General features: G+C 37.1%; 1 protein-coding gene and 1 long non-coding RNA gene across 11 annotated transcripts; both read left to right on the top strand.

Annotated features, from left to right (window-relative positions):
• Nucleotides 1-7,810: 7,810 nt before the first annotated feature.
• LOC104097194 (uncharacterized) lies at nt 7,811-9,612 on the top strand. Its single transcript, XM_070183821.1, has 2 exons — nt 7,811-8,099; nt 8,933-9,612. The coding sequence occupies exons 1-2, from the start codon at nt 7,811-7,813 to the stop codon at nt 9,610-9,612; spliced, it is 969 nt and encodes a 322-aa protein (XP_070039922.1).
• A 30,951-nt stretch (nt 9,613-40,563) lies between these two features.
• LOC104097191 (uncharacterized) lies at nt 40,564-50,877 on the top strand. Of its 10 annotated transcripts, none has more exons than XR_686489.4 (5): nt 40,564-41,087; nt 41,809-43,051; nt 44,567-44,940; nt 49,140-49,346; nt 49,887-50,734. It is a non-coding gene; the product is annotated as an uncharacterized lncRNA (long non-coding RNA). The 10 variants fall into 10 exon arrangements; XR_686491.4 differs by having other exon boundaries at nt 40,577-41,087; nt 42,913-43,051; XR_686496.4 differs by lacking the exon at nt 40,564-41,087 and having other exon boundaries at nt 41,099-43,051; nt 44,567-44,750; nt 44,856-44,940.
• Nucleotides 50,878-72,089: the final 21,212 nt, after the last annotated feature.

The following is a 72,089-nucleotide window of genomic DNA, read 5'->3' on the forward strand; positions in this document are numbered from 1 at the left end:
CAGACCAGGCATCAGTGAATTAGGCTGTACACAGAGACTTCAAGGTATATTTGTCAGCGTCCGCAGACCCCACAGTCTCCTTCAATCCTTATTATGTCGTTTTTCTTATTTTCTTTAGACACTGATGTATAGAGACACTGAGAATAAATTCTTAGAAGCTTGTGACTTATTCCTACCAGGTTTTAGGAGTTAAAATTGTTAAATTTGCAGTTCTTATTTATTCGACTGTTAAGGATTAAATTTTAATTTATATTCAGTTATTCCGCATTGATAGACTCGCCTAGTCTTAGAGAGAAGGTGCCATCACGACATCCTACGGAGGGAATTTAGGGTCGTGACAGTTTTATTTTATCTTGTTTCCTATCCAAATGATAAGTTAGTTTTATCATTTGAAAGTTAACAGAAAACTTCAAACGTCTGTGCCGAAATGAACATGAGACGTCCTCTTCAAGAGCATCGTAAACATAAGAGGGCCCTCTCTTATGAAATCCTCATAGTAAAGGGTTGGTCCCAGAAATGTTATGCCCGAAACAAGAAGCTATCGACCGAAAATACACCCGAAGCCTTATCTAATTCAACACAAAAAGAACAAACTTTGCGCAATACATAAGTAAAAATCATTTTTATTTATCAAAATGCCAAACGGCATAAGTACAAAAGTACAAAGTAAAACAACAAAAGAAAAGAGGAAAAATCTAAACATTATCGCCACCGGAACTTGGGGGGGAGAGAGGCATATACGCCCCTCGAGGGAAGTGGGTGGATCAGATTCCGGTTCAGGACCTGGGCTTTCATCATCATTCTCTTCAGATTCCTCCTCGGTTCCCGGTCGGAACTGATGCTCGAAGAGTCAGTTGCGTCAGGCTGAGTCGGGAGACGTTCTCAAACAGTTAACACTAGTGCTCGGGCATTGGCAATGCAATCTTCGATATCTACGATGCCCACTTTGGCCTCTTCCAAGGTTTTTCTCCTCATATGATACATAGCATATGTCTTTTTAAATACGAGGAATTCCACTTCCCTTCCCATTCGATCTTCGAGCTTGAAAGTTTTCTTATTCAAAGTTTCTTTGAGAATTGTTCTTCAAAATTTCTTTAAATTCTTGAGATATTTTTGTTTAATGCTTCTTTTATATAGTCCCCCCAGTGTTTGAGTTTGAAGTATGAAACCTTGAACACTGGATCAATGTAACGATCCGGCCTGTCATTTCGAGTATTGCAACCTTGTCTCCCCATTTAAGCTCAAATTGTGCTTTTCGGTTGTTATTTGACTTGTCGAGATTTTGGAATGATTTGGAACACTTAGTTCCAAGGTTTAGAACTTAAGTTGAAAAGGGTGACTGGGTGTTGATTTATGTGTAACGACCCCAAAAAATTTATGCTAAGGAAATTAAGATTTCGTGGTGCGTGCACAGTAGGAATTGTGACTTGGTCAAATTCCATGGAACTGTGTAGTTGAATAATCTGTTTTTATATGTACATTCTCCACGTAGTAGAGAAATTTAACAACAAATCATGTTTAGATTATGTGTTGGCACTTTAGGGACCCATAGAGGTCCTGTACATGTTGAATTATCTGTAAATTGTTGTTTTGTACTCAGTCACAATTTACCTGTTTATTTTATCTCAGTCTCTATTGTTCATTATTGATACATTATATCATTGTTGTTTCAGATGATTTTCATGATTATTGAGATCCCGAGAGACTGGAGAGATTTATGACTGAGTGAGGTCGAGGGGTCGGATTGTGAGATATTATACTATAGCACGTGAGTTGTCCGTGCGGATCTTGATATTATACTATAGCACGTGAGTTGTCCATACAGATCCAGATATTATACTATAGCACGTGAGTTGTCCGTGCGGATTATAGCGCTTGGGCTCAAGGAGCCCCTCCGGAGTCTGTACACATCCCCAGTAAGCGTAGGTACCTACTTAGTGCGATTGCTGAGTGATGAGTGAATAGAATGGCTGAGTGACTATGGTCCTGAGAGGATACATTTGATTTCATTCTTATTGTACTACAGTTGTCATATATCGTTGTGTTGGAAATTTCTGGAAGATACTATCTCCAGTTTCAGTTAAACTTGATATGAAATTACTGTTTGGGCCTTAATTGTTAAACTTACAAGCATACCTACTTTCTTATGTTGTAAATTACTGTAATTGGACTTAGTTGTGAAACTCTTCACTACTTTCAACTCTTTATTTAGTATTGTTACTTGCTGAGTTGGTTGTACTTATACTACACCATACACCTCGTGTGCAGATTCAGGTACTTCTGGACACGGCGGTTGCTAGTTCTCGAAGTTTTGTCTGTTGGAGATTATCGAGGTAGCTGTTTGGCGTCCGCAGACCTTGATTCTCTTTCCTTTCAGTTTTTGTACTGTTCTAAATTTTCAGACAGTATTTTTAGCAGTCAAACTTTACAATCATTTAGATGTTCATGTACTTAGTGACACCGGATTTTGGGAATGTATCTTATGTCAGTAATTTTTGAGATTTTTCTATGAAAATTCAAATATTATGATTTCAAACTTAAGAGAAAATGTAATTTATTGAAGTTATCGGCTTGCCTAGTATTGATATAGATACCATTACAACATGTTAGGATTTTGGGTTGTGACAATCAACTTCCTCCTTGGTCCTTTTCCTGAAAAGGAATTACGCACTGTTTCCAGAAGTTGGCGTCGCATAATAGCATCCTTCTATGACCGCAACTTTGTACAAACACTTTCTACAAACAAATATTGTGCATTATGTTACCGAATTTTCATTCTTGTATGCTGTGAAATCTGCTTTGGCCTCCACCCTCTTTTCAAACTTGTTGTTGACTACAATTTCACGGAATTCTATTTGTTCGTACCGCGTACTCACACTTCTATCAATTTGTCTTCTGTTATTTTAGAGTCAAGATTATTAACTGTCCTACATTTAAAAGGTTATATATTTGAGGAGAAAAACTTTGAGGAATTGCCTTCATTGAAAGAGATATATTTTGATTACGTTTCTATCTCTCCTACAAATTTGTTCAAGCTTATCAACGGGTGCCCTTCTATTGTTGAGATAACTTTAAAAGATTGTTACAATGACAAATATTACCTATCTCCCATCTCACTACCGGTATGAATGAACTTAAAAATATTCATGTGAGTGGCACTGACATTGAGTCAATCGAAATAAAAGCTCGAAATTGGTTGGAGTTTCACTTGTTTAGTTCATCAACATCAACGTTAAAACTTGATTTGCACGCTTGTACTAAGCTACAGGCACTGAAAATAGATTGTGAATACATTCCCATTGGCTTTCCTAAAGAGATTTCCTCAGCATTCCTGTGTCTTAAATCCTTGTTTCTTAGTTTATGCAAAAGATTGAAAAAAATCAAACTTTTGAGTCGTGAACCGAAGAATTTGAACTTAAGTGACATGGTTGACTTGGATGATGCTATCATCGCTTATCGCCTCAGCATCTAACTTTCGCATAACATAGTCCCAAAGGAATGCATCATATCTTTGCCGGAGTAAATTAGGATCAAAAGCTGTTTGTGGAACTAATCCACATATGCTCAAATACTCTGCATATGCTTGAGTAAATACTTTGATGAAGTAGGAGGGTGTTTAAAAAAGAATTTTAATTCCTGCATACAAACACAACAAAAGTAAATACATACTTGAAATACAGATAAATACAATAAGGTGGTTACAGTACTTTCAGTGTATTCAAAATATATGGTTTTTAACTTCAAATACAGATAAATACAAATATATTTGAATACATTATTTGCATAGTATTCAAAATACAGTAGAGACAAGATACAAAGCTTGAATCATGAGAATAGTGATATAGTACTGTTAGTGTATTCAAAATAGTTATTTTCTGAATTCAAATACAGATAAATACAACTATATACACAACAACAAAAACTTTGTACGAACTAAATTCATTGTATGAAAAATACTCAAATATCTCCAAATGTATATTGTTTTAAAAAGTTAAAAAAAAATTGAGTCTATGTATATATAAAAAGGACAGATCATACACCCTCCCATTGAGTGATGCGCAAATCAAAATATGACCCATCAAAATTGAGGGCTTTAGTGGATATACCTCATGTAATCCTTCTTGGCGTGCTTAAATCAGCCATTAATATCAAAAATTGAAGTTTCTTCTGAAAACCCTAACAATGGCGGAAATTAAAAGGAGAGTAAAGAGAAAAAGAAGAATGGCAGAGAAGCTAGTAAGAAACAATTACCCAAAAACTTTACCAATTTGTGAGGAACCGTGATTTTTAGGAGCAAAATTGTGGTGGATTCATGGAGAGAAATTCGCGCTTGAATTTGATTTGAGAATTTTGCTTAGAGAGAGAAAAATCGTGTGCTAATTGAAAGAGGAAAGAGAACGTAACTGGCGTATTTCACGCTTATACTGTAGTATACATATTAAATGTGTATTTTGCTATATAATATAAAATGTAGCTATAAGTAATAATATTTTTAAAATATTTTGATTTATAATAAATATGGTGCAATAGTTAGCTATAGAATGTAAAATTTCCTAGTTTGTTTGATTATGTAGTCCCTTTTTATTGTTTGCATTGCTTTAATATGTACAATAGAACCGTTTGCACAAATAGATACAGTAAGCTTATTTTTTTTCTATAGCTTTTTTGAGAAACTGTTTTAATAGCCATGAATACAACTCGTGTGTGATTACGAATTTAATCATGTGCATGTCTTTTAGAAGAATTAATAAATAAATTTATCAAAAGAAGTATCTATCTTAATTTATGCTAGTCATTGATTTTAAATAAATATACTCCTACTGTTTTAGTATCTACTTCACATATCTTGGATAAATGTGAATACCACATCCCGCACGACTTGTGCATACTCGTTAAGGCCCCAACTATTCTTTATAATAAAATATGGGATGCCAATCTTTTCCTATATTCAATAACAATAATTAGTACGGTATGTCGTCCTTCCCTCATTAGTTGTTATCTCCGTTAGGGTTTTTCATTATCTCCCTTAGGGTTTTCGGCAGACATGGAAGGTGAAGTTAAAACTTATCGGCAGGCTTATACTTTGTTATTTCCAAATATTGATCCATTTCAGAAATAAAAGACAGAAAGAAAATGGATGTTGATCGGCAGAAGATATGAGCTACATCTACAGTGCTATTCATTATTGTGAGTATTGCTGCTCTTTTCCACGCACATTACTTTAGAGATAGTGTTCCTTAACTGTCTTTTCCTATTATATTGTAGTTGAATTATAAATCTAGGGAGCTACACTTATATATTTTTGACTACGAATCTATTCCAAACACTTGTAGAATGTTATTTGTCAACATGACATTTCTTTTATGTTATTAAACTACAGTCTCCTTAGATATATCAAATGAAGTTACAGGTGAAGAAGGATTCACACCAGTTTTTTGTTAATGGCAGAAAGATAGCATTCAAAAGAAATTAAAAAATAAGTGTATCATTTTATCTAAAGATCATTTCACCCTTTCCTACTACTCAATTACAAGATCCACGTACATTATATCCCGTTAGTCCGTTACCACCACATGTGTGCTTCTGTCCTAAAAGAAAAACACGAATTAGTAGGGCAACTCCCAAGAGCTCTTTCTGAATAAACATCTGATTAAAAAAATAAGTGTACTGTAATTGGGCCAAATATATTTTTTACAAGAATGAAAGTAGACTTGTTTCTTAGAAATGTACATAGCCATAGCAGCAGGTTTGTAGGATTTTCTTCTGCCATTCATTCCTTATTTAGATACAGGGTAATTGTATTTATATCTTGAATCACATCTTGGAATAATACGCACAATATTCTAGTTGCATATTCATTAAGCACTTCGACCGATAACCTCTTTTTCAAAGCCATTTACAGTTGAATCCTGATTTTTAAGTATTTGCAGTCTGTTTACTTCGTGACATGAGCATCATGCTAAGTTTTATTTAATTAAATCATAGAATATGACGAGTTATGAGGTAGGCAATGACCACAAACATTCAAAAGGTTGCAGAGTATTAAAAATAAGTGTTACTATTGTCCGATGCACAAAACACCGATCGAAGAGATTGTTTCTTCAAGATGCATCAATTGGCAAGACATTACTAATTGCAAGTTAGAATTTGTTGGTGCATTCTAATTCTAGGCATTTGCTGCTTGAAAGGATTGGATTAGAATGTACATTTACGTCTAAACTCTAAATAGATGTTTTGCAGGAGCATTAATGAGCTAATGGGAAAATATACTGAGTCTCAACATATCGGAAAAACCTATTTGTATGAACAATAAGAACTATATATATCCAGTGAATGACGAAGAGCAAGTATTGAATTCGCGCAACAGGTTCTGAGATTAAAGAGTTTGCTCCTTCTAAGAATGTATTCCACTAATTATATCTGACAATGTTTTGTTCCTCCAAGTTTTTGAGTCTAAACTGGGAATCTTTATCTAGTAGTTGTTATCATCTTAGAAAATGAAATTTCTAAATTAAAGTATATACTCCTTTCCGTCTCTGTTAAACTGACGAAAAGTGCCTTCAGATCCAAAAGCATTTCATTTGGCATATGATTCTTCACTCTGTTAACAGTATTCTCGAACTGCCTGAATGAAAGAGTGATGAATTATAGTTGTAATAAATGTAAAAACAAAGCGAAAAAGTTAATTTTAGCAGATGATTGCACGAGTCAAAATCTATCTTTAGAATATTTAATCCAAGATAATACTGGGGGAAACGTTTCCAGGTCGTCGTTTGTCAAAATGATCTAAGAAGCGGCGAAGTTTGTAGTTGAAGAGTTAACAAGGGATGAAGTCGAGGAGTCTACAAAGATCAAGGCCGAGGTGAGTACTCTTGACGGAGTTATAACGGTTAGTTTCAAGATAGAACATTAAAAAAAATATTCTAATGAATATTCTCTGTACTTGTACTATTACGATTTTTTAGGAATATATTCCCTATAAATAGAAAGAGACCCAATGATAGAAGATATGTGATATCCATTTGTAAATATATACTTTGCATGTAGAGAGAGAATCGGATTTCATTGCAAGCATACAAACATCACCTTTTCATTAAGATTCTTGTCTACACTTTTTCACTTAATCCGAGAATAACTCAGATATTCAAAGGATTGTCCATCATTCATCATTGTCAGAAAGAACATTCACTGATTCCATCCTTTTTTGGGTGACGCATTCATTCTATTTACTTAAATGTCATTTATTGATATTCATCAATATTTAATGCTACATTATTGCCTTTGATTTCTCGAATATTTATTGTAAGCGGCCGCTATTATCAAGATATACCTACGTAGTATTTATTGCACTTTTGAGAACTCCATCATTGTTAGCTAAGATTAACTCTCATTTATATAAATTTAATTAATTGAACCAAAGTCTATATTTTTTAATCAAACAATTTGGCGCTGTTTATGGAGATTTCTTAGTTAAATTTTTAGTTTCCTCTAGATCTACAATTAATGCAAGTCACTAACGTCAAAAAACCCCAGATCTCCTTTCTTTGTGCATACAAAACCCTACATGACAGGTAACCAAGGAGAAAGGACAAAAATAACAAGTAACTTCCCAACCAACCTCGTAAATGTCATCAACGAAAGGTGTGAAACAGTAGGCGAGGACGTGACGCCGAACGCATCCCCTAGGTGAAAGAGGTCGCCTCCCCCACATTGCAGCATAACAAAACCCAGCGGAAAAGGGGCATCCACATCTGTAGAAGAAGGGACGCCCCCAGCAGTAAAAAAACTCCTCGAAGTATGGTTGATCGACATGCTAACAAGCGTCCTCAACAAACCCACTCCAGGAACGACTGCAGAAACCGCAAGAGCTTGCATGGCACAACAAATATATGAGCAGTGCAACCGACCAAACTCTCCAACGACAGGTATAACTCACAATATTACTAATAGAGCAGTTGACAATGCCCTCACTGTCATTCTAAAGAGGATGGAAGAAATTGAGAATGAAAACAAAGAACTGCGGGACCAGATGAAAGAACACCAAGAACGAGTTGACAAAATACCGGGTGCTCCTAAGCTGTTGTCAAAAAGGGACGCTGGCAAGTTCGTAGAGTAGTCGTACAGCGATGGTGCAGCCCCGTATGCCATACCAAAGACCTTCAAAATGCCACCCTACCTCAGGATATACGACAGAACGACCGACCCTGAGGATCATGTGACTCACTACGTCACCGTCGTGAAAGTCAACGATCTCGCCAAAGAACAAGTGTCCTCTATTTTGCTGAAGAAGTTTAGTGAAACCCTGACGGGAGGGGCTTTAACATTGTATTCCTAGCTATCAGCTTTCTCCATAGAAACTTTCGAGGAAATGGCTGATAAGTTCATAACCGCCCATGCCGGAGCCAAGAAGGCCGAAGCAAGAGTAAACGACATATTCACCATTAAGCAGTCCTTGTGAGATGGACTAATGGACTTCCTCACCCGGTTCAATAGAGTAAGGATACCTCTGCCAAACGTATCCGAAGGAATGGCGGTCGCAGCTTTCCAGAACGGGCTAAGTAGAGATGGTTCAAGCACAACTAGAAAACTGTTGAGACGATTGATGAAGTATCCTCCAACCACTTGGGACGAAATCCATAATGCTTATTGTGCTGAGGTCCAAGCAGACGAGGACGACCTCAACGGACAAACTCACTGGCTAACCTCGGTACAAGCCGAATCCACAAAATAAAGAAGAGACAGCACCAGAAGAGATCACCCGGTTCCGTAACCCAATAGGGAATGGCACAAACCATACGTCAGGATGGTCGGCGCACCTCTTCCCCGTTATGAAGAAGGTTCATCCTGACCAAGGACGGGAACTCACAAGAACAAAAGAGGTATGCCCCCTTATTATCGGCTCAATATTTTTGTGTGTCACCTACATAAATAGTCTACTCTCTTGAGAAACTCAGAATAAAGGTAAAGTGGCCACCGAAGATAAGATCAGACCCGAACACCAGAAAATCTGATGCCCTATATGAGTTCCACCAGGAACGTGGGCATAAAACAGAAGATTGCATCGCTCTTAGACAAGAAGTCATAAACATGTTACGTCAAGGGCACCTCAAAGAGTTGTTAAGCGATAAGGGAAGAACCAACTTTGCTAGAGGACGTGAAGATCAAGGCCTACCAAAGCCGTCATCGCCAGCTCGTACTATCAACATGATCATCGGCGGTGACGATGATGCCTCTATCAATAACGTGAAGTTCACCACCTCTCACAAACTCAAACGGACTATCACCTTCGAACAGTACGACGGACTCGAAGAAAGAATCATTTTCGACGAGTCAGATGCCGACGGTTTGACTTTTCCTCATAGTGATGCCCTCGTTATTACTTTACGCATTCTAGATACCGATGTCAAACGCATCATGGTGGACGATGGAAGTGGCACATGCATTATCCATCCCCGAGTTCTCACCCAAATGAGAATCAAGGATAAGATAGTGTCGCGTAGCATCACGCTAACCAGTTTTAATAATATCGTTGAGCGGACATCTAGGGAAATTACACTCTCCGTCTTGGCCGGTGGTGTGACTCTGGAGACGACATTACACATCATGGACTAGGCCACTGCATACAACGCCATAGTGGGACAACCATGGATACATCCCATGAGAGCCATCCCCTCCAACCTATACCAAGTAATTAAATTCCCAACGCCATGGGGAATATTCATCATACGTGGGGAACAACACACATCCTGCGAATGCTACCGCATTGCCTTGGACAGCAAGCCAACCCAAAAGAAAAAAGACAAAGAAAAAGAGGCATAGCAATTAACATGGTCGAGGTTGATGCGAGAAGAGACCAGGGACGTCATCACGGATCCCGACATGGTCGAAGCCACAGATTCGACCATTGAAGACCTCGACCCCATTCAATTGGACTTCAACGACCATAGCAAGAAGGCCTATATCGACTGCAAACTCCGGGAACCATTCAGTCAATTCCTAATTCTAATGCAGATTTGTTTACCTTCAGCCATGCAGATATGTCGGGCATCCCAAGGGAAATCGCCACACATAAGTTAAATATCGATCCGTTCCACCCCCTAGTGAGACACGTCAGGCGCAAATTCAACTCCGTCATCAACGAGGCAGTTCGCGAAGAAGTGGAATAATTGTTAGCAAATGGCTCCATTGGGGAATCGAAGTACCCTAAGTGGATCGCCAATGCAGTGATGGTCAAAAAGAAAAAGGAAAATGCGGATGTGCGTGGATTTCACAGATTTGAATAAAACATGTCTAAAGGACTCGTTCCCATTGCCCCACATCGACCAACTCATCGACACAACAGCCGGGCACAAACTATTGAGTTCCTTGGACGCTTACTCAGGCTATAACCAAATTCTTATGGAGGAAGAAGACCAGGAGAAGACCACGATCATCACCCCACCAAGAAACGTATTGCTATAGGGTAATGTCATTTGGGCTGAAGAATGGGGGGGTATCAAAGATTGGTAACAAAGATGTCCAAAGACCAGCTCGGTAAGACCATGGAGGTATATATAGACGATATGTTGGTCAAGTCCGAAAAGGAAGAGGATCGCGTCGACCATTTGAAAGAAACTTTCGACATACTAAGACGGTACAGAATGAAGCTGAACCGGAGAAATGCGCGTTTGGCATAGCCTCGGGAAAATTCTTGGCTTTTTTGGTGTCACAGCGAGGGATCGAGGTGAACCCATAGAAAATCAAAGCTATCGAGGGGATACCAGAACTTTTAACCACCAAAAAAACAAGTCCAAAGTTTGACTGGTCAAATCGCCACCCTATCAAGATTTATCTCGCGGTCAACAGATAGATGTCACAAAAAAATTTGGCGTACTCAAAAATAAAAATGCCCTCGAATGGACTCCGAAGTGTGTTCAGGCTCTGCAAGAACTGAAGGCATACCTATCATCACCACCCCTTCTTTCAAAACTCGAACCTGGAGAGCGACTCCTTGTCTCTCTAGCCGTCTCTAAATTAGCAGTAAGTGCAGTCTTGATCCGCAAAAATAAAGGTACACAATCTCCCATCTATTATATTAGCAAAATACTCGTCGACACAAATGAGGTACTCGCACCACAAAAAACTGGCTATGGCCTTGGTCGTAGCTTCACGAAAGCTTGAACCTTATTTCCAATGCCACCCTATTTCACTCGTCACGACATTTCCCCTAATGAGCATTTTGCATAAACCCGAGCTATCGGGGACACTGGCCAAATGGGCCATCTATCTAAGCGAGCACGATATCACATACCAACCGCGAACAACGATAAATTCGTAGGTGCTCGCCGACTTTGTCGCAGACTTTAGTACAAATATAATGCTTGAAGTCGAAAGGGAAGTCATCCAAGCTTCCTTCCAAACACAAGACCTCTGGGTCCTATACACCGATGGCGCATCCAATGCATCAGGGTCTGGGTTAGGACTCGTACTCAAGGTCCCTACAGGCGAAGTAACTCGCCAGTCCATAAGGTGCCTGGATATGACTAACAATGAAGTCGAGTATGAGGCCGTAATTGCAGGGTTGATACTAGCACTCAAGTATGGGGCAAAATGGTTGAAACTCCGTTGTGATTCCCAACTCGTAGTCAACCAAGTCACAGGGACTTTCCAAATAAAGGAACAAAGATTGGAAAAATACCAGACCGAAATCTGCAAGATATTGCCTGAGTTCGACGAATGCCAGCTCGATCAGATCCCAGAGGCACAGAATGTCAAAGCAGATGGCCTCGCCAAACTAGCCACAACTACCAAAATCATCACGATCGGAGATCAAAGCGTGGTCCATCTCCTCAACTCATCACTAGATCAAATCGAGGTAAAAACCATAATCTTAACTTAGGACTGGCGCAATCACATTATCGCATATTTGCAGGATGGCACACTCCCATGCGACAAAATAGAAGCCAAGAAATAAGAACACAAATGGCCAGATACAGTCTCATTCGTAGCGACCTGTACAAGAGAACTTACGGCAGCCCTCTAGTAAAATGTTTGGGCCCAAACCAAACCCAGCGCATCCTCGAAGAATTCCATGAAGTCCATTGTGTTGCTCACTCCGGCAATCGAGCACTGGTCAGATGCCTCATACGGGCAGGATACTATTAGCGCACCATGAAAAAGGACTCCCCAGACTTCGTGAGGAAATGCAAACAGTGCCAAAAGTGTGCCCCAATAATTCACCAAGCAGGCGAACACTGATCGGGTCCAAGCCTGTACTACTATTGAGTAGCGAGGATGGTCGATGCAGTTTTACCCAACAAGTTCGGGATCGAATCCACAGGGAGGTAATTGATATGGAATTAGGTTTATATCTAAGTCTAGATGCGTGTTTTGTTCCTAATTATGCTTCCACACATTTTGGTTTTGATTCTACTTCTAATTCTATTCTATTGTATGCAATGATTAAAGCTAAGTACAATATTTTTGATGTTGGTTTTCAAGTGTTTAAAAAGGACTAGGGTAGTGACTTCCGCCTAGGTGGATATCTAGCGGGTAGCAAGAATCTAGGGCAAGCTTGATTAATTTAGTGTCGTAATATAGTTATCACACCCAAGTACTCACTATATACATCTCGATAGTTTGAGTGATTTTTCCCAATTTGGCTTTCTCAAGTCCAAATGGGTATTCATGCAAGTCACGTGATATTAGCTCAAGTCGGGTATTATTATCTCTAGGTTTAATCCTTTAATTGGGGCTATCAATTTCTTGAGTTCACCCCAATTCCTTGTTAGCCTAGTTTTCCTAGACTTAGTCCCTCTTTCTCAAGAAGAGACTAAGTCATAAAGGCATGAATCAGTGTTTGCAACCACTAATTCTACAATTCTAGCAAGAACTAGGCTAAATATCACTAACTCATAAATATTCAAGCCCTAAAATTCAGTACCCATTAAATACTCACACTAGGGTTGGGTCACAACCCTAGTTATGGGTCTAGCTACTCATAGAAATAGCAGAAATCAAAAATGAAAAGAAGATAAAATTCATAATACTAGATTAAAAGATGAAAATCTAATGTTATAAGGTGAATCAAATACAAAATTGCCCAAAAGGGAAGTTTCAATCGTCTCACGTGCTCAGCAAATACACAACATCCTCTAAAAATGACAAATAGTTCTATTTATACTAAGCTGAAATTTTTGGATAAAAATATCCATGCGGAGGTTACGCGACCTCGTAATTCTTACTGTGGCCACACTCTTGCTTTAGAGGCCGCGTAATTCTGATTGTGGCCGCACTCTTGCTTTAGCGACCGCCTAATTCTGATCACGGTCCGCGTTCTTCACTTCTGGATCTAGGTTGAGCATGGTTTCACGGACCGCTTAATTTCTATCGTGATCGCGTAGGAGACTTCTGCGGCTGCATAATCTTGACGCGGACCGCACTTCTTGTTTTTGCTTAAAATGTAAGCTCTCTGAACCTCAACAACCATAGCCTGTGTAATTCCAATCGCGGTCGCGCAGGTACTTTCGCGGCCGCACCTTTCTGACGCGGCCTGCGTTCATGTTTTGGCCCAAAAATCCATCTCTCTGAATCTTCCTTTCGCAGACCTCGAAATAGTGCTCGCGACCGCATTGTAACTTTCGCGGACGCACAATATTTGTGCGGTCCGCTTTTAACATCTTTTGGCTCAGTCTTGGTTTTTGTTCAAGTTTTGACTCCTTTATGAGTTAATTATGACTCCTTTGGCTCATTTTGAACAATCCTTGCCAGCAAGCATATTACATTAGTTTCCGGAAATACCTTCACGCATTTTTGGCCCTAAACACAAGTAAAAGAAAGCAAATAATAGGTTAAAATCTCTACTTATCAACTCCCCCAAACTTAAGCTTTTGCTTGTCCTCGAGCAAATAGGGTAATTCCCACTACCACAAGAAAAAGAAAAGGATATTTCAGCTGGCCTAAGGTGACTCCATCAAGCATCAATTGGTACTAATAATTACCCTCAACACAAATGAATTATCAACAACATCATGTTATGACCTTTTGAGTACTATAGTTCTAATGTGACACTAGAGCATCAAGAGTTGACTCAATTCATCAAGGAAGCTCGCTCTATCACGTAGGTCATTGTGGATCCCAAAATCCTCATTCTCTAATCTCCATGAGCAAATCTCACTTTTTAGAATGTACCACTCAAAACAAGGATTGTGAAGAAGTGCGCTCATCACTCTCAAAAGAATGCCACAAGTCCGGCTCTAAGTACCATAAGCTTTCCCCTTATGTAAATCACTACTAATGTAAGCTCACTCAACTTGAAATTATATAGGGCTTTAATGGGATTTAATGAAGGCTTTTGGATCAAGGTAGGACTTATCGAACTATGATGGTTTCAGCTTTCCTTAAGCACTCCATTTTCTCATTTCGGCTCATACTTTCTTGACTCTTTGAGTCATTTTCTTCTTCCTTAGGGGAACTAGAGAGACACATCGTCACTCTTTCTTACTCATGACAATCATTTTTCTCCTTTTCTCATCATTTCATGCCTTTTATCATTGCGTTCTTTGAATCCCTTCAACCTTCGCTTTCTTTTTGACGTATTTCTTTTTGGCTTTTCTTCCTTTTCTTTGACTTTCCTTTTCATCAATTATTTTTCTTCTTTGAACCTTTTATCACTTTCAAATTCCTCGTCTCTCCCCCAAACTTATGTTTTTGCCAATTGTTCATCATGAATGCTAAAGAAAGATTGGGTGCAAGAGAGGGTCATTATAGAACGGATAAAGGCTTGTAATATGGCTATTGAATGAAAAAGGCTTAGGCTCAAAGGGGTTGACTAGGGATATCATATTGGTAGACTGCGAAAGCTTTCAAAGTTTAAATTGGACTAAGGAGAGCCTACAATCATTTCTTAAGTCGAGCTACACTTAGAATTTCGCCTAGACATACATTCAGGGCAAGTTCTAGAATTATTGGCACGGGACTTGGACTTGCAATTCAATACCTCACCTCTCAAGCTGCTGGATTGTTAAAAAGAACAGAGTCGAGGGCCCACAACAACCCTAGCTAAGATTGAAAATCACAAATGGCTCGAGGAAACCACTCGATGATTGTTTTAGTCAACTCAAGAGTCTAAAGGTCACAACTAGAGCTAATATTTGCCAATCAACTTGTCTCTAACCATGAGGTCGAAGGTAAATGTGTTAGTACCAAGTGAAGCCTGCTTGAGACACTTTTATTCATTACTACTACTATATACACCAAAACAAAAATAAAATGGACTCGATCCCTTAAAAAGGTTGTCACGCCATCCATCGTTGGGAAGAGCCACCCGGTTCACACAACATCCACCTTTGGAAAGAACCGTGGCATTAAGAAAACTAAATGCTTATTGTTCACACAAAATGTAAAAAGAAGCTAAAAACTTAAAAAGAAGCTACTAGAGAAAATAAGAAGCTAAGCTATTAAGGAAAAATAATGAAAGAAGTTATGAAGTAAACTACGTAAAGTAAACTGAATATGTACAAAATGGAGTTAATGAATATATACATAATGGAAATGAATATATACATCAAATGGTAAAATTATATACATACCAAAAGTGAAAATAACGGTAAATAAAGATAAAGAAAAATAGTATCATAGTTATTACATACCAAATGTCATCACAAATCAAATCAAAATGGACCCCCCTCCCCCAAATAAAAAATAGCATTTAGCATTATCCTCAATGCTAATATCAAAATAAGATCAAGGAAAGGTTAGAGAGTAAAGAGAACTCCCTATGTGGTCTCTGTCTGCATCGGGTCAGGAACATGAGTGGGGTCCTCAGACTACATAGGATCATCAGCTTCCTCCGTGTCCTCTAACTGGATCTCCACATCCTCTGACTGGGGGACCACGGGGTTGCTGAGCATTTGGATAATCTCCTCAGCAATATGTGTAGTGGCAGCCGGCTCCTCAGACTGGCCAGCTGCTGCATCTGATGCCTCATGCTCTGTTGCTTGTGCTGTTGGGGCTGTCTCCTCCATGAGCAGGTCCAGTGGGATATCTCCAGCAAAGGCAATCTTCTCTACCTCCTTTTTCATCATTTCCACTGACTCCTTTGAGGACTGAGTCTTCCTAATCTTCTTCACCTGCTTGCCCAGATCCTTGATAACCTTACCATGTACATCCAAAGTCTCCAGGATCTTCTTCTGGTTGTCCAAGAGCTTCTTCTGGTTGCCCAGAAGCTCCTTCAATGAATCCTCACTGATGGAGGTACCTGAAGCTGTACTGGGGCTGACTGTACTGCTACTGCACTGGATAGGACAGTCAGCTTTGTGGTAGCTGCCTGCATCCAGTTGTTGAGGCTGGATAGTATTTGTGAAACCCGCAGTGCAGTCTGAGGGTAGGTGGAAGATGAAGGCACAGACAATGGCACTGTGATGGATGGACCGGAGGAAGGAGGAGGCATGGCAGCTGAAGAACCTTCTTCTGTGGAAGGCTCTGCCCCGGTGGCCACTACCCTTGGCTCTTCAGACTGGCCAGTGGAGGTAGTGGCTTTACTCTTGGCTTTAGGGTTGTCCGCTCCTTGGAGGCTATACCAGGAGAAAGGCTTTTTAGGCCTCATCTTCGTATCAAAATGCCTCTTTTCTACCCCTTGGTCTGCGAGATACTCAGTGATGAAGTTGGGGTAGGGATATGATCTTTATTCTTTACCAACCGCCTTGGAGATATGGTAGGACATCAGGTTCTCCACATTAATTGGATACCCCGCCATAATGGAAGCTATGAATATTGCTCGGGTGAGTGGAAGGACATTATCATGCTGGAAAGGGTCAAGTCGGCTGCACACAAATGTGGACCACCCTTTGGCTTCAAAGCTAAGGGTGTTTCTGACTATTGGGACTCCAGCTGTGAGCCATGTCGGTGTTGTCCCTGGAATAGCTAATACCTCCGCTAGCCATGGACGAGCTACTTCATCCAAGGCCAGCTTCTCCAAGTACTGCACTGCCTCCACATTCTCAAATCTGGCATATGAGTTTAGAGTGTGGCCATCAAACCGGATCTTCAAGTTCTGGACCTTTATCACAGTGGTACCCTTTTTGATATGGGAAACATTCGCGTAGAACTCCTTGACAAGGTACTCATTTGCATCCACCACTTTGATGGTGAAGTACTTCCACACTTTTCTCTCCTCAAATTATTTTAGGACATTTGGATTATGGGGAAGAAGGTCTCTTGTTATGAACTGTCGCTCAAGTGTGAGCGACCTTTGTGGCCACCATTCCCGGAATTTTGCATAGGCCTTCTCACTCATGAATCGGTCCGCCCATACCTTGGGCTTCCTTGACCTGGCCAAACCTCCCATATTAGTATCACCCCATCTCCCATCATCCGGGACCTCGTCATCATCATCAACATTTATTGGGGCAGCTGTTGAGGCAGGTGTTGTAGCAGGTGGGGAAGATGGCTCTGATGCCTCACTACCTCCCTCTAAGCCATCAGACAACCCAGAAGATGAGGTAGGTTCATTGATCAATCGGAATGGTTTTGATTGAGCCTCCGGTTGTTATTGTGTAGATTCCCCCTTGGAAGTCTCTCGGGATGGGAGGTATTCACTTGTGTCTGAGGAGTAGGCAGGAGGTCTAACGAGGGTAGACTTTTTGCCTACTACCCTTTGGGCTGCTAAGGGTAAAGTTTGCTTTTCTTTACCCCGGCCTCGAGAGAATTTTGCCCTCCCATTTGAAGTGTCTCCTCTCCCACGAGAATGCACCATTTTCTGCAACACACAAATAATGAAAGACAGTTAGAATTGGGGTTCAATTATGTGTTAAAGCAATACAGATGAAATGAAAAACAATGCTTCTTAGAACAGGGCATCGCGAACCGCACAAAAAAGAGAGCAGCCGCGAACTTCCCATCGCGGACCGCATAAAAGTGATCGCGGCCGTGAAGAGGCCAGACTCAGACTACTGGCTCTCTGAACTTGATCAACCGCGGACCGCACAAAAATGAGTGCGGCCGCGAAAGACCAATCGCGGACCGCATAAAAATGAATGCGGCCGCGAAGGCAAATGATAGCGTCTCTGAAGTTCAAACGCGCGGACCGCAAAATATTGGGTGCGGCCGCGAAAGACCAATCGCGGACTGTACAAAAGTGACCGCGACTGTGAATTCTAAACAACCATCAGTGCCTTGAAGCTAGGGTATCACGGACCGCATAAATTTGGACGCGGCTGCATACCCTATCGCGGACCACGGAAAAATGACCGCGGCCGCGGAATTCAAAATAAATCGGCACTGATGAACACTTAAAACTAAGGTTTTCACTAATTACCTAAGAATTTTAGCAATTAAACATGCAAAGTTACTAACCCCAACCCCCATTATGCATACAAACACAACCCATATGTTATTAATCAAAAAATAAGCATTAATTTGACATTTTGGCATGATTCTAACCCTATCTAAAAAGAAAAATTAAAAAAAAGAGAAAAGAAAAGAAAAAGATAAAATCAAATTATTGAAATGAACATACCAGTTGTAAAATGTGGTAGGAAATCGACAATTGATGAGAATAGGATAAGTTTGAAACCAAGTAAGGATGCACAGTGCTTTAGGTGAGTTTGAGAGGTTAGGGTTCGTAAAGTGTGAAAAGTTTCAAGAACTCCCATTTATACTCAGAACCAGTGACCCCACTGCCTTACCTGAGTTCGGCCGTAATATTTTGTCGCGGTCCGCACTCTTTACCTTTCTGTAGATCTGCCTCAGATGCACGGGCGCGGTCTGCGAAAACTTGGCCGTGGCCACACAATTTGTGCGGACCGCGAAAATTTGAATGCGGCCGCAAACTCTGAAGGAATTTTGACAGTCCAACTTCAGAGAGTTGGCATTTTTCCCATTTCAGCTACGCGACCGCGCGCAGAATTATGCGGCCGCGAAGTGCTCATGCGGTCCGCAAAATTTTGAGCGCGGTCCGCGAAAGTTCACCACTTAGCCAATTTTTTTCCTTGTCAATTTCCTGTACTGCACAACCAATTCCTACATACACTTCACAACCAGTTAGTCCAAAACAATGTCTAATCTACGAAGAAAATCAAAAGAAAGAAAAACACATGGGTTGCCTCCCAAGAAGTGTCTGATTTAATATCGCGGCACGATGCATGTTACCATCATCATTTGAAAAGGATCAATGCCACAACGTGGCTATCATCAATCTTTCCAAGGTAGTGCTTCACTCGGTGCCCATTGACTCTAAAGATCTCACCATTCTTGTTCTCTGCCACTGATACTGAACATCCACCCATCTTTGGTGATCTGTACCTCGAAACATACTTTAGAAAAGAAAATTAAAGTTTCATCATCTTGTCCTTATACAAGGACGAGCTGGAATAAGCATGGAATCGGAACTCATCAAGTCCATTTAGTTGCTCTACCTGGAGATTGGCAGCTACATCCCATTCAAGGTATAATTTCTTCAGCGCCCACATGGCCTTGTGCTCTAATTCAACTGGAAGATGACATGCTTTCCCAAATACCAACCGGTACGGAGACATACGAATTGGAGTCTTGTAAGTTGTTCCATAAGCCCATAAAGCATCATCAAGTTTCCTTGACCAATCACTCTGATTTGCATTGACAGTCTTGGATAGAATACTCTTGATCTCCCTGTTGGAGTCTTCAACCTGTCCACTTGCCTGGGGGTGATAGGGGGTTGACACCTTATGACTGACACCATACTTGAAAAGTAAAGTGTCAAAGGCTTAGTTGCAAAAATTAGAACCTCCATCACTAATGATAGCCCTTGGGGTGCCGAGCCTTGTGAAGATATTTTTCTTTAAAAAAGCCACCACACTCTGTGCCTCATTGTTGGGAAACGCCACAGCTTCAACCCATTTGGAAACATAATCCACAACAACAAAAATATAAGTGTTCCAACATGAACTCACAAATGGTCCCATAAAGTCGATGCCCCACACGTCGAAAATATCAATCTCAAGGATGGTGGTGAGAGGCATTTCATTCTTCTTGGAAATTCCACCAGCTCTTTGGCACTCATCACAACGCCTAACGAGCTCGCTAGTGTCTTTGTACAAGGTAGGCCAATAGAATCCACAGCTTAGGACCGTTGTAGCAGTTCTCGCCCCACCATGGTGATCACCATAGGGCGAGGAATGGCAAGCTTCAAGAATACTCAATTGCTCTTCTTCCGGAACACATCTCCGGATAACACCATCATTGTAAATTTTGAAAACATATGGCTCGTCCCAATAATAATCCAAGCAGTCCCATTTGAGCTTATTCCTTTGGTTAGAAGAGAGCTCATTTGGGACAATGCCGGTCACAAGAAAGTTATCCACATCGGCGAACCAAGGTAACCCAGTCAAAGACACGTAGAGGAGTTGTTCATCCAAAAATGAATCATTAATCTCGAGGCCATCATGGGGCCTCCCCTCCTCTTCCAAGCGGGACAAGTAGGTCAAAAATCGACCCCTGGCCCGCTTGGTCAAAACCCAAGGTTCGAACCAAAATTCATTTACCCATTCACCCCCGAGCTCGAATATATAATTGATTTTGGAATCCGACCTCAAATTGAGGTCTAAATCCCCAAATTTTTGAAATTCCTAGTTTCTACCCTAACCCCTAATTCTACCATAAAACTCTAGATTTTAGGTTGATAATTCATAAAATGTAATGGGTAATTGAAAGAAAATGGTATAGAATCACTTACCAACACTTTGGGGAAGAAAATATCTCTTGAAAATCGCCTCTAGTCCGTTTGGTTTTTGAGAAAAATAAATTTATGGCTATATTCCGTGTTTGGATTCTGTTAAGTGTTGGGCGACAGTGTGCATCGCGTTCACGAGGCCTCTATCGCGTTCGCGAAGAGTATCGGCTGCCAAGCCTTCGCGTTCGTGTGACCTTGCTCGCGTTCATGAGACCTTGCTCACGTTCACGATGGTTACCCCCTGGCCTTCGCGTTCGCGAGACATTGCTTGCGTTCGCGATCAAGGAACGTCCAACTCTCCCCCAGCTCCCCAAGTGCTTCGCATTAGCGATGAGCCGGTCGGGTTCGCGAAGGGTAAATCCATCATCACTTTGCGTTCGCGTCCAGGCCTTTGCGTTCGAGAAGAAGAAATTTCAGCCTCACCAGTTTACTCTTCGCGTTCGCGAGAGTACCTTCGCGAACGCGAAGAAGGACATGCCAGAACACCAGAATCTGCAGAAAACCAGATTTTCCAAAGTCCAAACATCCTGTGGCCTATTCGGAACTCACCCTAGCCTTCGGGGTACCAAACCAAACATGCACACAAGTCTAAAAAATCATACGAACCTGCTCGCGCGATCAAATCGCCAAAATAACACCTAGAACTACGAATTTAGCACCAAATCAAATGAAATTCTCAAGAACACTTTAAATTTCCTATCTTCTCAACTGGACGTCCGAATCACGTCAAATCAACTCTGGTTCTCACCAAATTTCACAGACAAGTCTTAAATACTATAATGAACCTGTACCGGGCTCCGGAACCAAAATACGGACTCGGTACTAACAATGGAAAACATCAATCAATTCTTTAAAATAATAGATTTTCAGACTTTTAATTTTCATCAAAAATTCATAACTCGAGCTGGGGGACCTCCAAATTCGATTCCGGGAATACGCGAAGGTCCCATAATTTAATACGGATCCACCGGGACCGTTTACCAAAAATGTTGATCGAAATCAACTAAAATCAACTTTTAAGGCAAAAATTCTTATTTTCATCAATTTTCAACATAAAAAGTTTTTCGGAAATACGTCCGGACTGCGCACGCAAATCGAGGAGGGCAAGAATGAGATTTTTAAGGCTTAAGAGTACGGAATCGAGTTCTAAAACATAAGATGACCTTTTAGGTCATCACATAAATTGTGTACATATTCCAAAATATTTGAGTTTAAACCCAAATTTATAGCAAAAAAGACACGCCACTTTTGGCCGTAAATAGTTATAGTATGTTAAATCATATATGTTGTCTTTTCATTTAAAAAAATTGTAATCATAATATACTATAAAGAATAAATTAATTATAATCTTTCAGAGAAACCAACTCCCTCTCTTCATCCATAGCTCACGAATCTTTGCTAACACCACAAATGGAGATGGTGGTCTTTTCGTAAAGTTTGAAGGTGATGGGAGCTAAATCTGGCGGTCATTTTGATTGCGACGTCCACAAATTCATTAACTCTACATATTTCTCCATCTCTCATTTTTTTTATGTTCTGCAAATTTTTCTTTAAGGGAAAAAAAAGGAAAGGAAAAAAATAAAGAAAACGTAAATGAAAGATTAAAAAGAATTTGCTAAACCGAAAATCATCCTTGGGAAAATAGAAATCGTTTTTTGCCTTTATATAGTTGTTTCTTGATTAATGTTTCTTTGGACTTCCCTTTCATATATTTATTAATTGAATTAACCTATATTTAATTTGTTAAAGACTCTTCGAATTCCACAGGTTTTACTCTTCATAAATAATAATAATAGCCTTAATTATGTTGTTAAGCCTCTCTCCTTAAGTATTCTTGACTTCAACAACTAATATTGCATGTATTGTAAGAAACTAATAGCACTTTTGATAAATAGTAATAATTGCTTTAAATGATTTTTTTTATTAATAATCTTGAATTTAAATTAGTATTTAACCAAAATGTTATGATAAGCGTATATTGAATGATTTTAACTCTACTTTAATGTCACACTACTATTTAATTGTAATAACTTTTCGCCTTCTGCTCATTATTCTCGGCCTTCATGTATGCAGCTTTGTTTTCAATTCACAAATATGGTCATTTATCATTTGGCAAGATAAATGCACAAAATATTAAGTTGGCTATTGATTTGGAATCCTATTAAATCTGAATAATGGCTAAAGTGGCAGTTACTTTAACAAAATACAATGTAAACAATACTGAATTCTAAAAGTTGCACTTATCAAAAAGTCTTTTGATTGGAAGTAAAACTAAGAAATTTCCAAAGACGGTGCCAAACTGTTTGAAAAAAAAATATAGACATTGGTTCAACTAATTAAATTTATATAAATGAGGATTAATCTTAGCTAACAATAATATCCCAGGAGTTCTCAAAAGTGCAATAAATACTACGTAGGTATATCTTGATAATAGCGGCAGCATACAATCAGTATTCGAGAAATCAAAGGCAATAATGTATCACTAAATATTAATGAATAGCAATAAATGATATTTAAGTAAATAGAATGAATGAGTCACCCAAGAAAGGAAGGAATCAGTGAATGTTCTTTATGACAATGATGAATGATGGACAATCCTTTGAATATCTGAGTTATTCTCGGATCAAGTAGAAGCGTGTAGATAAGAATCTTAATGAAAAGGTGATGTTTGTATGCTTGCAATGAAATCCGATTTCTCTCTAAAGTCAAAGTATATTTTTACAAATGGATATCATATATTTTCTATCATTGAGTCTCTTTCTATTTATAGAGAACATATTCCTAAAAAAATCCAAATAGTACAAGTACATAGACTATCCACTAGAATATTCTCTTTAATGTTCCATCTTGAAACTAGCCGCTATAACTATGTCAAGAGTATTCAACCTCGGCCTTGATCTTTGTTGACTCCTCGACTTCAGCCCTTGTTAACTCTTTGACCACAGATTTCGCCGCTTCTTAGATCATTCGACAAACGATGACCTGGGAATGTTTCCCCCAATATTATCTTTTCTTAAATATTCTAAAGATAGATTTTGACTCATACAGTTTGTCCCTCCGCTTATTGAGGTCGGCTTCGCGGGCGGGTTCGATGAGTGGATCATGCTATTTTTGGTCGAGCTACGCAAGTCGTGGTGGTTGCGACAAAGAAGCAGCATGGCCCTCTGTGGGCCGCACATTTCAAATGCTTCGATTTTCCCGAGTGATTTGCTGGAGCTATGCTGTCCATGAGTTAGGATGACGTGATGATGTCATGCGTCATTATGACACATATTCCCGATACGTCACTTTGTTTCGCGTGTGACCTTTGATTAGACCTGCCACTTTGATTCCGGTGCCAATAATGATGAGCCATTTTTGATTTCGGTACCGTGACCTTTATAAATAGAGGTATTTGGACACAATTTTGAAGTTTAAATTTTCTATTGTTTTGAAACCCCATACCTTTCTCTTGCTCTTCTTCTTCTCCGAACTTTTTTTCTCTATTCCAGTGATTTGCATTGTTTTTCACTCCCCTTTGTTTGATACTCTTCTTCCCTATATTAAATCATATCAAACGTACCTTCTGAGGCTGGTGAGGGGAGTCGTGTTGCTCCCTTGGCGGTGGTGTTCCCTTACCATGAGGAGAGCATTCCTGGCACCGTCAAGGATGGAGCTTTCCCGATGGTGGAGGAGATAATCCCACGCAACCCCGATTCCAGATCAGATTTCACCAAATTACCAGAGGCCGAACCTGGAGCCTTTTGGTCAGTGATGAAGGTGAAGGAATTGGTGGAGCTTAAGGCTAAATTCGGCCTTCCCAGTCATATCGAGTTGATCTCGGCCGAGTAGGATACGATACAGGTCCATCTTCCTGGATATTGCGCCCTCTATGCCTACCCCTTCCAAGCTGGCTATTATTTCCCCATCCTTTCGCTGGTGGAGGAATTCTGTCATCACTATGACATTTGCCCTGCTCAGCTCGCTCCGTACATCTATAAAGCCATAAAGATGCTCACCAAATTTGCTGAGCTAGCCGGGGTCGAATTGATATTGCGTCATTTAATCCATCTATTTGCTCGTAGATTTTATTGGGGGACAATGCTGAACCTTTGCCACCGAGGGGGCAAATGCCTGGTGGTGAAGATGGACGACAAGTCCAGCAGTCAATTATGGTTCAACTTCTTTTACGTCAAGATCGAGGACGTTGTAGCCAATGTCGACGGCTTTTCCGGGGCTTGAAACTATACTCATATGTACTTTGGTCTCTTTCTCGTGTTCGGTCCGTAATTTTGACTTCTCGCCTTCTTCTTTTGCAGCCAAGACCTCGCCTCCTCCTTTGGACGCTCGTATTTCCGACTGGGTCGAGCGGCTCCTCCCTCACATCATAGGGATTAGTGAATGACCATGTTTTTTCAAGAAGTTCGGGCCCGCTCTCCCTTTGACTGGTAATTTCTTTATTACCATCAGTGTTTTAACTCCTTTTTTTGTTTTCCTTTGCTGATTTTCCTTTTTCATGTCTTTTCTTATCTTCGGCCAGGGGGTCTTCGAGGAGGTCAACAGCTCCTGTGCCCTCGTTCTGGAAGAGGAAGGCTACTGCGTCCTCAGTTTCTGCCCTGTTTCGACCGCGGCTAATCCTACCGTTACTCCAGTTCTCTCTGTTGCTGCGTCCGAATTTGTTCCCACTTTGACGATGAGGACGACGAACCTTTGCTTAGTGATGGAGATCTCCTGCCTCGAAAGAGGAGGTCCGTGGATGTCGGTGATGGAGTCACCCGGGCCGTTGATGAGACGGAAGGTGACTTTTCACTGTGTGAGACGGAAACCATTCTTGTGGGAGATGATATTGAGCCGAGTTCCGAGGTTGGTGGGAACTGACGTGGATATGTCTCTTCCTTCTGCGGTGACGGAGACTGAAGGAATGACTACTGATGTCCTTGACACATCGCGGCGAGAGGAGGCATCGACCTTCCTAACAGCTACAGATAACTCTGTTCCGACCAATGAGATGGGAAAGGCATCACTGAGGAGGGCGATGAGTCAGGTTCGGACGTTGATGCGGGCGACTTAAGGATGATGGAGGAAGGGCTTACCCAGCTTGAGATAAGGTTGGAGGGATCTATGAGGACCATCAAGATCCCCATGGATCGTGACCTGCTAAAGAACACCGAAGACGTAGTACCTGCCCTCGGCCCTCTCTGTTCCGAGATAGAGGGTAAGACCTTTAAAGAGATAGATGATGGTGCTTTGTCGAGGAGCATTGCCAGCCTTGCTCTTAAGGTTAGTGTTTGTGCTTTGGCCTCTCTTTTTTTCCCGGGCATTTTTGGTTCTGACTTCTTTCTTCTCTTTCCTTTTTGTGATCGCAGACGGTGATTTTGGAGATAGAGAGCGCCCAGAGGGAGAAGAGGCGTAAAGAAATATTTGTAAAATTGAAAGACAAGTACTTTGAGTATCGTGGCAAGTACCGAGAACTCCACAAGCGATTTTGTGAGGGCAGCGATATACACGCCCATAGGGATGAGTTAAAAGAGAAGGACGATGAGCTGGTGAAGGCCAACGAGAAATGTAGCATCCTTGAGGGGACATTGAGGAGTAGGGAAGAGGAGATTGAGGTCAGCAGGGGCGTGGAGGCCCAATGCAATGACCTTCAAGCTCAAGTGGTCGAGCTGTGGGGGCAGTTAGAAGAGTGCGACTTCAGCTGGAGGCCCTCAATGGTGAGATCACCGAGAAGCAAAGGGAACTTTAAAAGGCGGAGTTCTCTCGTTTAGATGCTCGGAGGAAGTCGTAAATGCTTGAGTTAGCGAATAGGACTCTTTGAGCCGAGCGGGAGAATGATTAGTCCATGACGAGAGCTAAAGAAGATCGACTCGAGGAGAGGATCGGAGAGCTCGTGAAAGATAACTCTGTTCTTCATGATCAAGTGGCCGCTTTGGAGGCCGAGGAGGCCCAACTACTTGCACACCCGTCTTCTTCCCATACTTCAAATTTTTCCAATGTTCCTCGGGAGTTATATGAGGAATGGATTCATGCCGAGGCCCAGTTAAATCTCTTTCGAGATTTGTATGCGGCGGGATATGTTTCTGAGGCTGCCTTCGAAGATGTTCGTGTTAAGGCCCGTGAGGCTCGAGTCGCTTGTGGATATAATTCCGCTAGGCCTGAGGCCGATGGAGAGGAGGGGGACGAGGGTGTAGACCGGCTTGAGGAGAACGCCTAGTACAATACCTCTTATCCTGAGGGCGAAGGTGGCGATGGTGAGGGGGGTCGAGATGGTGAGGATATCGATGGTCAGGGCGACGACGCCATTGAGGATCAAGTTCACGAGGGAACTGAAGGTCGTGATGGCGGCGACCAATAGTTTTCTTTTTGATTCTTTTTTGTGTATTTTTGCCGGCGTCTTCGCGAAACTTTTTAAAATAGTTTAAGTATGAAATATCAAGGTTTTTCCTTGCATCTTTTTCCCTTACTGTGGTTTATTTTCTGTACTTGTATGTTTTTCGCTTCTATTGTTTGCTCGTTTCGCTTTTGTCCTTCTTATTGTTATTGTATTTTAGCTGGCCGTGGCCTTTGAGCCGAATATTCATAGGTCACGTGCATTTCTTTATTGAGATATGGCCGAGGGCCGGTAGATATTTGTTCGAGCTTAGTTGAAATAACCGTTTATTAAATTGAGGTCGAGGGCCGGTAGGTGTTTGTTCGAGCTTAGTCGAACATAACCTTTTGTTAAATTGCGACCAGGGCTGGTAGGTGTTTGTTCGAGCTTAGTCAAACATAACCTTTCATTAAATCGCAGCCGAGGTCCGGTGTGTGTTTGTTTGAGCTTAGTCAAATATAACCTTTCATTAAATTGTGATCGAGGGCCGGTAGGTATTTTTTTGAGCGGGGTCGAACATAACCTTTCATTGAATCGTGGCCGAGGGCCGGTAGGTGTTTGTTCGAGTTTAGTCGAACATAAACTTTCATTGAATTACGGTTGAGGGAATGTAGGTGTTTGTTCGAGCGGGGTCGAACATAACCTTTCATTGAATCTCGGTTGAGGGCCGGTAGGTATTTATTCGAGCGAGGTCGAACATAACCTTAACACAAAAAAGGTGTGCTGATAAACGTAAGTTTCTTATTGCTTTGACATTATTGCTTTGATTACATACTTGGAGAAAATTACAAATTTTAGGTATTGGTTGGTATTCCAGTCCCAGTCCTAGTCTACCTAGTCCCTTCATTGTTTGACTTAGAGAGTATTGAGAAGTCGAACAATGAAATAGTAACAACGGTCCTACCCTCGCGTACTTCGACCCAAAGTGTTCCCTTTGCCGGCTCGTTAAAAACCTCCTTTAGAAAACCCAAATGGGACAAAACTCAAGTGAGGAAAAAAGAGTACGCCTTGGAGGACACTTTTTCTCTTAGAAGTTGAAGTATTTGAGGTGGCGGATGTTCCAGTTGTTTGGTAGCTGCTTTCCTTTCATTGTCTCTAGTTGGAATGAACCCTTGTTCGCTTTGGCTGTGATTTTGCACGGACCATCCCAGTTTGTTCCTAGCTTGCCTTCCTGGGGGTCTTTGCTCGCTTGAGTTTTGGCTTTCAGTACGTAGTCCCCGACTTTAAGCGGCCGGACCTTTTCTTTCTTGTTGTAATAATGTTCTGCTTATTGTTTTTAGGCGACCATTCTTATGTACTCAATATCTCTTCGTTCGTCGATTTCGTCGAGTTCCTGCCTTCTACCCTCATCGTTACTCATGCCGCTTTTGTAGGAGTATCCTAGGTTGGGTTCTCTAACCTCGACCGATATTACTACCTCGATCCCATAGACCAAAGAGTAGGGCGTCTCTCCTGTGCCCGTCTTCGGAGTTGTTCGGTAGGCCCATAACACTTCTGGTAGTATTTCTGGCTACTATCCCTTGGCGTATTCGAGATTTTTCTTCATGATGTTTAGTATGGATTTGTTGGAGGATTCTGCTTGCCCATTACCTGCTGGGTGATATGGGGTTGGGAGTATCCTCTTGATATGCCATTTCTAGAAAAACTCGGCGATTTTCTTTCCTGTGAACTGGGGTCCGTTGTCATAGTTGATTTCCTTGGGTAGGCCGAATCGTCAGATGATGTTTCTCCATATAAAGGTGATTACTTCCTGTTCCTGTATTTGGGCGAACGCTCCTACTTCTACCAAATTAGAGAAATAGTCAGTTAAAACCAAAAGAAATCGTACATTACCTCGCCCGGCTGGGAGGGGGCCCACGATGTCCATTCCCTATTTGATGAACGACCAAAAGGAGGTGACTGAGTGGAGGTGTTTGGTAAGTAGGAATTTTAACCTATTATTTGCTCTCTTTTACTTGTGTTTAGGGCCAAAAATGCATGAAGATATTCTCGGAAACTAATGTAATATGCTTGCTTGCAGGGATTGTTCAAAATGAGCCAAAGGAGTCATAATCAACTCATAAAGGAGTCAAAAATTGAACAAAAACCAAGATTGGGCCAAAAGATATGAAACGCGGACCGCACAAATATTGTGCGGCTGCGAAAGCTACAACGTGGTCGCGAGCACTATTTTGAGGTCCGCGAAAGGAAGATTCAGAGAGATGGATTTTTGGGCCAAAACATGAATGCAGACCGCGTCAGAAAGGTGCAGCCGCAAAAGTACCCACGCGGCTGCGATTGGAATTACGCGGACCGCGGTTGCTGAGGTTCAGAGAGCTTATATTTTAAGCAAAAACAAGAAGTGCGGTCCGCATCAGGATTATGCGGCCGCAGAAGTCTCCTACGCGATCGTGATGGAAATTACACAGTCCGCAAAATAATGCTCAATCTAGATCCAGAAGTGAAGAACGCGGACCACGATCAGAATTACGCAGCCGCTAAATCAAGAGTGCGGCCGCGATCAGAATTACGCAGACGCTAAAGCAAAAGTGCGGCCGCGGTCAAAATTACGCGGCCGCGTAACCTTCGCAGGGGTATTTTTGTCCGAAAATTTCAGCTTAGTATAAATAGAATTTTTTTCATTTTTAGAGGATGTTGTGTATTTGCTGAGCACGTGATGACTGGAACTTCCCTTTTGGGCAATTTTGTATTAGATTCAGCTTATAACATTAGATTTGCATCTTTTAATCTAGTATTATGAATTTTATCTTCTTTTCATCTTTGATTTCTTCGATTTCTATGAGTAGCTAGACCTATAGCTAGGGTTGTGACCCAAACCTAGTGTGGGTATTTAATGGGTACTAAATTTTAGGGCTTGAATGTTTATAGGTTAGTGATATTTTGCCTAGTTCTTGCTAGAATTGTAGAATTAGTGATTGCAAATACTGATTCATGCCTTTATGACTTAGTCTCTTCTTGAGAAAGAGGGACTAAGTCTAGGAAAACTAGGCTAACAAGGAATTGGGGTGAACTCAAGAAATTGATAGCCCCAATTAAAAGGTTAAACCTAGAGATAGTAATACCCGACTTGAGCTAATATCACGTGACTTGCATGAATACCCATTTGGACTTGAGAAATTCAAATTGGGCAAAATCACTCAAACTATCGAGAGGTATAGAGTGAGTACTTGGGTGTGATAGCTATATTACGACCCCAAATTAATCAGGCTTGCCCTAGATTCTTGCTACCCGTTAGATATTCACCTAGGCGGAAGTCACTACCCTAGTCCTTTTTATAAATATTGTACTTATCTTTAATCATTGCATACAATAGAATAGAATTAGAAGTAGAATCAAAAACAAAATGTGTGGAAGCATAATTAGGAACAAAACACGCATCTAAACTTAGATATAAACCTAATTCCAAATCAATTAACTCCATGTGGATTCGATCCCGACCTTGTTGGGTAAAACTGCATCGACCATCCTCGCTACTCAATAGTAGGGCAGGCTTGGACCCGATCAATTTTTGGCACCATTGCCGGGAATTTAGACGGTCTTAGCTATATATCTAACTATTTGTGTGTTTTGTTTTTCTTTCCTTCCATTTTTCTAATTTTTGTGTGTCCATTGCTTTTAGGTACCAAATGGCTCTTAACGAGGCCTTCAGACATATTCCTAAAGGGGAGGAGGTAGATGAAAATGAAGTGGATGAGGTTCATCTTGAACCTCAAGTACAAAGAAGAGGCCGCCCGCCTCATGACAACGTTCCAAACCCTCCTGCCCCCACCTCCTCCAAGGGAAGCACACCGGGTGTTGCCCAATGAAGGCTACGCAAGTACAATTGTCCCGCCCCGGATTCGGGCGGGCAATTTTCAAATAACTAATGTCATACTTACTCTATTGGAACAAATGGGTTTCTTCACCGGAGCTCACATCAGAACGCATATAAGCATCTCAAAGGTTTTGTAAACACATGCTGGGGGAGCAAGAAGACGAATGTATCTGAGGACGCTTTGAGGTTAAGGCTTTTCCCTTTATCACTTAGAGGGAAGGCTTTGGATTAGCTTGAGAGGCTACCCAACCATTCCATCACCACTAGGGATGAGTTGGACGAGAAGTTCATAGCAAAGTTCTTTTCTCCGGTACATATGGCAACATTGAGAGATGAAATCCTTGCTTTTAAACAAGAGCCAAATGAACCGCTATATGAGCTTTGGGAACGGTACCGGACAATGGTCAAAGAATTCCCCAACAATGATATGACTGAAGCAATAATCCAGCAAACCTTTTATAGGGGTATCAACACAACTAACCAGTGTGTGGTGAATTAGCTCGCATGGGGTAACTTCATGAACACGCTATATTCAAAAGCATGTGAAATATTAGATGAGACGGCGGACACCTCTTCAGCTTGGCAAAGTCGGGCCAACGTTCCTCAAGGTGACTCTAATGTTATCCACCTTCACAAGGAACTTCATGATCACGGACAAGCCATAGCAGAGTTGACAACTACCATGAATCCGTTAGCCAAGGCACAACTTCAGCAGGTTCAGGGGCCAAAGCAAGTAAATGCCATGGAAGGAGTGAATGTAATGGTTCACAAGAGGAGACAAAGAGGTCAACAAGTTCAACACAATCAGGATCAATTTGAGCAAAGTGGTAGTGGGTACAACCAAGATGACTCTTATGACGATAAAAGTGAAGAGGTTCAATATGCGAACAATTACGAAGGTCAACGGAGCAATGCTCCAAATCAACAACAGTGGAGATCACAGGAAAACAATCAAAATTGGGGCAACCAAGGCCAAGGGAATTGGAATAGTGGCAACAACAACAATCCGAACAATTTGGGGAACAACAATTAAAATTGGGGGAATCAAGGAAATAACCAAGGCAATTGGGGTGGCAACAATAATAGTAATTGGGGAGGCAATGGAAACCAAGGGGGTTGGAACAACAATAATCAAGGGAACCGGGGGTCGGGCTTTCAAAGGCCCCCGATGTATCAACAACCCAACAACCCGCCTCCATATCCATCACAAGGGCAAAGTTCTTCCAACAATGAGATGAGACGGATATAAAGTATGTTCAATCAAATGATGGAAAGAAATGATGACTCCAATGCCCAAATAGCCTCCCACAACACTTCTATTCGCAACTTGGAAGTCCAAATGGGTCAAATTTCTCAAGCCTTGAATACTCACCCTAAGGGGGCACTACCAAGTGATACGGTAGTAAACCCGAAGGGTGGAAACAATACGAGCCATGCTATGGCGGTGACTGCAAGAAGTGGTAGAGGTGGAGTTACTAGTACCTCCAATCCAATAAAGATCATGAATGATGATGTGGTTGTGAAAGAAGAGGATGAGCCAAGAAATTATGAGAATGCGAACGATGAAGTGAGGATAGACATTGATGAAAACGTAGAGGAGACACAAGATGATGTGAACCCGTCTAGGGAACATGTGATAGACATACCGGATCCGGTAATGCCCAAAGCCAAGGCTCCTTTGCCAAGGCCTCCTCCACCATATCCTCAAAGGCTCGCAAAGCAAAACAACGAGAACCAATTCAAGAAATTCATTGATATGATGAAAAGTTTGTCCATAAATGTGCCTTTGGTTGAAGCTCCAGAACAAATGCCGGGATATGCCAAGTTCATAAAGGACTTGGTAACAAAGAAGAGGTCAATGAACTGTGAGACGATCAAAATGACACATCAAGTGAGTGCCATTATGCATTCCATGGCTCCAAATCTAGAAGATCCTGGTGCCTTTACAATTCCATGCACTATTGGTAGTGCCGATTTCACCAAAGCCTTGTGTGATTTGGGAGCGAGCATTAATTTGATGCCATATTCTGTATTCAAGACATTGGGGATTGGTCAACCAAGACCTACTTCCATGAGGTTGCAAATGGCGGACCGAACAATGAAGAGGGGGGATAATTGATGATGTGCTAGTTTGGGTCGACAAGTTCATACTTCCCGCATATTTTGTGATAATCGACTGTGAGGTTGACTATGAGGTGCCAATCATATTGGGGAGACCTTTCCTAGCTACAGGGAAGGCCTTAGTTGATATGGAAGCTAGGGAGCTCACCTTCCGGGTGGGTGATAAAAAAGTTATGTTCCACGTGTGCAAGTCAATGAGGCAGCCTAATAGCAACGACGTATGTTCGTTTGTGGATCTTGTGACTGAGGTGATTTTTGATGACACAAGTGCTATGATTAAATGTGGAAAACCCTTTGGAAGCTGTGTTGTTGAATCATGATGAGGGTGATAAGGAAGGCTTGGTAGAATGTGCAAATGCTTTGCAAGGAATGTGATCCTACACATATGGACCCCGAAAACTTTCCTTGGACCTTGAGAACCGGAAGACTCCACCAACAAAGCCCTCAATCGAGGAGCCACCCACATTGGAGTTGAAGCCCTTGCCTTCACACCTCAGGTATGAGTTCTTAGGCCCTTGTCCCACATTACCTATTATTCTCTCTTCGTGCTTAACTAACGTGCAAGTAGATTCCAGCCTTGCGGTGCTTCAAAGAAGGAAGAAGGAAATAGGTTGGACAATGGCGGATATTCGTGGTATAAGCCCCGCCTTTTGCATGCACAAAATCATATTGGAGAAAAATGCCAAACCCTTTGTGGAACATCAAAGGAGGTTGAACGAGGCCATGCAAGAGGTAGTCAAGAAAGAGATCATCAAGTTGCTAGATGCAGGGGTTGTGTACCCCATTTTTGATAGTTCATGGACTTCGCCGGTATAATATGTCCCAAAGAAGGGGGGCATGACTGTGATCACAGATGATAGAAATGAATTGATCCCCACAAGAACTGTCACCGGTTGGACGGTATGCATGGATTATAGGAAGCTGAACAAAGTGACTCGGAAAGACCATTTTCCATTGCCATTTCTTGACCAAATGTTGGATAGACTTGCCTGATGTGCTTATTATTGCTTTTTGGATGGGTATTCCGGATATAACCAGATTCTCATTGCACCTGAAGACCAAGAGAAAACCACCTTCACTTGTCCTTATGGCACATTTGTGTTCTCAAGGATGTCATTTGGTTTGTGTAATGCACTAGCTACTTTTCAGATGGCAATATTTACGGATATGGTGGAGGACTTCCTCGAGGTGTTCATGGATGATTTCAGTGTTGTGGGGGATTCATTTGAAGAATGCTTGGATAATCTTGATAAAGTGTTGGCTCGATATAAAGAGACCAACTTAGTGCTTAATTGGGAGAAGTGCCACTGTATGGTCGAGGAGGGCATTGTCCTCGGCCGTAAGATCTCCAAGAACGGTATTGAAGTGGACAAAGTAAAAATTGTAGTGATATCAAAACTCCCTCCTCCGACTTCCGTCAAGGGAGTGAGGAGCTTTCTTGGTCACGCGGGGTTTTACCGTAGGTTCATCAAGGATTTCTCAAAAGTAGTGAACCCCTTGTGCAAGTTGTTGGAAAAAGATGCCAAGTTTGTGTTCAATGATGATTGCATGAAAGCTTTTGAGCTACTCAAGTATAGGTTGACTACCACTCCCATCATTACCGCACCCAATTGGAGCTTACCATTTGAGCTCATATGCGATGCTAGCGACGTTGCGGTATGAGCGGTATTGGGGCAAAGAATCAACAAGATATTTCATCCGGTCTATTATGCAAGAAAAACAATGAACGACGTCCAAGTCAACTATACGATGACCGAGAAAGAGCTATTAGACATTGTCTTCGCTATGGAAAAGTTCTGCCCGTACCTCATGGGTACCAAAGTGATTGTGCACACCGATCATGCGGCACTTCGTTATTTGAAGAGTAAAAAGGACTCTAAGGCTAGGTTGATGAGATGGGTTCTTCTTCTACAAGAGTTTGACCTTGAAATCATAGATCGAAAAGGGAGTAAGAATCAAGATTTGGAGGTGAATTCTAGAGGAAAAGTTGTGATTGAGTTAATGTGGCCTTCGGAGCGAGGTAAGTGTTGTGTATAACCCTAACATGATGGAATTAGGAATCTTAGATTATTTGCTATGTGAAATTCATGTGAGCGGCGTATATGTGAGGTGATGAGTACCTATGCGCCGCCAATTTACCTGTTTTTCCGATTTTATTTTCGTTTCTCCCATAATGTCTTTTCCTATGCTTAATTGCTACGTGTTTAGACTAGTGTTGTTAAATTTATCGTCCTTATCATGTTTACGGATATCCTGGTAAAAATTGAGTATTTATTTCAAAGTTGAGATTGATATTGTGGAACCAAATGTTAAAGTAAGGCTTGTACATGTTATTATATCTCCCTGATGTTAATTGTTCATTGCATTATGGTAAGGGAGAGTGTTAATGCACGAAGGGTAATGTTGTGTCATATTGTGAGTGTTAATGCACGAAAGGTGATGTCGTACCATATTGTGAGTGTTAATGCACGAAGGGTGATGCCGTACCATATTGTGAGTGTTAATGCACAAAGGGTGATGTCGTGCCATATTGTGAGTGTTAATGCACGAAGGGTGATGTCGTGCCATGATATGAGAGTTAATGCACGAAGGGTAATGTTGTGCCATTTCTATTGACTTTATGGTGAGTTTGAGAGTAAAAGCACGAAGGGTGATGTCGTACAGTTTTCCTTTACTATACTCATTATTCTTGTTAATTCATAGTATATTGACTGTTCCAGTTACCATTCTGGTGTAGTTCTTCATCTCGTATTTCCCCCAGCATATTTTTCTCTCCCGATATTTCCTCTTTTGCTCTTCATTACTGTTATTTTCATATACACTGTTAAATTGATTTGTAGGTGCCTTGCCTTAGCCTCATCACTTTTTCGTTGAGGTTAGGATCGACACTTACCAGTATATGGGATCGATTGTACTGTTACTGCACTCTGCACTTTCTGTGCAGATTTTGGTACCGGCTCGGGTTGATCGAGATTTTAGGTGTTGGGCCCGCTATCCGGAGACTTAAGGTAGATCTGTCGGTGTTCACAGAACTTGAAGTCCCCGTCTATCTTTTCTGTTTTACTAATTCTTTCATTCAAACAATTATATTTTTCTCAGACTATTACTTGTAGTGAATTCTAGAATACTCGTGAATTGTGACTCCAGATCCGGGTGGTAGTAACTAATGCAGTTTTTATATTATTCTGCACTCATTATATTTTACCTTAGTTAATTTGCTGTTATTTACTGAATGGGATGAGAATTGGTTTAATGAATTCTCTAACGTTGGTTTGCCTAACAAGTGAAATGTTAGGCGTCATCACGATCCCGACGGCGGGAATTCCGGATCGTGATAGTTTAAGTAATAAAAATTTATTTCTGCTACACGTTGAGTAATAATGAATGCTAAGGAGGGGCGGCTCTAAAGCTAGTGAGGTTGTTGCCTTAGACCCCAAAATTTGAAGGCCTGAAATTTACTTTAAAATCTTTTTATTTGCTTATTTATTTATTTATTTATTTATTTATTATTATTATTATTATTATTATTATTATTATTATTATTATTATATACTATATAATTTACTAAAGATGTTACGGTAAATTTTTTTGTTTTTGATTGAGGTTATTTTATACCAATAAGTTTAAAAATTATGATAATTTTCTTCACTCATTAATTAGTATATTTATTTCACTCTTCAATTTAATTTTATCCTTTTTATATGTAGGAATTAAGTTATATACATCGACAACACACTGAATTTCTGTTACAATCTTCTCTGAAACTGCATGAACACAAAAACATCCATGCAATGATTTTCTTTTAGTGTAATTCAACATATTAGATTATTTATAATTTATTTTAGATATTCACCAATTAGTGCTACTTAATAGAATGAACTATAATTATCATTTAAATTGATCATAAGGTGTAAATAGTTTTGACACTGTCATATTTCGATAATCCACCACTTTATTCTCTATGTTCTTCTTTCATTTTTTTTTTAAATTCGCTATTTTTTGTCTTAAACGATTAATGTTGTTTAGAAAACAATTTTTTTTGTTAGTGTATAAATTTTATAAAAATAAATTTAAGGGCGTCTGAATTCGTCTTAGCCACGAGAATATGTTGAGCAGCCCCTATGCGAAGCACTTGTCCAAATCAAGTTAAGTAAAAAGAAGTAAATACTTGAATACCACTCCACCTTCTGTGAGATTTAACTACTACTTGTCTTTCTTAACTTTTAATAAATATCCGTATTAGCCACAAAAAAAAAAAAAAAAAAAAAAAAAAAAAAACTCGTCCAGGTTCGAAGTTTTTAGAAGAATTTTCTAGAGTTAAAAGTAGCTTAAAAATACTTTTTGACTTATTTTAATGTGTGACAGACATCAAAATGCTTTTGGCTTATTTATTGAAAAGTGTGTTTGTTGGAGAAAAATAAAATATTAGTTTGATCCTAATTTGAGTCAATTACTCAAATGTCACTCAACTATTCAGGATTATCTAGTAAAGTCATGTTTCTTTTGTTTCTAAACGAAAAATCACTTAACTATTTGTATAGCACCGAGAATATCACTTAACAAGATTTCTTAAACTTTTGGTTGCAAAATACCTATTTTACCCTCTAAATTATCAACTTTTATCTTTTTAAATACTTTTTAAATATTTTTTTTTAACTCTTTTTGCTCTATATTATGGACTTACCTATTGAATAAGGCACCAATTTTTCATAGGTCCGTCAAGAAATTTGCCGAACATCAAATATTAGAAAATTGATGGAGGAGAAGTATCTCAGTCAATCAAATTCTCTTGAAGACAAGTGAAGAAAATTATTCTTTTCTTGTCTCAATTTGGCTTACAAAAAATGGCTATAATACATAGAAAATCATAAGTTGGTATCAAAAAATGGAATTTGATTGAGTGAGATACTTATAGCGCCCGTCTTACTTCAATTATGTACTTCTCCCAGAATATCATAACTTGGTATGATGTTTGTCACAGTTGTGAGAAGAAGAGGCCTAACATGATGTAGAATAGCCTGTCAATATAGCCCAAGATGACTGCCTAGTATTTCAACCCCAAAAGGGAGCTACGTTTTGAGGGAGGAAGGTAATGTAGGCAAGTCATCCTTGGCTAATAAACAAAGACTCTTCACTTCAGGTAAAGGCCTCTCTTCTATAAATTTTAGTTCCTCTGGAATTGCCTTAAAATGATTTGTGGATAGTTTGTTGCTTCTTGGTTTTGTATTTATAGCTCAAAAAGATATTCCATATTCATTTTGGCACCAAGTGTTTGACCTTTCATTGCCAATTTGCTTAACCCATAAAATGCTTCCGTCCCATTCATTTCCTACAAAGTTCTGTGAAGTACGTACATGACAGAATATATTCTTTGAGTTGAAAGAAGCTTCAACTCAAAATATATTTCCTACACAGTTTTGGAATAATCAGTGTTGACATCCAATTTTATTCCTCCTTTCTTCCAGCTCAAGCTAGAGGGTAGGTTTCTCAAACTTCAGAATTAGAAGGTCCAAGAATATATTTTGTACATAATGTTATGGATAGACTAACAATAAGCATAATGTTTATTTTTTGTTTTGGTTACTCAAATGGTAAAGAGAGGAGTCCTTTACTATTCACATGTGAAAGCATCGTTGACTATCCCTTATTCATAATTTAGAGCAATTGCACTTATATTTTTCAGAATTGGAAATGTTCAATTCATCTTTTAGTTTTTATGGAGGTTAGATTTTATATATGTCCCCTACCGTATGTACTCTTCTTTTGGATTTTAATATAAAAGGTAGGGGTCCAAGCCAAACTCCCGCCAAACCAAGGCGGATTTAACAAAAATAAGTAAAGAAAAAAAAAAAAAAACTCCAAATCTTATCTGCTTTATTTCATTTAAGTTCTCTGGACCAGAAAATGGGGAGTATGTTGTATGAAATGTCAATCAATAAAAGTTTATCAATAGTGTTTTAGATTCGAGATTTGACTAAATCTTAAGCTAAAAAGTGGACGAAAATTGGTCGGAATCAATTATCAATTTGATAGCAAGTTGACCATCAAAACATTTCAAAGATGCATTGCTGCATAAGAGTTTCAACTACTGTGAGCTCATTCTTCATCCCAATCTAATCACGAATTTGCAAAATTTCAGTGAAAAATTATCAACCTAATCACCTTTAGTTTAGAATAAGAATTTTTGTTGTTGTTACTTCTACTAGGGGAAATTATTAGCCATTTTGACCATAGACTAGTGCTCATAAGAGGTAAAACTGATGTCTCTAAGAGTACAACTTTAAAGAAGCCTTGAAGAATTGAACAACTTTACTCCTAAGTCCTAACTTATAAACGTTAATCAATTATTCCATGTTTACCACCTTGATATTTGCCCACATGACAACATACCTAACTGAAGTTATTGTATCCTCAAAGATCCCACTTTAATGAAAATCAAACATCCAAATTCCTGGCTATTCAGGTATGGGTGGGCATAAAATCCAAAAAATTAAAAAATTAGACCGGACCGAATTAATTCGGTACTTCGGTTTCAGTTTTTCGGTACTACGATATTAATTCGGTATGAATTTTTTGAAAGTTTGGTACGGTTCTCGGTATTAAGATATTTATATTTCGGTATTTCGATAATACCGAACTTTTTTACTAAATGTTACTCACAATTCGCAGGCAGCAGCAACGTATCCAACCATTAGCTGTATCTTTCCTTTACGTTTAGGTGTTTAGCAGGCAGCCCTCGTGCAACTCATCATTTTTCTCTTACAAGATTCATACTTTCCACTATTTCTTTTTCATATTTGCAAATTTCATTGCTAATTGCTTATCCTTTGATTGTTCTGATTCTAAAGTCGGTTAAAACTTAGATCTATTATGGGCTATTCAAAATGTTAGAAATATTATATGCTTTAAATTACAAATATTTTGATGTCGCTCGTTAGTTGCACAACACTTTCTAGTTGCTAGAGCTAGCTGTTATGTCTCTAATCTATCGAATTTTCTGAGTTGACTATCGGATCATGTTGGAGAAAGAAAAAAACTATTAGAACATGAATGGTTTTGAAAACTTTTCAAGATTCAATGTGGGATCACAAAGTAAAACTGAAAGTTTTTCGCCATGAGTATCTCTAGTTCACTTTCTAATGTCTGGTCGTTGCCGCCTTTCCTAATTTTTTTATTCATATGAAAATCATGCAAATTGATATACTGAAATCATACCGATACCGTACCGAACCAAACAAGAAATACCGAACCGTATCGAACTATTTTGGTACGGTATTTGGTATATACAATTGATAAACCGAATACCGAAGTACCGAACCGTAGTTCTTAAATACTGAACCAAAATATCGAACGCTCACCCTTATATTCAGGTATGATATATATAAGATTGTGAAAATTATAAAAAGTATATCGCAACATTTTTTTTACCAATAAATTTTTATTCAATTTGTGTTTTGAAGGTCTAAATATACCATAAACCTCTTGTAACACTTTTGAAAATACCATTTTGACACATGCTTAAACACATAATAGCTAATGTCGAATAACCTAAACCTTTTCCTAAGTATACTTATATGAAAATAAAAAGGAAAAAACAAAATGGCAATCTTCCAACTTCTGATTTACTAGAGCATGTTTTACCTTTGGAGAAAAGTACAGGGCTTGTTAGAAATATTTTACCAGAAATTTACCCCATTCTATATATAGCAACGTCGTCGTTTCATAAACTTCCTTATTCCAACTTCCACATGCATTATGATCAAGGCTGTAACATACTTACCAGCTTTTTGCCGCAAAAGTAACGGGAAACGTACCGCTAATTTCCTTGAAAAAAACCGAGTATTCCGAGTCTAATAGCAGTTAAAACCACAAAATTTCACCACAGAGATGAATGATGATACTGATTATTGATTAATCCTTAATCCAATTCTTGAGATGGCCACTGAGGCCAAATCTAATATGGTCAAAGGTCAAACCAAACAGTAGCTATCAAAATGGGTTTGTCCTTAATGCCTAAAATTGATTCATCTGTGATCAAAGAGGAAGTTGTTGAGACCTCTTTCAAGCCACATGTGGATTCTAAGTGTAAATCCACCATATTTGTCTCTAAAACTGAGGTACCCTTCAGAAAGATCATATTTTTTTTGCTTTGAAGTTGTTCAAGATTTCACTTTTCCTGTGGTTTCTTTGTTATTTTTATCTGGGTGTGTGACATTTCTTGTTAATTTGGTTTTTCATGTGTATTAATGATTTATCTAGTGGATAAATTCATGAGCTTGTTGCTTTTTGAACACCCTTTTTTCTGAAAAAATTGAAACTGATAACCAAAAGCTTATTTTCTTTTATGGTTATCTCCTTTGAGGTTTTTCTATGAATCATTGTCAAAACAGATACCTTCAACTGAAAATGGCAGAGTTTTGGTAAGTTTTCTTGGTAAGTATGTAGGCTATTTTTGTCCTAAGAGTCATATGTAGAACTATACTTGTATGTATGGGATTTGAAATCGATTAGTGCAACTAGTTCTAAAGGTATATCCATTTTACGAGACTTACCAAGGAGGTATTAATACACAGATATTGGATCATGTTCGGCAGTAAGGTGGATGTTAGATTTTTGGTGTCATAGGAAAATGTTTCCCAAGAAATACACGAGATGCTTGAGATATTTTCATCAGTATTTGGTTTTGATTAAAACATTGTCACATGAATGTGGTGTTACGTGAGCCTTTTTCCAGTTTTACATCTTTATTTCTGTTTTACAAAATTTTACCATCCTCTCCATCGAGCATGCATAGAAGGTGTTGGTCTAAATGATTTAACAAAAGCCTTCTCCAACTAGGGATGTCTGGGATTAGGACTTTCGAGAAACTGAGGTATGCTCGGCATGATCCCCTCATGGTCCTCAAATCTGTTGCTCGGACTCAAGGATTTCGTCATTTTCTTCAAGTGTATATACAAAACAGAACTAGATGGTGAAACATGCCTTTGTTAATATCAGAACTAATTTACTTATAAGGAGAGAATCATAAACTATGAATGGAATTGTTAACAAAACACCCAAATCGGCTCTTACATCTTCATGTTATTAGCTTGATGCTAACAGGTACACTACAAAGCTATTAGATTTTTCATGTCATAGGTAATAATGTTTCCTAGGGAATAGGGGATGCTCGATGTGATTTTTTCAATATAAAGTTTTGATAGTAACATTGTTGTGTCATCGTGTTAAGGTCTCGTGTATGAGACATTCTTGTTTTACATCTTTATTTCCATTTTACAAGCTATCTTGTCTAGAAGTAAAAGCGAATGTTAGATTTTCCATGTCATGGGAAATGATTTCCTAGGAAATTGGGGATGCTTGATGTATTTTCTTCAGTATAAATGTTTGATAACAACTTGGCTGTGCCATTCCATTAAGCTATTTTTATTTGAGCCTTTTGTGTTTTACGTCTTTATTTTCATTTTACAAAAATTTCTCGTGTATACAACTAAAAGTGGATATTAGACTTTTTATGTCGTAGGAAATAGTGTTTCCTTAGAAATAGGATATGCTTGATGTATTTCTTCAATATAAAGTTTTTAATAATGTTGCTGTTGATCATTAAGGTGTCACACGTGAGCATTTATTGTTCTGCATCTTTCTTTTTATTTCACAATACTCACTTCACTCCTACTAATAAGAAGATATTGAGTATGTGCTGAAGTACTAGTGGATGGTGGATCTTTCCTTTCATAGGAAGTGATGTTTCCTACGAAAAGGAGATCATTGATGTATTTTCTACAAATATTAGGTTTCAATAACAACATTGCTGTATCACTGCATTAAGGTTGCTTTTCTTGCTTTACATTCCTATTTCCATTTCACAAAAATATCTGTTACCGGTACTAATATGGAGTTATTGGTCATGCATTGAAGTACAACTTGATATTGGATGTTTTCAAGTCACAGGGAATGCTGTATCCTACGAAATAGGATTGATGTATTTTGTCTTTTCTTGGATGACGGTGGTGTCCGAGCGAGCTTGCGTGCACCTCAACTATTCCATCGGGTACCTTCTGCCTCCCACCAGCACAATTTTCAGGTAACTCTGCCCACATCTTTTATGTCATAGATAGGAAATGATGTTCGCTAGGAAATTCAAGATGCTCGATGTATTTTCTTCAATATAAAGAATTGATAACAGCATTGCTGTATCATTGCAGTAAGGTATCGTTATGTGAGTCTTTCTTGTTTTGCATCTTTATTGCCTTTTCTTGGAAACTTTGAGAATATTGCATTCATCAACTAAAAATGTGATCTGCTCGATTCCCATGTGGTCTAATGCCGTCCAATGTTTCCCTTCAGAAGAACATCCCAACTTCCATGTTGTTGGTCCAATCCCTTGAACGAAGTTCCTTGCAGGCTTTAATGACACATAGAACATTTGTTTTTATAGTGGGACTTCTAATGTCCCAAAATCCAAGTTGAGTTATAGAATCCATAAATTGAGGAAATGATGACATTAACTTAAACATCATAATCATACTTGCTACTCCACTTGTGATTCTTCTTGTTTCATTTTATATATCTCAATGCTGAACTTAATCTTCAGAATATGAGCTTTGCATTACATGAAGGTCTTCATCATTTTTATCTCCTCATGGATAAGACTTTGCATGACACATATTTTTTCAAACGGACAGAAACCTGCTAAAAGCTTGGAACAATAAAATTTTGTGCCAACGGTAGCCTATATTTCTAGGGAAAATTGTCTTTCACAATCCTTAGACCTTATTGTAAGATCCCATCATGTTCACGTAAAAACCTCATGGAAGCTTATGGCCAAGGGCGAAGCCAGGAATTTTCTGAAGGGTGTTCAAACTTGAAATAAGTAAAAAAAAAAATTCCAACAAAGGGTGTTCAATATATGTTATGTACCTCTAAAACCAAATATTTTACTTATATACGCAGTATAATTTTCCGACAAAAGGTGATCAATTGACCACCCTAACTTAAGTGCTAAGTTGCTCGGACTCGGGTGCGGATCTAGAGGTCGGATCTTTCAAGATGTAAATTTTAAGATTCGGAGATACGGATCCTAGTACGGATACGGGTGCGGGAATCCGGCTAAAAATAATTAAAATATATATAAATCTCTCTAATTTGTGAGAAATTTTGTGGAATACTTACGTATAGCTTGTAAAGTGTGGATTTCCTTTTTATTCTCAAGTTGTAGATAAGTAAAAGATTGATTTCCTAGATAAGATATATTATTTTCTTCAAATTTACCCTAGTTTTAGTTTTGATTTCGGTAATAAAATTGTATCTCGTCTCGAATTTTTCGATCCGTCGTGGTCAAAGTACCCAAAATTGTTTGATCAGATCCGGTACGGATCCCATACCCACACCCATACTAGTGTCTTGTCGACACGGGTGCGGCACCTAAACTGCTATGTCGGAGCAACTTAGCTTAAGTGTGGCTTTGCCCCTGCTTAGGGCCACCATCTAAAGTTCTCTCATGTTTCTACTTTGCTGAAATGTGCAACCTCTGGTGGTCCAAGGGTTGTTCTATCTTACTATGATTTATGGTTGAGGAAGAAATTTCTCTTTTATGCAGACTATACATGCTTGTTGGTCCTTAAATTGCCCTTAATATGTACGGTGAGATCCTTTTTAATTTGTGATGATTGGGTTTAACATGATTCCCAACTATCATCTAAGCTTGGACGAGAAGTGGATTATGAGAACTTTATAAGGTGCTTCCGGGGAGTTGATTAAATTCTTGCAGTACTAGTACTTGGGTAAGTCAGCAAGCACAACAGGAATTGACAAGGTCGAAAGACAAAGATGTAACATATAAGGCAATGGCTTAAGGAAGAGATAACCATCATTATGTTTATCTGCAGAAGATATGTTCTACACCACCCTACAAGTGAAGGACAATTTCATCATTTGTTTGCTGAGAGAGGTGCTTCTGTATTTATATATGAGGTAGCCTCGCGTTATGCTCTATCAGATGTCCGGTAGTGTTTATAAGTGACTGATCTTTTATTATGTTGTGAAATGAAATTGCATCTTCTGGATTGTGGCATGTGTCTACCAAAAGATGTGTATTCCCATGTTCTTACTGGCCAAACACATTTCTAGATGACATGTATCATTTACCAGTATGAATTATGAGAGAATAAACAAGTATAGAACAACTTTATTTTAGTTGTGATACTTACCTTGTTCATATTTGTCTGGTAATATAACTTCTGATTGAAACAAATAAAAAAACAGATGCGATAGACGAGATACCCTGTCTACCGTCTTTAGAGTATTATTAAGGCATTACCTCATACAGTTACCTTCTTTTATTCTATCATTTGTTCCCCCAATAGAAACACTTCAGGAGTTGCAATTTCCTCACTTGTCAGACTTGATAACTTTTGCTGATGAGGGGGAAAAGTCATCCCTCGATGTCTTCTTTCATGCAGAACCTTGTTAGGCATTTCAAGTTAGTACTCAAGTCATACTTGACCCCATAGTAATATGCACACACAAATTCTCACTTTCAACAATGAAATTCAACCCAGGAATGCCAACATCTGTCCAGGAAATTTTCGAAACACAGTGTTCTTTCCCTTAAATTCCTGAGTGAAACGATCCCAACCAGGAGAAGTATCGAAGTGAGTTTTGTATCATAGGATGAGAAGAAGTTGAAGATGGTACAGGTGAAAAAAGCTGCTTCTCCATTGCTTTGTCATGTTTGTTTTGGGAATGAAGAGTTCTTAGATGTCAGGAGGAGATTTTAATACGATGAGTTATTTGGAAGAAAGGATGTAACTTGACTCTCTAGAGCAATGAAGTGTTCAGAGTTTATTGATAGCTTTTAGCTAGTTGATGACAGGTCCTCGTTTCACGTGGACCAGGATGAACGAGTCAACGTCCAAATTCAGACTTGACAGATTTCAATTTTCACATTTCAACCACATGGAGAGGTAGCCCCAGATATCATCCAAATCCCCTGTCATATTTCCATCAGATCATGTTCTTATTCTCTTGGACTTCAGCAGGATCAGAAAAGCTCAGGAATCGTTTACGTCAACATTTGAAAACATGTGGCTAAAGGCGAACAATGGAGAGCTCATTGGAAAATGGTGGGGGAATCATCATTGTAAATTATTTACATCAGCTTCTTACTGCTGTAGTTCCCAGTTCCAACTAAATGGTAATTTCATCATCAGCTCTTTTGCTTAGATCTGCTTTCTGTTGGCCACTGGAACCTCTATATTCTAGAAATTGGATTGCTACTAGCCCCAAAACCACTTCTCCTTTCAAACGCCCATTGAGCACCTTTTGAGTTGTATTTTCCCATATATTCCTAAACATTGCTTCTAGATTCTGATCGCATATATTTCTCAACCTAGTCACCAATTTCGTTTCTTGTTTTGGTTGCAAACTATCTCAGTGCAACTGCCCCCTTAATTGGGATGGAGGTATTTTCCCAATGTTCTTGACTTTCTGAGGCGAAAATAATAGGAAATAGCTGCAATCTCCTGAAAAATACTGCTACTTGGATGCACATCTTTAATGCTGCTCAGAATTCTTACTTCAGACTCTTGCTGCCTTGTATATTCCAGAACTATGTTTGCCTATAATTAAGGTAGCCCTGGATCTTGCAAACTGTCGGATAGCTGCCAGTTGGATTAGTTCAGCTGGTAAGTTGTAAATGGCAGATATTTAAGATGAAAAGAGTAGTCTAGGTCATTTAGGATAAGAATGTGATGGTTATGCTCAGCTGGTACTCTTAACTCATCCCGGGCAAGTAATATGAGCTAGTAAAGTGTAAAATGGCAGATATTCAAGTCCTTCAATACATGGCATAAAATGAGTAGCCTAGGTCGCGGTTACACTCAGCTAACACTCGATCTCACTCTTCGCTACTGATATTTCTTCTCCCTTACTTTATGTGAACTGACATCCCATTGAACTTTTCAATGCAGTGACCTTGTTATCTTTCACATTTGCCTCCAGATATTCACAAAGATGCCAATGGGAGTCATCTATCCTGCTTTCCACCAGACTTGGCACTTGAACATTGTCAAACATCCACAACAAGAAAATATAAAATTAAAAACATAAAAATTCTTAAATAAGAAAATGTAGTGCTGGTAAGAAATTATAATCAGATCACATTAAACATGTGTCCTTCTTGATAAAGGGAAAATGAGATGGTTTGAGCATTCTGCTTTTGCTGTAATTATTATGATGTCAATATCCGTGTAATATCCATACATCTGATTTTGGTCTCAGAAAACTGTAATATAAATTTTGTCAGATGTTAAAAATATAACGCTTAATTATCTAATGCTTGAACAAGCTATTAGACAGAAATCATGTGCATGTGGAGTAATGAAACACCTTTAATGGGATTGTATTACATAGTCTCAATACAGTGAACATGAGTTTATGATGAACCAGATATTGAAGTTTTAGAATGCAATATTAGCTCAAGGACGAGGAATTTTATGATCTTTGCTTCTGATTAATTTTAATATTTATGCTTTCAATGCATATATAGATCATAGACAATGTTAATGCTTAATCTCTATATGTCTTGCTTGATTTCAGTTACATATTGATTTTAGCCATGTTCTTTTTCACTTTTGGATTCCCCGTAGACTTGTTAGGAGATTGATGGAGCAGTATAGGGAGAGAAAGAAGGACTTGCATATGGTGTTCATCGACTTAGAAAAGGCGTACGATAAAGTCCCGAGGGAGGTTTTGTGGAGATGTTTGGAGGCTAGAGGTGTACATGTTACCTACGTTAGGTTGACTAAGGACATGTATGATGGAGTACAGATCCGAGTGAGGACGGTGGGTGGGGACTCAGACCTTTTTCCGGTTATGATGGGGTTGCATCAGGGGTCAGCACTCAGCCCTTTTTTGTTTGCTCTGGTGATGGACGTACTGACGCACCACATCCAAGGGGAGGTGCCGTGGTGCATGCTATTTGCAGATGATATTAATTGATTGACGAGACGCGAGACGGTATGAACGCGCAATTAGAGGTATGGAGGCAGACCCTGGAATCTAAAGGTTTCAAGTTGAGCAGGACCAAGACAAAATACTTGGAGTGTAAGTTTAGTGGCGAGACTCAATGAGGGGAAGGGGAAGTGAGGCTGGACCCGCAGGTCATCTCTAGGAGAGGGAGTTTTAAGTACCTTGGGTCTATTATTCAGGGGATGAGGAGATTGATGAAGATGTCACACATCGTATTAGGGCGGGATAGATGAAATGAAGACTCGCTTCCGGTGTTTTGTGTGACAAGAAGGTGCCACTGAAACTTAAGGGTAAGTTCTACAGAGTGGTGGTCAGATCAACGATGTTGTATGGGGCTGAGTGTTGTCCAGTCAAGCTCTCCCATGTCCAGAAGATGAAGGTAGTAGAGATTAGGATGTTGAGATGGATGTGCGGTCACACCAGGTTAGATAGGATCAGAAATGAGGTTATTCACGACAAGGTGAGTGTGACCCTATTGAGGACAAGATGCGGGAAGCGTGGCTTAGGTGGTTTGGTCATGTGAGGAGGAGCAGCACAGACGCCCTGGTGAGGAGGTGTGAGAGGTTGACATTGGAAGGCCTACAGAGGGGTAGAGGTAGGCCAAAGAAGAGGTGGAGAGAGATGATTAGGCAAGACATGGCGCAACTTCAGCTGACCGAGGACATGACCCTTGATAGGAAGGTATGGAGGTCGAAGATTAGGGCAGTAGAGTAGGTAGTCTAGAGTGTTCATAACAGTAGTATTGGCACGCAGTCTTGTCTTTTGTTGGTAGTAGGTTTTTATGACTAACCGTTTTTCTTTCATTGTTGATCACATTAGTGTCTTGTTGTTTTTATTCTGTTTTTATTTGGCTTTTTGGTACTGTCCCTCCTTGTCTATATTTTCATTAATGTAGTGCTTATACTTTCCTGAGCCGAGGGTTTATTGAAAATAGCCTCTCTATCCTCACAAGGTAGGGGTAAGATTTGCGTACACATGACTTCCCTCCCCAGACCCCACGGTGTGGGATAATACTGGGTATGTTGTTGTTGTTGTTGATTCCCCGTAGACTGTACACTTCTAGACATCTTTCCATGACGTGTGTATTTGGTCCAACAATTAATGGATTGAATCTACAAGAATGCTGAAGTATTTGGACTTAGGCATATACTTGCAGGTTGATGGAACATGGTCTGTTGTCCCCTGTCAGTGTCAAGTCTCCGCCACCACTAATCTCGAGCAAACCTGAGAGTTCCAAAGTGCCGCAGCAAGCATCAAAGAATGCTGATGTGAAATCAAAGAAACGATTAAAAACTGATTGCAATTAGCAATGATGATGATTTCATACTTGGTCCAAAGAGGAGAAAAGGGTATGAAAGAATGCTCATTTCCTTGTGCTATCATGTATCGAGTAGAAATTTGGCTCAGTCGTGAAAACTTCAAAAAGGATTTGATGGAGTGCATGTTTTTTTCTTGATTTATGGAAATGAATAAGTGAATTAAAAAAATTAATACCTCCAACCTGTATCATGGAACTATAATTGATTTTAGTGTTATGTAGCAAAACGTTTAATGTGACTTGTTTAGTTTGTCTCATGTTGTTACTTTACAAGGTTCAGGAAGTAGACATATCTCAGAATTCATTACAAATTTCTCACAAGCGATCAATTTCCAACTGAAAATTTGAGTAAAGAAAGATTCTTTTCTTCCACTTGCAATAATTTAAAATAGTGGCAATCAGGTCAAGTACAGTAACAATTTATATAGTATCTTATGACTACTTTTGAGAGACCTTCCCAAATATCTGGATGTGTGAGTTATTTCCAGGGTAATTATTAGAATTGTCTAATTAATTCAGATGGTCTGTGCGGTTGATTTCCTTATTTGTTTCAGCCTTTCGGTCATTTCAGGGGCGAGCAAGCTAAGGCTGCTGCACATTACTATGATGCATACATGTTAATCTTACGGTTCACGGTAGTCCTTACATGTCTTTAATACTCAATGGCCTGGATAGCTGCTGCTGCATTCAGATAAAGGGAACATGGATTTATGATGCAAATGAGAACATATACCATAAGCTGAAGTTAAGTTTGATCTTGACATTGTCTTGTTCGTGCGATGGCATGACCCATGTTACTTGTTCTTGACATATATAACATTTTGTACCTTAGATCATTGGATTCTCCAATGAGGATGGTTAAAGGGTAAGAACCTGACTCTTTTAATGTTTTATTGCAAGCATTGAAATTTTATTGGTGCATTTATTTGAGGAGACAAGAAAACTAACTCCATTGCACGGTAAGCATTTAATGTAGGAGACTGAAAACAATACCAATCCAATTCTTGATTTGATAAACTTAGAATAAACTATCACCTCTTGACATTTTGTGATTTTCACTACCTGCATCCTGTTGTTTTGCAAGTTAAATAAAGCCAAAAACATGAAGTTAGTTGTTGATGGTGGGAAGAAGAGATACTTGCTACATCAGAAGGTAGAAAGGTTGAGAGTGTCAATTGTTGACAAACGCGATACAACATATTCTCATTGTCTCAAAGTCAAGGTAATATCTTATGGTGATTGTAATGTCCTTGATTATTGGTGACCACTACTTAGACTGAACAAAGTTAAAAGTATTTGTTGGATTATTATCTGGTAAAACATCAATGTCTATATGGTACGGTTGATGGAGATGTTGCAGTCATAAGAGGATACAAGTCAAGAGTGAGAGTTTAATTTACTGCTCTTTTATGTGAGTTGTCCTTGTCTTCTTCACTCTTCTTGTAAGCCTTTTTATATCTCTTTTCTTCTCTAATGGCTTTCTTATCATAAGTATTTTCGGTCCTTCACTGGATAATTAATGAATGCAGGTACTCTGAAGCCTGTGACCTTCTTCTGCTTTAGATATCTTTCTCTTACTTTTCTTTTTACTTTTTTCTTTTTTCTTTTTTATAACAGTTGTGTCAGTATGATCTTGCGCGTACTTCGACTATTCGTTAGGTATTTGCTACATTCCATCAGCATTTGCACCGAATAACTCTATCCATCAAGGCTTAAGCGAGCGGGAAGAAATCACCTAGCATTTTCTTCCTCTATCGGATTGAAACCTTGCTCTTTCATGGTTTTCGCCCAATTTATTGCTCCTTCTTTGGGTTATTCATTCTCTATTTTTGAGCATGGATATTAAAATAAGAGTTGAAAATCAAAGTTTGATGTTGACCGTAGAATATGTTAAGTAATATACTTTGATTAATGGATTATATTATAATATAATTAAAAAGAGGATAATAGTAAAAGTAAGTTGTATATAACTCCTAAAAAATTTAAATTTCTATAAAGATTCTTATAGTGACAGCACTTTAGGATTACACAGAAAGGAAAATGACTGATGGAGTATATTTTTATATTGCTTTTAGGACTTTTCCGGTCCAATTATTGATTTCAGAAGTGTCTTATCATTAGTTTAGGGATTCTCACCAAAATTTAAAGGAAAAAGGGAATTCTGGACTGAAGCTTGAGGTAGTAGCAAACTAGCAACTTACATTTAGGTTATCTCGTGTAATCAAAGTATAAAAGCATATAAGTATTTCCTTTTGTAATATGGTATCATAGTAGTGTTAACTTATGCCTCATCAAGGTCGGCTATGAGTAGGGGTGGAAAACTGGCGGGTCGGGTCGGGGTTGAAAACGGGTAATTTAGAAAACGGATAAATTATCCGACCTGACCCATATTTGAGACAGATAAAAAACTAGTTATCCGGCGGATAATATGGATATCCATATTATCCGTGGCTTCTTGAATATGATTACTCATGGGAGAATTCGTAGTCTCCCAAACTTTGAGCCTTTACAAATGTAAAAGTTAAATACATTAGTTATTCATTGGTTATCCATCTGGTTAACCATTTTCTAAGTGGATAATATGGTTATTATCCATATTCGACCCTTTTTTAAAAAAATTATTATCCAACCCATTTTTTAATAGATAATATGGGTGGATAACTATTTTCCGCTATGAGCTACACCTGCCTTCTACAGTTGAGGTCTGAGGGTTTAAACGCTATTACTACCATAGTATCCCATTCTTCTTTCTTCTCCTCCCCCGATGTAGTAAAGAAAATTTTAAAAAAACCCATGACCTACAAAGCTTATGAATTAACGGCTCTTACATGATTATATTTTTTAGTTATTTTCTTTTATTAACTTGTCGCTAGTTAAACCATGCAACAAGAATCATACGTGTGTTATATATGGTTAATAAAGGAAATATGGGAAAGGAGAGTCACACGAGTAACTAGGTGTAAGTTTCGATTGAAGCCATTCAAATATAGTTAAGAATCTAAATCGAAATCCTATTTTCTACTTAATACATCTTTCGGTTCATATTATCTTTCTTTAAGATTTTTGCACATCCTTAATCATAAGAGTATTTAACTGGAGCTAATCCCAACCCTTATTTGAATTATTCTTTCTCTCATAATCGTCCTACTTATTTAACACTTAATTGGAGTAGTGAAGGTCGAGTTAAAAGAGAAGTAATATACGATTTCTTGTATTTGAAAATGTCAATTATGTTGAAACAAATTTAGTTTGTCAAAATGACTAATATTCAGAATCTAAGAAGCACAATTTAATATGCAGTAATTGTGTAATGTGACAGTATGGTTGCATAACCTCTCCTACTTTTCGTAGTTCACTTATTTGCTAAATTTTGGCCAACCTGCTTGTCTAAGTTCATAGAAATATAGCCCACTGAAGTTGACATCATAACATCTTCACTACCTGGAAGATAGGGATGCACATTCATTAGGTTTACCCAGTTTTTGAGTTGATTGGTACGATTTGTTATGTCTTCACTAAACAATAATGAGTATTTCTTGTTTTGGTTTTTCCTTTGTTTTTTCTATCTTTGATTTTGTTTCTTTGTTTTTTCCTCTTTATTAGAGCTTTCAATGGGTCGTTTCAAATTACAACCTTTATTTTTCTTAAATTTCCAAGATTTAGTTGTCATTTTCTTGAAGAAAAAAAACTATTTTATATGATATTAACGGTAACTTTTAAAAAGATTTAGTTAAAGGCTCGTGTAAAAGAATAAGAAGGATTTCATAGATGTTATAGTTTTTTCAGTTTTTGACTTAAACCCGAAACATAACTGAAAAATCAGAATTTTTGGGAAGAGAAAGTCAAATTTTTAGTCCACTGTATTTTAAAGAAAAAAATAAGGGACTTTTTCATATATATATATATATATATATATATATATATATATATATATATATATATATATATATATATATATATATACGAGATTTTAAACTTATTTAACCGGTTTTGTCTAAGTTTTCATATTTACAGAAAGTAACTAAATTTTTTATAAAAAAATATATATATCTAGTCAAAATCTACAATTTATCTACAACTTAAATACACTTTTTTTGTATAGAATCCACTCATTATTTTGTAAATATACAATTTATAGTTTTAGTTTTGGGGTGAAAGAGGGAGAGAAAGTATGGAGTCTAATACATTATTTTGTATAAAATTGGTAATTTGTATATGGACTTGTAATTAAGTTAAAATCTTAATATTAAGGGTAAATAAGTTTCAAAATTAGTATAGATAAGTAAAAATCTAAATTTAAAAAAAAAAAGGTGAAGGTTAACCAAAGTATAGTACACATGAAACGCAAAAGTTTTTATCTATAGATAGGACTACTAAAGTCTGCATCTTTAAAAAATATATAGCCTCTTCAAATTCCAATCATACATCATTAACATATTGAAAATCATTATGGATTTGCAGACTTTAAAAGCTTGAGAGTATCTTAACGAAATAATGACAAGATATGTCAAACCTTTACCAAGAGATTGTTAAAACATTAAAATGGAATAAATATCTCTAGTAAGATCAAAATATTACCAAACTAATAGTACTACCAAGCATGCCCTAAACAAAATATAGAAGTAACACTTAAACCCTAACGTTGTCCAAGGGTCAGATGGCCATGTACAATTGTCAATCAAAATTATTATAAAGGTTCCCGTAAAATAAAAAAGATTATTCAATTCAAAGATAAAAAGAAAAATAAAAAAATATGTGGCCATAAGTGTGTGTTTATGAAACTAAGGAAGATCCAAGATACATATGAATAATTTTCTACGCGTTTGAAAGTTTATATTCGTGTAACAATCAACAGCTCATCTTGTTGTTTGTACGATTTCAACTTATTCTCAGTACTACACTGCGACTTATATGAAACATGAGAATATTTTGGAGGCCATATTACAGATTTATTACTGTGGTGGTCAAATGCATCCAGTCTTTCTTACTTGCATCTGCCAAGAAAGGATTTATTTGTTTTGGGGGGAGGGGGGGCTAGGATGGAGGGGTTTAGGTTGGTGTCAAAACCAATGATTGAGAAGGTATATATTTAGTGGCACAGACATCCTTCGGTAAGACGCGTCGTCTTTGACTGTGCGAACGAAATTCCACGTTGATAATAAAAAAAATTTGGTAGGCTACGTAAAAATTTCTTAATGGTGTAAAATTTTTGGAAAAAATCATGCGGACTTGGCCCAAAGCGAAGAATATCATATCGTGTTAATACTATTATTGGGTTGGTTGAGCCCAATAACTGGTATTAGAGCTTAGGTTTGGTGGAATGAGTATTGCAATGGTAGACTGATAGTTTGGGGGTCGATTCGCTCACCCTTACGAGCTTGGAGACGTGCACACAAGAAGAAACTAGTCTCATAATGATGTGAGGTTTTTTGCAAAAAATGTGTGGGTTTTGTCGAAAACGGATAATATCATATTATGTTAAGAATATCAATGGGATGGTTAATTGAGCCCACCATACTGCTTGATAATTTTTTAATATAAAAGTGTCCAAATAAATATTTTTCAAAAACAATATTCATATATGGGGTAGATTGACACCACTTGAAAATAACAAAAAGTAAATATCAATTTGAGAGAAAACAAAACCTTAAGACCACGTGAAGTTCTGTTGAAGACATAATTATGTAAATAAATTTGTGTTTTCTCTAACAGCTTAAGTTTTTAAATGAGATGGTCACACACTTCAACAGGGTATCAGAGCAGGCAAAGATCCTAGGTTCGAATCTCACTGCCACCCAATATCAAAAAGAATTTTCACGTGCTTGGCTCATAAAAAAGAATCAAACCCGCACGTGAGGGGGTGTGTTGAAGATATAACTAAGTAAATAAATGTGCCTAACAACTTAATCTTTTAGATGAGATGATCACATATTTTCCAGACCCAAAAATACTGACGAGCTGAATTTTGTGCTAATAAATCGATACGACTTACTCAAAATCGTGTGTGTATATATATATATATATATATATATATATATATATATATATATATATGCAAACAGATGCCACCTAAGACACATAAAGGCCAGTACATATATGCGTAACTATCTCTTTTCTGGTTCTGTCCTAATTCAAATGAACTTAGATTGATTAACATGATGATTAAATGGATTTTAACTTGTACTTCCTATTCTTTAGTAACATAATTAATATGTCGAGAGTCAAAACAAAAGCTTTTTTGCTCTTAATCTTCTCAATGTTTGTTAGTTCTTTTTTTATGTTTTTCCAGTCAGTAAGCTTACACGTAAAATTGGGTTGATTGATAGTAGTATTTATTTGATTTACAACTTTTTGGAAGCCGTATATATACCTCTTCCAAAGATAGCACTAATAGTTGTTTAATGTGTAGATAAATGATCATCATGTACCATTTTAGGATCTTGTATTGGTAATTATGTCCTACACATACTATGTGTTCTTCTATTATTAATTTGGAGAATTTTGGTACTCGTAATGTAGTTAATTATTTGTATTGCAATGCTAGTGCATACTACTGTTCCTCATTAATTTATTGATCATGACGAATAGTATTCCAATTATAATACACAGTTCTATTGTTAAGATTTCAATATTCCTAGGTGGGATGAAGTAAACATTAAAGAGGCAAGGTACATAAAGGACCTATGATCGAGGTCAATGTGGAGGTATCATCTCCATATAATTTTATCCATCTTTGGTTCAGACAAGGTACACAAACGAGAAAAGAGAAACCATCAGTTAACAACTTTTCTGTATTATTCATAATAAATTTCTTATAAAATCGTGTACTGTATTGATTTATATGACTTATATATGTAGATGATGGTGATTTATGAAGATCCGTAATGATACTATCTTTTAATATGCATTCGTAGAAAGGGGCCCTTGATTTAAGCTGTGTAAGAAAGCAATGGTCATAAAACATTAGAATTTCAATTTGTAGGGTACCACTCTTTCATATATTTAGACCAAAAACTATAATTAAACTCACTACCATATTCAGAAATATCTCTTAGGTAAGCATGTTTTAAAGAACATTTGTTTGGATGTGGATGTGCTAAGCCATGACACGTACCTAGGTTGGCGGCATCAGTCCATTAGGGTTTCGAAATGAGTTTTAACTTTTGTTCACTGATAATGCACAACTCAGTCCGTTAAAATATAGTGATAGTATAGTATATAATATTTTGACACTCCGGGTACGAAATTTAATCCTTTTGTATTGGAGGCGGGCAATTTCAGCCCAAACCCATTTGACCCGCTCAAGGTTGGGTCAGTCATTGATCTGCTCATTTGTTGAACCAACTCATATCAGCTCATTTTGGGTTGGGCTGATTTTCATCTCAAATTGATTCATAAGTAACTTTGCTAAAATATCTTTAAAATAATTATTTTTTTATTTGATATGTTATATATGACCATAACAAAAGAAAAAAAGTCTTATTTGATAATTAAACAATTCATAAGAAAACATCACATTAATTAAAGCTTGATAAGAATTGGACGGATTATGCTACGACCCAAATTTTAGCACATCTTGACCCAGTTCATCTCAGTCCAAGTAACTTTTGGGCGGGTCAACTGACCAGTCCATTTTGACATGCCCAAAATTAGCCCAACCAAACCATTTTGACATGCCCAAAATTAACCTAACCGGCCTATTTGACCTTCTAATTGGAGGTATATGAGGGTGCATGGGGAAGAAGGATTGGGCACAAATGAAGATGTGACTGGTGATTGGTGGCTCAAAGTGGGGGAATGAAAGAGTGTGGCAACTGTTAGGTACCACACCTTCGAACGATCACTGTACAATGCAATACATATAACACCCCCAATGGGACCAATAATACAACTACTATCATGTTCTTGGTGTTTAATACTGGGAAATTGTATGTGTACTCACTGGCAATGAGCTATCAAATCTAATAAGTGATTACCTATCAATTGTAAAATGTAGTTATGTAACATATCATCAATCAAACTAACTTACAACGAAAAATTAAGAGGTCAACTGGATATGTTTTTAAAATTGTAGCATTAAGTACATTTCAATTAATTGGAGCAGACGTTTTGGAAGTATCAAGTGATAAAAGAAGTTCCAATTTAAAATTGAACTTTATAGATTCGAGTTTGAAATTCTTACCATCCATTTGATTTAACAAGTTCAAAATCTATTATTTGTATTTACTTAAACCGGCTCTGGTTCCAAGCAATCACATTATATAAATTTGTATATTAGATATTCAAGAGTATGAGCTCTATATATCTCTTAAATTGTATTTTCGCCGAAAATTTTGGCCTAGTTCGATCTCCCTTAGTTCTTTTATTTTCTTTTTATTAAAATTCAGTCACCCACTGGTATTTCTTTTTGGATTTAAAGCTTCACAAGACTAAACATACGGAATTGTTCTGCATTAAAATACTGAATGAACAAAAAAAATCGATTACTTTTACTCCATAAGGTTTTTATTTCCTGACCATTTAAAATTGAGATATACCTATGGAGATGTCTTATTTTCTTGAATGTGGGAAATGCTTCTTTCTATAATTTTGCTTATGAAGCATTTATCTGTACAGTAAAATAAATCGGGAACTCTCCTTCTCTCTCTGCTTTAATTTATTTTCTTAATACCCGACATACCATAAATAAAAAAAACATTTCCGATAAATAATACGTATAACTCTCGAAAGTCATGGATATTTGCTTTCATGAAAGAAAAAAAAATCAATTCTACTTTCTGTTCTTGAATTTGTTCTTTGTTAGAACTTGCTGGAATAATAAGACAAAAAGATCTTGTCACCTAGCTTACAATTTTATTATATGTAATCCCTCAAAAATCATATCGAATGACCTACTTGTATTTAATTGTATTTGGCATATAAACAGACGAATGCAAATAATGTAATGGCCCCTACGCTGAAATCTTCGAGTTGTTTCCTACCTATGTATTGGGACCAACTCAACAGTATCCACTACTTATGAGACATACCTTTTCGTTAACCAAATATAATTTCAAAAATTTGTATTTTGCTCTCTATTATTTGAGCAAATTTTTAGTTTGTCTTACATTTGAAATTATTACTTGTAATGTTTCTGCTAATAATTTGTTTTGTTGCTATTAATTAATAAATTACCTGCATATTTATTGCTCCGTCCAAGAAAGGAAGAAAAATCAAAATTGAAAATTCTATGTTTAATGCTTCGTTCTCGAAAAGAAGGGGGAAAACAAGGAAAAACAAGATTGTGCACATCAAAGAAATATTTCATCAAGTCATTTTTTAATGCTCCTTTCGGTCCTTTTTAGTTGTCATAATTATTAAAAATAATTGAATTAAAATACTTATCATTTTAGAAAATCAAGAAGAATTAATTACTATACCTTTACTTAATAGTTGTTGAAAGAGATTAATATAGTTAAAGTAAGAGCAAAAGTAAATTGAGATTAAATAATAAATAAGAATAATAGTCAAATTATTTTTTTAATTAATATTTTTTTAAGGAGTATACAAAAGTCAAACATAATAAGTAAGGGGGTACTTGATAAATGTTCATTAATCTTGATTAAACATAATGCCCGTGTGAAACTGACATGTCTTAACGACGACAAAACTCTAGCAAATCTTTCCGTTTATGTCTAGCTTAATCCCAGTTAAGCATTTTAATCTGCTAAAAGAGAATATAGACAAGATTTCTACAATGCAATTGGGGTACAAGTAGGGCTCTCAATGAATATTTAAAAACCGACTAAATCGACCGAATCATACCGTACCGAATCAGTTTTTAGGTTTCTTATAATAAAATCGTAGGTTTTTATATAAATTTATAACTATACCGATATTTACGGTATGTTTTTATTTTATGAAAATAAATCAAAAAAATATCAAACCCTACCGAATAAATTTATAATGTGAAAAATATATTTATATATTAAGTTTAAAAATAATAAAGCATTAAATTTTTTCTTGGGCCTTGGAATTATGAAACAGTTACAAAGCCAACAAGTAATTAAACTCAAAACTCTAATTCCCAAACCTATTATGCTACTCCTATTGAAACTAAATTATTTCGAGCATATTCACTAGCAAGACACAAGGTATTGTAACGATTATAAGTAGCAAACGACAATGTATTGAATATGTTTCCTTTCGTATGATTTAGATTTATCTTTTTAAATATTTAATCTTGTATATACTTTATTCTTGAATCCCAACTTGGTTAATATTTTTCCACTCGTGTGATTTATATTTTCTTTGAATTTTTTTAGTTTCTTTTACGTTGTTGTAGAATAGTTGATGGATCTATACTCTAGCCATCTTTCATATTTTCTTAATTCGTCACCTTTTAAACTGTAAAAATATCTACAGAGTTTTGCTAAGTCCTATAAAAGTATGTATGTTATTACATTCTACTTCTACTAGTAATTTTTATATTATATTTAAAAAAAAATACCAAAAAATTAACCGAACTGTTCCGATACCGAAGAAAAATCGACATGATTGAGACGGTTTCGAAAAGTCTAATTTTGATTATACATAATAGAATAACCTAAAAATTGGTATGGTACAAATTTTATAAAATAACCGACCGAACCAAACCGAACCATTGACACCCTAGGTACAAGCACAGAACCGGATATATATAACAATAAAAGGGAGGAATTAAACCAAGAGTGGTAGTCCTAAATGTTAGGAGATCGTCTTTGTGATTGTTCAAAATATAGAGTTCGTTTTGATTTGGCGGAATAAAGTAACTTTTAACCACTAAATGACGAATAACATTTATAAGTAAGAAACTGATTTTACGAATAAGTACTTATATTGTTGAACATAAGTGTTTGAGAATATTTTTTTTTAACTGAAATACTATTAAATCTGTTAACACAAAAGGAATTGATTTTTGTAAGATCTTGAAAAAATGATTAAAAAACAAATTAATTTATATTTTAATCACGATACTTCACTATTCTTTCTCTATTGTAGAAACTAGTATAATGCAAGATTGCAAAAATCCAATCCATTGTGAGTTGTAAGACGAATAACCTTCTTTCTAGCCTACTTCTCAAGTACCGTACACTAGACAAAAATGTTTGCCTTATATTTTGGCTTAGAAATTAGAATATATACACCCACACAATCCTGGAATAATTATCAATCAAAGTCCTAAAGTAGTCGGCGCCATTTCTCAGGAGGGACTATATTAGGACACATAATAGCTTGTTTGGATTGTTGCTACATGTCATTTCATAATATATTGTATTGTATTATTTGATAAATACAACGTTTGGATAGATTTTATCGCTTGTCATCATTTCATGATGTCACGCACCAACAATATGAAGAATAAACTTGCAACATTACTAAGAAAAAATAGTATATGGAGTAGAATTATTATATAAAGAAGTAAGATAAATGATAAAATATGATTATTTAATAATAAGGAAGGGCAAGATGAGAGAAAAAAGCAAGGTAACGATTAGGGGTATCAATGACTATTTAAAAACGGACTAAACCGGCCGAACCGTACCGCACCGAACCGATTTTTAGGTTTCTTTTAATAAAACCGTAGATTTTTATATAAATCTATAACCGTACCGATAATTAGGATAGGTTTTTTATTTTATGAAAATAAACCGAAAAATACCGAACCGTATTGAATAAATTTACATGAAAAAAATATATTTATATATTAAGTCTAAAAATAATAAATTATTAATATTTTTCTTGGGCCTTGAAATTATGAAAATTGTTACAAGCTAACAAGTAATTAAACTCAAAATCCTTATTCCCAAATCTATTATACTACTATTGAAACTAAATTATTTTCAGCATATTCACTAGCAAGACACAAGGTATTCTAGTGATTATGAGTAGCAAACTACAATGTATTGAATATTTTTTCTTTCACATGATTTAAATTTATATTTTCGAATATTTAATCTTATAGACTTTATTCTTGAGTCTCACCTTACTTAATATCTTTTCACTCGTGTGATTTATATTTTCTTTGTTTTTGCTTAGTTTCTTTTACGCTGTTATAGAATAGTTGATGGATCTATACTCTAGCCATCTTTCATATTTTCTTAATTCATCACCATTTAAATAGTAAAAATGTCTAAAGAGTTTTTCTAAGTCCTATAAAAGTACGTATGTTGTTGCATTCTACTTCTACTAGTGACTTTTAAGTGACATTTAAAAAAATACCGAAAATTAACCGAACCATACCGATACCGAAGAGAAACCGGCATGATTTGTACAGTTTCTAAAAGTCTAATTTTTGTTATACATAATAGAATAACCGAAAAATTAGTATGGAGCAAATTTTATAAATTAACCGGCCGAACCGAACCATTGACACCCTTAGTAACGATGGCACCACACCAAATCCGTCGTTCCATAAAGTGATATTTTTCGTTATTACGTAACGATAGATTTAACGATACGATACAATAGAATTTAAGTAACAATCAAGACAAATATTGTATTCAAGTAACAATACAATACAATGCAATACAATACAATACAATAGGTAACAATCATCCAAACAAGCTGTAAATCTAATTAATAGATTTAATCTACCATTACCTTTACTCTTGTATATTGCTGTTCTTTTATTTTATTTTTTGGAACTTCACTAGCTCTAGTTATCTGGAGTGTTCTTTCTCAAATCTCTTGATTTTAGTTAATTACTAACATAATTCATTAAACTACTATCTTTTGTATACATCGAAGTACAAACAAAGATCTCATAGCCCACAGGACGACGATTGGGAAGTGTATTGGCAAAATATGGTCTTATCACGTGAACAACACAATAGTTGACACATGGCAAATGTTGTTTAGTCAGCTCCGAGTCGGACAGGGTTACTTCAGTAAGTTAAATTCGGAAGGTCAATTGAGAAAATGCATTTCTGATCGTTCCTATCGGGATGGGATATTGTTATCCTGAAAATAATTTACCACATAAGGAAACTCAGCAAGTTCTAAAATATTAGGGATTCGGCATTAACTCCTAAGCAGTTACATATGGAATAAGCCAATAATATTCATAACGGATTTGGCGTGATTTTAGGGGTGGTTACGTTAGTCTATCTATATCTATATTATATTAAAAGGACGAATACCCTTAGTAAAATATCGTTCGTCTTTTTTACCCTTTAAAACATAAAGTTCACATTAAACAATATAGTAATTTAAGTATTTCATTAATATTTAATAAAAATTTAACAATCTTGGAATGTTCACGATATTATTTGGTAAAATGTTTCCAGACTTATTTGTTATTAAATTTTGCTTTAATTGTTTGGTATAATTTTTCTTCACGTTTCTTACACAAGGAAAGTTGATAAATTTTTTCCCCTAAACTGTCGCTTCCCTTTACTCCACTGTAAATGACTTCTTTTGTTTGCATTAATTATTTGGAAAAAAATTTCTTCACGTTTCTTACACAAGGAAAGTAAATAAAAATAATTTCCTACACTTTCGCTACTTGGTTCAATCTCATTAAATGACCGTATGTCTATTTGACTTTGGTTAAATTCCCTTTACTCTTTGGAGTAGTAAATATTTGGTAATTTTTTAGTACACTAGAATAGTTAATAACTTTTTTCCCTAAACTTTTACTACTTTGTTCAACTCTCAATAAATGACTTTATTTGTCATTAAATTATCTAAACTAGAAAATTTTGTATTTAGATTCTCCACGAGGATATAATTTGTTTTATGTGTCAAATTGTGTACCAAAATACTTCTATAAAAGAAGTTGCAATGTCACAATTTAATGGTCAAACTTCGCCCTATTCCAACACTGCAATTTCAGATTTTGTTTCTTTTACTAATATCAACATCTTTTGCTACTTCGTATTTTGCATGCACCAGTTTTTATTGTTGCATCAACAATTTATCTTTATTGTTGCATCAACAAATTTTTATTATATAATTTTTGTTTCATATTTTGGACGTGGCTAATTTCACATCTCACGTAATTTACAAATTTAATACAGGTTATTGAACAATTACAATTCATCACAGAAAATCGGTTAGACATTCGATCTAAGTCTTATTACTTAAATTAGTATTATTTTTTCTTTATTGTATGATTAATAATACTTATTGCTATGCCGGCTCAAGTTGCTTGTTTTAAAAAAAATTAAAAATTAGACTATCTCCTTTAATTATGTGTAATATTAATACTACATGATTTGCGTTATTTGCAATTGCCATGCTTGAAACACTCAGATTTCAACAATTACATTCGTTCAAATAAACAATCTTCCTTATATCATAAAAATAATCGATTATTGAATTAGTCGCTTTGATAACTTATAAAACTCTTATGCATGATTTATTTTAGGTACACCTGCAAGGGCTAGTGAAAAGAAATTGTCAGACCAATGTGTCCCAATTAATAGTCTAAGAGTATCTGATTCATTTTGGGTAATACGAGTGTTAGTGTTTGGGAGTGGAATAGTAAAAGAGTTCAACAATAAAACAAATCAAGGCATCCGAAAAATTGTGACATTAGTTGACGAAGAGGTAATTATTATTTTATATCAATATTTTATTAATTTCATGTCTTTTCATATTATAGTTTTAACCATCAAATTAACTTAAAGTGAAACTTTTTACAAGGAATAAAAATTCACGCTACACTTTTCAATGGTTATATTGAGAAGTGAAAAAATTATTTACAACAAAACAAGATCTGTTATATGATAAACGGACGCATCAATAGTGCGAATCCTAATTTTCAATCAGTGCACAAAGAGCTTGAGATTGGATGTAAGGAAAATACTTTAGTTGAAGAAAGCAATAGTCACTTTTCGACCATTGATTTTTCAAATAATTTTATTTCATTCGACGAGGCATCAAAGTGCACCAATGGAATAATTTTTGGTAATATACATATATTTATTTTAATATTTATTCTAGATATAGTTGGTATTTTAGTGGATGTTAAACCCTCCATGGGAGAAGGTTCAAAGAAACGAAGGGAGATAGTGTTTATCAATGAGATGTAAGTTGGAAGTTTTAGTTCAATATGTTAAATGTTTCTTCGTAATTAAGATGTTAATGGTTTAATATGTTTAATTATAAATTTCAGGGTTGATAGAAAGACTATAACCTTATGGAATGATTTCTTAGAGATAGACGGTCAAGTGCTACAAAAATTGATTGATGAAAAACCTATTGTTGCTGCATGTGATGTTAGAAAAACATCGAGGTAATATATCAAGAAGTTTGGTATTTTTTGTAAATTGTTGAATCTTTTATTATATTTAACCTCTTTTTTATCTGTGAAGGAAGTTTTTCAATATCTACTACATATGTTAGTAGTATAATGATAATCCAAAATTTGAAAAGGCAATAGCTCTCCAAAAATGGTAATATTTGCTTATATTTTTTTAAGTTTAAGCAATCTTAGTAAAATATAGTTATTATTATTTAATAATTACACAATATGGAGGCATGATTACAAGAAGGCAAAAAACATATATATTAGTCTATTGCCAAGTATACAACTAAAAAATGCTCGGGAAGTGAAGATTGAGGACATAAAAGATGATTCGTTTGACAATAAAGAGGTAAATTCTTCCAACTACTTCAGAAATATTTATACTTTTTAAAAGTGTCCTATCTAACATTTTTTATATATTTTTTTGCAGGATACATATTTTAAATTTAATACAAAAATAAAAGATATAATGAATAAAGACGAACCATGGTATTTTTCTTGCAAGAAATGTTACAATAAAGTGGACGTTATAAGTAATAATTTTTTTTGCATCGTTAATTGCTATGACACTTAATTCATTCTTATTCAATTTAATATGCACTATTTTAGACAGTTTACCATTTAAATATTTGTTGCATCATCAATTACCTTTATACTTGATTCATTCTTATTCTACCTAATTAAAATATGTTCTTTTGTGCATAACGCATAATACACATGCAACGTACGTACACTAAATCTAGTATTATAAAATACTCTTTCACCCCTACTTTTGTAAAGCAAGTGAAAAAATTTATTCTCGCACTGTTATAATTTCAATTTAGCAACAAACTTGTCTCTAGCTCTATGTTCAATTGTTCCCAATCTACGGAAGAATATCAATATGAAGCTCTTTCCCTTCTCTTGTTTTTGTTGGGTTTAATCTTTTTAGAGTTTAAAAGAGGGTGAATGGAAAATAGGAGAACAATGAAATTTTGATTTTTCCTCCTTGACAAAGGGACATTGTCCCATATTGGAGGAGGAAAAGACTTTTGATGGGTACATATATAATTGTTCTTCTTCTAGCTCTTAAAGAGTTAAGAAGAAGGCAAGCCTCGCGTCGTCATCGCTCGCTCAGCTCGGCTTCAGCTTCGGTCAAATGATCGATTGAATGATTAATATTTTGGATAAAATTTATTTATTAATATTAAGATTAACGTAATATTATTTTAATCCAAATTAGCCATTCTGTTTCCTCCGCATTTTGATTTCCTGTTTTATTTTGCGTAGATAGCCATTTACGTAATAGTCGTTTTACGTGAACAGTCATAACAGACATTCTGAAGAGTTGCACCTCTTCGTTTAAACTCAACATGTTGGCTATAAATAGCAGACTATTCTCTCACATTTTCTTTACGAAAATTCTGATTTTTTCTTCTTCTTTCTGCATTGTTTTAATAGAAAAGAAAGCAGTAAGTGTGATTTACTATTATTCTTTCCGTTCGTTGTCACTGAGGTTTGAAGTACTACTACACCAGAGAGGTTATCCATTCTATCCTGGGAGAAAATAATCCTAAACCTCGGGTACTAGGAGGGGATTAAGTTCCTAAGGAAATACTGTGAATTCAGTGGGCTCGGATTAATTGAGTTCTTCTACATTTATGGTTTTACATTGTTTTATTTTTTTGAATATATTTTCGAATACAGAACATTAACAAGCTTAAGGAAGTTAATCATTTTTTCTGTATTCATCTTATATTTTGTTTGTGGGAGACTAAATCCTAGTGATTTCTACTCTCAATTTGGAGACTAAAATCTTTGGATTTTCTACTCCTTCGTTGACATTACGAGATTAAAATCTTTGTGATTTTCTACTCGTTCTGTTTTAGATTTGAAGAAATAAAATCTTCACCGTAGTATTGATGGTAGACTATAATCCCGTATTTTAGTCGCTTATTGCGCTCTAATTTACTACACTTTACTTATGTTGAGCTGTAATTAGTAGTGTTTTACGCTTATTGTGTGTTTTATGCCGTGTAGGAGTGATTCCGAGTTATTTAGATATTACAGAGCAAATTTGAGCTATTTGGAGATTTGAAGTATGAAAAGAAGTCCAAGGGATTAAACCAGGATCTCGTTCGGGGGTCGAGTACCAAGTCCAGATGTCAAAACTGGAAAGAAATGAATTACTCTAAGAAATTTACACTACCGCGCCGTATGGGGCGCCGCATGGGGCGTCGTGGCAGTGCATAATGTGCCCAGAATATGAATTGAAACTCGTACTGGAATTTGCCACAAGCGCGTCGCATGCCGTTGCGGCATGCGGCGCGGTAGTGCAAAAATATTAGAGTATGTTCCCAAATTCCACTAAAAAGGGGTATTTTCGTCCGGGGTTTATTTGGGGGATAGTTAAATACACGGGAAAAATGCCATTTCTGTGACTTTTGACAGATTTTCGACCCAAGGAGGCTAAGGATGAGTTGGAAGAACACAAGCACAAGGATTTCATCATTCCTTCCTCACTTAAGATCCGGGTTTGGATTGAATTTATGCTTTCTTATACTTTAATTACATTAGTGAAGAACTTCTCCATATCTATGGAGCAGATCCTTGTGGGTTTTGATGGATTTTGTGTATTGATGATTGTTTGTGGATTATAACTCTATTTTTATGTATTTGAATCGTTTTTGGAAGATTTAATTGTTGCATCTATATTCACTTGTTCTTATAATCTAAAGAGGCATGACTTGTGATATCTTTGCATTATATTGTTGGTTGAGTTCATAGATTCTTCTAAGTAATCAAAAGAGGCTAGTTTAATCATTAATTAAACCTAGTTAGGAGGATAATCGAGAGAGGTTCTCCTAAATACCAATCCATTACGCATTCTTGCATATCTTCACAGAGCTTAAATTGGTTCATATTATGAGGTTGAGACTTAATCGAGAGAGGAGTTTCTACTAAACAATTGTACTGATAATTAAGTGAATTCGAGAGACTCACTTGAACATTAGAAGTGAATTATCTAGAGTTAGATCCCGAACAATTATCTTGTACCTATCATATCAACCCATATTTTCTCTCATTGATAACTTCCTTACTTACCTTTGTTGCGAATGTCATTAGTCAATAGCTTTAGGTTCTTAGTTAATTGCAGTTAGAAATCATATAAATCTCAACTGTTGATCCTCCTAGATAGCAATCAAACTAGAAACTACGAGAATACTATTTAAATCTAATCCTTGTGGACATGATATTATACTATACTATCTTTGACTAGTGAGCACAATTTAAGTGTGTATTTTGCGCTCGTCAAATTTTGGCGCCGTTTTCGGGGATTGACAATCAATGGTGTTTGAAGTAGTTTGTCGTGCTAATTCAGGAATTAGCTTTTAACAATTTTTTTTTTATTTTTAGTTTGTTTGGTTAACTTTTCTTCAAGATTTTTTTTTTGTTGAAGAAATATTGAAGAGCATATTCTTGTTATTGAACTCTAAAGAACTATGGGATGCGTTGGAAAAGAAGTATAAAACCGAGGATGCCGGTTTGAAGAAGTTTGTTGGAGCCAAATTTTTGGACTACAAGATGGTAGACAACACGCATGTCATTACCCATGTTTAAGAGCTGCAAATTATAATCCATGATCTCCTTGCTGAAGGTATAATCCGAATTAATGCTTCTGTTAAAAGTATTAATTTAGTTACTAATTACAAATTTTTCGCTGAAGCTTTGGTCATCAATGAGGCATTTCAAGTTGCAGCAATGATTGAGAAGTTGCCTCATTTATGGAGGGACTTTAAGAACTACTTGAAACACAAGCGCAAGGGGATGAAACTCGAAGATCTCATTGTTCGATTGAGGATCGAAGAGGACAATAAAGCTGCAGAAAAGAAGACATGTGGGAACTCAACAATTATGGGAGCAAATATTGTTGAGACTGCTCCAACTAATCCGAAAAAGAGGAAGAAGTCTTCTAGACCAAACAACTATCCCAGCAGGAAGAAATTCAAGGGAAACTGTCATAACTGTGAAAAGGTTGGACACAAAGCTGCAGAATGTCGTGCTTCAAAGAAAGAAAAGAAAAAAGGGTCAAGCAAATATGGTTGAAACAAATAATGACATTGATGACTTGTGCGCTATGTTATCTGAATGCAACTTAGTGAAAAATCCTAAGGAGTGGTAGATTGATTCTAGAGCCACCCGTCAGGTTTGTGCTATTAAAGAAGCATTTGCTTCATATGCTCCCATTGGACCCTACGAGACCATTTTTATGGGAAATTCTGCAACGGCCAAAATTGAAGGTTATGGAAAAATATTCTTGAAGATGACCTCTGGCAAGGTGGTGACTCTGAACAACGTTTGTCATGTTTCTGAAATAAGGAGGAACTTAGTTTCTATTTCACTTCTCGTCAAGAATGGGTTTAAGTGTGTTTTTGTTTCAGACAAAGTTGTAATAAGTAAGAACGAGATGTACTTAGAAAAAGGTTACCTTACCAAGGGCCTTTTTAAGGCGAATGTAATGGTTGTTGACGATAATAAAATTTCAGCTTCTTCTTTCTTACTTGAATCAAATAATTTATGGCATATACGTTTGGGACATATCAATTATAAAACCTTGCGAAAAATTATTAATTTGGAAGTATTGCCTAAGTTTGAATGCAACAAATCAAAATGTCAAATATGTGTGGAATCTAAGTATGTTAAACATCATTATAAGTCAGTTGAAAGGAATTCAAATCCTTTAGACTTAATTCACACAGATATTTTCGACATGAAGTCAATACCATCTCGCGGTGAAAAGAAGTATTTCATAACTTTTATTGACGGCAGTACTTGATATTGTTATGTTTACTTACTTAATAGTAAAAATGAAGCAATAGATGCATTCAAGCAATACAAAAATGAAGTCGAAATGCAACATAAAAAGGAAATCAAAATGATAAGAAATGATAGGGGTGGTGAATATGAATCTCCTTTTGAAGAGATATATTTAGAATATGGAATTATTCATCAAACATCGGTCCTTTACACGCCCCAATCCAATGGGATTGCGGAAAGAAAGAATCGATCATTAAAGGAAATGATGAATGCCCTGTTGATAAGTTCTGGTTTGCCACAGAACTTGTGGGGGGAAGCCATTCTTACAGCTAACCAGATATTAAACCGACTACCCTATAGCAAAACGCAGTCCATTCCATATGAAAAATAGAAAGGAGGGAAGCCCAACTTGAATTATTTTTAAGTGTGGGGTTGTTTGGCAAAAGTGAAAGTTTCTAAACCCAAAAGGGAAAAGATAGGACCGAAAATCGATGATTGTATTTTCATAGGATATGCAATAAATAGTAAAACATATCGATTTCTGGTTCATAAATCAGAAAAATTCCGACATTCATAATAATACGGTTATAGAATCAGATAATGCTGAACTTTTCGAGAGTATATATCCATATAAAAAGGAATGTGAGTCCATTGGTGAAGTATCTAAACGACTTGGGGAAGAAACAAAACAAAGTACGTATAATCATAAGGATCCAAGACGTAGTAAACGTCAAACAAAGTCTACTTCATTTGGACTAGATTTTGTGACTTTATTATTGAAAAATGAGCGTCGAACATTTAAAGAATCTATGACTTCTTCCGATTATTATTTTGGAAAGAGGCATTCAATAGTGAAATAGAATCCATATTAAACAACCATACATGAGAATTGGTTGATCTTCCTCCAGGCAATAAACCATTGGGTTTTAAATGGATTTTTAAGAGGTAAATGAAAGATAATGGTACTATTGGCAAATATAATACAAGATTTGTGGTCAAAGGGTATAAACAACAAGAAAGTCTTGACTATTTTGATACATACTCTCCAGTTACAAGAATTACGTCCATACGAACGTTAGTAGCATTAGCTGCGATATATGATTTTGAAATTCATCAAATGGACGTTAAAACGGCCTTCTTAAATGGATATTTGGAAGAAGAAATTTACATAGAACAACCTGAAGGGTTTGTGATTCCAGGTAAAGAAAAGAAGGTATGTATACTTGTTAAATCACTTTACGGACTAAAACAAGCACCCAAACAATGGCATGTGTAATTTGACCAAACAATATTGTCAAATGGTTTTAAGATAAATGAATGTGTACATTAAAAATGTTACAAATCACATAGTAATTGTTTGCTTATATGTGGATGATATGTTAATAATGAGTAATGACATTGCCAACATAAATGCGACGAAGCGTATGCTAACTAGCAAGTTTGATATGAAAGACTTGAGAGTTGCCGATTTAATTCTGGGTATTAAGATCCATAAGACTCCTCAAGGTGTGAAATTGTCGCAACCTTATTACATAAAAACAGTACTTGAAAAATTCAAGTACTTAGATTTTAAAGTTGCAAAGACTCCAATTGACGTGAATTTTACACTTGCAAAGAACAAAGGCCAAAGCATATCACAATTGGATTATGCTCATGTGCTGGGATGTTTAATGTATATCATGAATTGTACTCGACCAGATATAGCTTGTGCTATAAGTAAATTGAGTCGATACACGAGTAATCCACGTCAATCTCATTGGACGGGGATGAAACGAGTTTTGGGATATTGCACTACAATAATTATCCTGCGGCGATTGAGGGATACTGTGATGCAAATTGGATTATCGGTTCAACTGATTCTAAGTCCACAAGTGGATATGAATTCACTATTGATGGAGGAGCGGTATCTTGAAAGTCATCCAAATAAACATGTATTGCCCACTCTACAATGGAGGCTGAATTTATAGCCTTAGATAAAGCCGGTGAAGAAGTTGAATGGCTCCGAAATTTCTTGGAAGATATTTTATTCTGGCCCAAACCGTTGGCACCAATATGTATACATTGCGATTGTCAAGCGGCAATTGGAAGGGCTGTGAGCGTTATGTATAACAGTAAATCTCATCATATACGACGAAGATATAAAACTGTTAGGCAACTATTCTCTAGGGAGATCATCACAATTGACTACGTAAAGTCAAGCGACAATGTGTTGGATCCACTTACAAAAGGCCTAACTAGAGAGGTAGTTGTAAGATCATCGAGGGGAATGGGACTGTGGCCGAGGATAAGCCATTGTGGCGGTAACTCTACCTAGAAGAGTAGAGATCCTAAGATCTAGGTTAAAGGAGATCAAAGAAAGTCATTAATGACGGTTCAACATTGTCAACTAAATTTTTTGGTCCATTCTCGTGATGAGACAATGTTCAGTACAAAGGATAAAGTATTAAGGCTTTTTGATGGTTTCTAAATTTGATACGGGGTATATTAAAAAGTGTATTTACGGGATGACACGTTTAGGAATGACCTATGTAAGTGAGAAGTGTTAGCCGCTTCAAGGAAAATTTTGCAAGGTCAGTTCTCTACGCACTTATGAAACCAGGCGGTGTTCATAGCTGAAACGAACACAATAATGAGAACCAAAGATGGTTAAGGGTTAGTTGTGTGACTTATGGTTGTCTAGGTATACACCAAAGTTAGACAGTTCAA

Source organism: Nicotiana tomentosiformis, chromosome 8, assembly GCF_000390325.3.
Source record: "Nicotiana tomentosiformis chromosome 8, ASM39032v3, whole genome shotgun sequence".
NCBI classification, from domain to species: domain Eukaryota; kingdom Viridiplantae; phylum Streptophyta; class Magnoliopsida; order Solanales; family Solanaceae; genus Nicotiana; species Nicotiana tomentosiformis.

Coding starts and splice junctions, on each gene's coding strand:
- LOC104097194 (XM_070183821.1), top strand. CDS start 7,811: ATGCTAACAAGCGTCCTCAACAAACCCACTCCAGGAACGACTGCAGAA. Junction 8,100..8,932: donor GTTGTCAAAAAGGGACGCTG/GCAAGTTCGTAG, acceptor CTACATAAATAG/TCTACTCTCTTGAGAAACTC.